Here is a 72,089-nt window from a genome sequence, read left to right as displayed (position 1 = left end):
GAGAACCCGTTCCGGTGGCATCAGATGGAAGGGGTTCTCACCAGAGGGTGCACTCGATGGGGTAGACCTCTCTTCCCCGTCGGAGGAACGCACCAGTGGTCCGCGGGCAGAGATCAACTACCCGGTGGCTCACTCGCTACACCGCCACTCCGAGAACTTGGTCAACGTGCTGGAGCGTGTCGCCTGCGCGTGATCCGTGAGATCATGAGCCACCAGTACTCGCCGTCAGGACCAGCTCTCGGGGCTCATCAAGGAGAGTTGCCTTTCCGGTCCCGGTCCACCGCTGCCATTTGCGTTGGCAGCACCTGCCGAAGTGCCGACTACACCGGCATTCCTCGTCTACGAATTGGTGGCGACCCCCGTGACTACCGGTTCTTAATGGAGGCGCCTAAGGAGATCCCTCATGGGTACGCGTGCATGTATGTGCCGGATTGTGGTGACTGGGCACTCACAAACCAGGCCACAACATCGGGGACTCCGGCGAAGACAGGGAGGGACGTCGGCGACGAGCGAGACGTGGCTAACTAAATACGCCACACCGACGAAACTCCCGAGCCCAGCCTCCTGCAGCTGGCTCGGAGCTGGAAAAGCAAACGTGGCAGGCCAAGTACGCCACCCCGGCGAACCTTCGAGTGCAACTCCTACGGCCAGCACGGCCGGATCGGATCGCACCATAGCGAGAGACCAGTTCGGCATGATGCCGAAAAGAAGGGCAGTCGGCTATTCCAAGCCGTACCCTGACGATTACGAGATGATCCCGCTGCCACCAAAATATCGGCTCCCTGACTTCTCCAAATTCAGTGGATCAGATGGCTCCAGCTCCATCGAGCACGTCGGCCGGTATTTGGCTCAACTAGGACCGGCTTCAGTGTCGGATCAGCTACGCGTGAGGCTCTTTTCACAGTCCCTCACGGGATCGGCTTTTGGATGGTACACCTCTCTACCAGCGAACTCCATCCAGGCTTGGAAGCAATTGGAAGAACAGTTCCATATGCAATACCATTCAGAAGCTTCCGAGTCTGGCATTGCCGATCTAGCACAACTACGTCAGAAGCGCGGGGAACGGTGACGAGAATACATCCAGCGCTTCAGGAATCTTAGGAACCGATGTTATTCGGTTCGTATAACCGAAAAGGAAGCGATCGAGTTGGCAGTAGCGGGCCTTGCAACACAGCTCAAGGACATGGCCTCCCAAGCGGATTATCCTCGCCGGCGCACATGGTTCGAAACTATCAGCATATGAACAGCGCCACCCCGACCTGTACCAAGACAAGTTCAAGCGTGCGATGAGTCATGGTCGATACGGAGGAGGATGAAGTGCTCGCGGGAGGCCAAGAGATAGCGAGTGGCTGAGTGGACTCGGGGAGGAACCCCCGTGGCCTGCAAATGGGTAAAGCCACCAGGGCCGCCCAGGGGATTTGATTTTGACGTGACCAAGACCGAACAAATCTTCGACCTCCTGCTCAAGGAGAAACAGTTGACGGTTCCTGAAGGTCTCAAGTTCCCCACGGCGAAAGAGCTAAACGGAAAGCCGTATCGCAAATTCCACAACTCGCTTTCCCATGCCACCAACGATCGCCGGGTGTGGCGTCGGCACATCCAAGCGGCGATAGAGAGGGGCGGCTAATTCTCAACCAGTACGCCATGAAGGTCGACACCCAACCCTTCCCCGCCGTTAACATGGTAGAAATCACCTACCCCGAAGGTTGCCAGCCAGGCCCCTCGTTCAGCATCAACATGGTAGGGCCTGGAAACCACTCTGGCAAAGATGGAGATGAGGGCAGCTGCTCTCACCAGCAAGGATACAGATGAGGCCGCTCCACGCGATCGGCTCCGTCATGATGGCAAGCGCTATGTCACAGAGGGAGAGGTGAAGAATATAAGATATCAGCGACCCCTCTCTGATCACCTCCTCAACAAATATGTTAGTCAGAATGGTCAACGCCGGCGACCCAATTACGGTGATAGAGAAGATCGTTTGGCTAGAGAAGCCAGAAGATATCGTCGGCAGGATCACGATGAGGAGGAGCACGAGCGCTGTGCCACGGAAGCATCCAGGGAGCAAGATGACAACGCCAGACACTGGGACTGCCCCTTCTTCAGACACTGCTGGGATTCAGGAATGAGCCGATTGCCCACAATTGGCAATTGCCCAGAATGCAATCAGAAAAGGAAGGAGGCAGCCAACGTGTCTGTGTTCGAGCGCTTAGGGCCTCTCCCACCACAAAGCAAACGCGCTGAGTCACCTCGTTGGGCAGATCTTGAAGATTCAGAAGACGAGGGAGAAGTGGAAGAAGACAGGTACCATCGGCCAAGGTGGTGCCCCGACGGACTCAGCCGTTCCCAGAAGCGCAGGGTTCAGCGATTGCGCGGCCTGGAGGAAGCCGAAAGGTTGTACCTACATACGCTAAGAAAGGCACGGCCTGATCTGGCTGCAAAGGTTCAGCGAACCCTGGATGAAGAGGGTCGTCCACGGAGAATGGAGTGGCGCCCTAAACAGAGGAAAGCCGATGATGAGACATCGGCTGGCACAAACATGGTACTCGTCTTGCCGACAGAGCGTAGCGCTCCACGACTCTACGGAGCACACAAGGTGGACGACAGCAGGCGCATCAAGTCAGAGGTTGGGTTGGTTTCATCCAGCCTGACCAAGTAGCAAGATCAAACCAATGGGCAAACCAGTGGAGGCTGATCCTGGTGATCGGCCCCAAAAATTTACGAAGGGAACTTACAAAACCTTCAACGAACAAGCAACGTGGAGGCCGATTCCAGCAATCGGCCAAAATTATCCTCACCTACCTTTCTGCCTGGGTTCAACATGTTGTCCAACAGAGCCGATACCATCAATTTTCTTGACAGAATCGGCTCGGGGGGGCACCCAGGTATATGGAAATACGAGGATATACAACAGAAAAATCTCATCTTTTGTTGATGGGTATTGAAATATGGGGGCCGATGCACAGGTCGGCCGTAAAAATAAAAAGTGAAAATCCGAAAATTTTCGAGCACAGCCGATGCAGCAGGCATCGACTTAAGGACATGAAAGCCGATGCAAGCAGGCATCGACTTCGAGAATCAAGAAACAACTGAAACGAAAAATTATCGGCCGACGGAGGAAGAAAAGAGGATCGGGCTGTGGCACATTCTCGCCTCGAGTAAGAGCTCGGGGGCAGCTCACTTTGAAGGCTTTCCGCTCGGAGAAGCCGGTTTGTGTTCAAATCGGCCGACGCCGCATAAGGAACTTCCCCACATACGATCGGGCCCGGGTCTACACGAGTTCATGCGCGTATTCCTCGTCTCTGTTTTGCATTGGCCGAGACTCGGGGGCAACAGGCCTCGGTAGATTGCTCGTTGGAGGACCGATGCGTTGTTATCGGCTTATTACACATTGGCGGAGAGGCGAATCGGCTCAATCGAACTCAGAAGAAATCGGCAAAATCAAAGTGGAGAACAGTGCTTCATTGATAGGCGGGATTTCTTACATAAAGAGCCGAATTGCTCTCAAAAGGAAATACGAGGGGATACATTGCCCCATCTACCACTACTGACCCTATGACAGAGGTCTTATCTACGGGCCGTCATTGTCTTCATCGTCATCATCCGAGCTCTCATCGGCACTGCTGCCGATGGGCTCCTCGTCGCTACTCCCGTAGCCCTCCACGGGGGCTTCATCCCCGTCTTCGTCGTCGCTGCTGTCATCATCCCACCACATGCGAAGGCGCTTCGCTGGTGGGTAGCCCTCGAGGGAGTCGTCGTCGTCGTCGTCCTCCTCCTCCTCTTCCTCCATCACCCCCTCGGAAGAGGTGAAGTCGTCCCAGGAGAAGCGATCGTCGTCGCTCTCCTCCTCCGATTCCCCACCGGCGAGGAAACGGAGGTCGCTCTCCCGTCCGTAGAGGACTGGTCGTCCTCGGACCAGATGGAGAAGTCATGGTCTGACTCCTCCCCGGCCTCAATGGCGCGGCGGATGTTGGCCGCATGAGCTTCTTGTGGGCTCGGTGCTGGCATCGGTTCGGGGGAAGAGGATTCAAAGGAAAGTCCCGACGAGGCAGAGGAGGAAGAAGACATGGGGCGCAGAAGGGTTTTTTGGGGTGCCGATGGTTGGAACAGAGGAAGGAGATGAAGGAAGCTAATCAATCGGCGCAGTTAAATAACGAGAAGCCTGGTGAGGATTTAATGTATAAGTTCCCGAGGAGATGACGCCGGGGTTATCGAATTTTGCAGAGAAGCTGAGAAGACAGGGCATAATGATGATGGATACTGCAACAGCTCTGCTCTGCCACGACATGACCCGACGAGAGCGTAATGATTTTGGAAATTCCATTTCCAAAACCAGGGGGGCATGTGTTATCACCAGGATTTAACCGCGATCAGGAGGTGGGCCGCGATCAAGGTGGGCTTGGAAGAGTATGTATGGAAAATCCTGGAGCGGCTTGACACGAAGGAATTGGGCTGAATTGCCCGTGTATCTTTATGGTAGATTGTATGTTAGATTAAAAAGTTAGAGTTTGTCTCGTGTACGGTTTAGTGCACGCCCGCATTAGAAAGTCCCCTGGACTATAAATATGTACCTAGGGTTTATGGAATAAACAACAACTCACGTTCAACCCCAAAAACAAACCAATCTCGGCGCATCGCCAACTCCTTCGTCTCGAGGGTTTCTATCGGGTAAGCGACATGCTGCCTAGATCGCATCTTGCGATCTAGGCAGCACAAGCCCCACGTTGTTCATGCGTTGCTCGTACTCGAAGCGCTTTTGATGGCGAGCAACGTAGTTATCATTAGATGTGTTAGGGTTAGCATTGTTCTTCGTTTAAGCATGCTTACGTAGTGCAACCCTTGCATATCTAGCCGTCCTCACGCCTATCTCAGGTGTGGGGGCGGCACCCCGCTTGATCATTATTTAGTAGATCTGATCCGTTACGATTGCTCCTTGTTCTACAAGGATTAGTTTAATATCCGCAATAGTTTGGCCTTACAAAGGGGGAGGATCCTGTGGCACGTAGGGTGGCGTTCGCAAGTCCTAAACGGGATGTTCCTAGGATCAACTTCATGTTGGTTTTTTGGCCTTGTTTAGGATCGGCTTACGAGCACCGTGCGTGGCCATCCGGCCCAACCTCGGAGTAGGATGATCCGATTATGTGGTGAAAACCCTAAATCGTCGTAGATCTCATTAGCTTCATCTTGATCAAGCAGGACCACCAAGTATTCGTACACCCCGTACGGATCATGGGTGGATCGGCTCTTTGAGCCGATTCACGGGATAACCCGAGAGCCGATCGAGGCTCGTATTTAACGTTTACATGTATGCCCTGCGGAGAAACTAAGCGAGGCAACCTCATCACCTTCCCGACCAGGTATAGGTCAGGTGGCACGCCCTTGCACTTCGCAACGCCGCGTGTGACCAGAAGAGCATTGCGGGCCGTCGCTCGGAGGGGTCTCAGCCAGCCGCAGCTCTAGGCTCCCCCCGGCTCTACAGTGTTGACAAGGCCGCTGCCCGCCGGTGGGTTTTGGCAGTCAACATAAACATAAAGATATATAATAACCACTTTTATTATTGCCTCTTGGGCATATCTCCAACAGTCTCCCACTTGCACTAGAGTCAATAATCTAGATTACATTGTAAGGAACCTAACACCCATGGCATTCTGGTGTCGGTCATGCTTTGCTACATTCAGATCAGTGTGTACTTTGCAAATCTTTACTTCTCCATCTTCGATGTACTCGCGAATCGAGTGGTAACGCAGCTTGATATGCTTCGACCTCTTGTGTGACCTTGGTTCTTGTGCATTGGCGATGGCACCCATGTTGTCACGAGTATATGACTAGTGGGTCCAATGCACTAGGAACCACACCGAGCTCTACAATGAACCTCTTCATCCATACCGCTTCGATGAAGCCTCCGAAGCCGCTATGTACTCTGATTCCGTTGAAGACTTCGCCACCGTGCACCGCTCGAGCTTGCCCAGCCTATCGCAGCACCATTCAATATAAACACGTACCCAGACTGTGACTTAGAGTCATCAGGATCAATGTTCCAACTTGCATCGGTGTAACTTGTTACAACAAGCTCTTGGTCACCTCCATAACAAAGAAACATATCCTTAGTTCTTTTCAAGTACTTCAGGATATTCTTGACCGCTGTCCAGTGTTCCATTCCTGGATCACTTTGATATCTGCTAGTCAAACTAACAAGCATGCGCTATATCCGGTCTTGTACATAGCATGGCATACATAATAGAGCCTACCGCCGAAGCATAGGGGATCTGACTCATCCTTTCTCTTTCTTCTGCCGTAGCCGGTCCTTGAGTCTTACTCAAGACCTTGCCTGGTAACATAGGTAAAAACCCTTTCTTACTTTCGTCCATTCTAAACTTCTTTAGAATCTTGTCCAAGTATGTACTCTGTGATAGCCCTATTAGGCGTCTTGATCTATCTCTATAAATCTTGATGCCAAATATATACGATGCTTCACCAAGGTCTTTCATTGAAAAACTGTTATTCAAATAACCTTTTACACTGCTTAATAGTTCTATATAATTCCCAATCAATAATATGTCATCTACATATAATATCAGGAATGCTACAGAGCTCCCACTCACTTTCTTGTAAATACAGGCCTCTACATGGCACTGTATAAACCCGAAGTCTTTGATCACCTTATCAAAGCGTCGGTTCCAACTTCTCGATGCTTGCTTCGAGTCCATAAATTGAACGCTGAAGTTTACATACTTTGTCAGCATTTTTAGGATCGACAAAACCTTTGGGTTGTACCATATACAACTCTTCCTCAATGTCTCCATTAAGGAACGCCGTTTTGACATCCATCTGCCAAATCTCATAATCGAAAAATGCAGCTATTGCTAACAAAATCCTCACAGATTTTAGCTTCGCTACGGGTGAGAAAGTCTCATCGTAGTCAACACCTTGAATTTGTCGGAAACCCTTTGCGACAAGTCGAGCTTTATAGACAGTAATATTACCATCAACATCTGTTTTTCTCTTGAAGATCCATTTATTCTCGACAGCCTTGCGGCTATCAGGTAAGTCTACCAAAGTCCACACTTTGTTATCATACATGGATCCCATTTCGGATTTCATGGCTTCTTGCCATTTGTTGGAACTCGGGCTCATCATCGCTTCTTCATACGTCGCAGGGTCCTCATCATTGTTGTCCACAATCATGACATTTAGACAAGGATCATACCAATCAGGAGTGGCACGTTCCCTTGTCGATCTGCGAGGTTCAGTAGTTTCCTCGTTCGAAGTTTTATGATCATTATCATTAGCTTCCTCTGTTGCCGGTGTAGGCGGTACAGGTACAACTTCCGGTACTGCGCTACTCTGATCAACGAGTATAGATTCATCAATCTCATCGAGTTCTACTTTTCTTCCAGTCACTTCTTTAGTGAGAAATTCTTTCTCAAGAAAGGTTCCGTTCTTAGCAACAAAGATTTTGCCTTCGGATCCGTGATAGAAAGTGTACCCTATAGTTTCCTTAGGGTATCCTATGAAGATGCATTTCTCCGCTTTGGGTTCTAGCTTGTCCGGTTGTAACTTCTTTACATAGGCTTCGCAACCCCAAACTTTAAGGAACGACGAGCTTAGGTTTCTTATTAAACCATAATTCATACGGTGTCGTTTCTACGGATTTTGATGGTGCTCTATTTAAAGTGAATGCGGCTGTCTCTAATGCATAACTCCAAAATGATAACGGTAAATCCGTAAGAGACATCATAGAACGAACCATATCTAAGAGAGTTCGATTACGACGTTCGGACACACCGTTTCGTTGTGGTGTTCCCGGCGGTGTCAATTGTGAAAGTATTCCGCATTTCTTTAAATGCATGCCAAAGATTTTAGCTTCGCTACAGGTGAGAAAGTCTCATCGTAGTCAACACCTTGAATTTGTCGGAAACCCTTTGCGACAAGTCGAGCTTTATAGACAGTAATATTACCATCAACATCTGTTTTTCTCTTGAAGATCCATTTATTCTCGACAGCCTTGCGGCTATCGGGTAAGTCTACCAAAGTCCACACTTTGTTATCATACATGGATCCCATTTCAGATTTCATGGCTTCTTGCCATTTGTTGGAATCTGGGCTCATCATCGCTTCTTCATACGTCGCAGGGTCCTCATCATTGTTGTCCACAATCATGACATTTAGACAAGGATCATACCAATCAGGAGTGGCACGTTCCCTTGTCGATCTGCGAGGTTCAGTAGTTTCCTCGTTCGAAGTTTCATGATCATTATCATTAGCTTCCTCTGTTGCCGGTGTAGGCGGTACAGGTACAACTTCCGATGCTTGCGCTACTCCGATCAACGAGTATAGATTCATCAATCTCATCGAGTTCTACTTTTCTTCCAGTCACTTCTTTAGTGAGAAATTCTTTCTCAAGAAAGGTTCCGTTCTTAGCAACAAAGATTTTGCCTTCGGATCTGTGATAGAAAGTGTACCCTATAGTTTCCTTAGGGTATCCTATGAAGACGCATTTCTCCGCTTTGGGTTCTAGCTTGTCCGGTTGTAACTTCTTTACATAGGCTTCGCAACCCCAAACTTTAAGGAACGACAACTTAGGTTTCTTATTAAACCATAATTCATACGGTGTCGTTTCTACGGATTTTGATGGTGCTCTATTTAAAGTGAATGCGGCTGTCTCTAATGCATAACTCCAAAATGATAACGGTAAATCCGTAAGAGACATCATAGAACGAACCATATCTAAGAGAGTTCGATTACGACGTTCGGACACACCGTTTCGTTGTGGTGTTCCCGGCGGTGTCAATTGTGAAAGTATTCCGCATTTCTTTAAATGCATGCCAAAGATTTTAGCTTCGCTACAGGTGAGAAAGTCTCATCGTAGTCAACACCTTGAATTTGTCGGAAACCCTTTGCGACAAGTCGAGCTTTATAGACAGTAATATTACCATCAACATCTGTTTTTCTCTTGAAGATCCATTTATTCTCGACAGCCTTGCGGCTATCAGGTAAGTCTACCAAAGTCCACACTTTGTTATCATACATGGATCCCATTTCAGATTTCATGGCTTCTTGCCATTTGTTGGAATCTGGGCTCATCATCGCTTCTTCATACGTCGCAGGGTCCTCATCATTGTTGTCCACAATCATGACATTTAGACAAGGATCATACCAATCAGGAGTGGCACGTTCCCTTGTCGATCTGCGAGGTTCGGTAGTTTCCTCGTTCGAAGTTTTATGATCATTATCATTAGCTTCCTCTGTTGCCGGTGTAGGCGGTACAGTACAACTTCCGATACTGCGCTACTCGATCAACGAGTATAGATTCATCAATCTCATCGAGTTCTACTTTTCTTCCGAGTCACTTCTTTAGTGAGAAATTCTTTCTCAAGAAAGGTTCCGTTCTTAGCAACAAAGATTTTGCCTTCGGATCTGTGATAGAAAGTGTACCCTATAGTTTCCTTAGGGTATCCTATGAAGACGCATTTCTCCGCTTTGGGTTCTAGCTTGTCCGGTTGTAACTTCTTTACATAGGCTTCGCAACCCCAAACTTTAAGGAACGACGACTTAGGTTTCTTATTAAACCATAATTCATACGGTGTCGTTTCTACGGATTTTGATGGTGCTCTATTTAAAGTGAATGCGGCTGTCTCTAATGCATAACTCCAAAATGATAACGGTAAATCCGTAAGAGACATCATAGAACGAACCATATCTAAGAGAGTTCGATTACGACGTTCGGACACACCGTTTCGTTGTGGTGTTCCCGCGGTGTCAATTGTGAAAGTATTCCGCATTTCTTTAAATGCATGCCAAACTCATAACTCAGATATTCACCTCCGCGATCAGATCGTAGAAATTTAATCTTCTTGTTACGTTGATTTTCTACTTCACTTTGGAATTCCTTAAACTTCTCAAAAGTTTCGGATTTATGTTTCATGAAATAGATATACCCATATCTACTCAGATCATCTGTGAAGGTTAGAACATAGCGATAACCACCGCGCGATGCTACGCTCATTGGTCCGCACACATCGGTATGTATAATTTCCAATAAGTCAGTAGCTCGCTCCATCATACCAGAAAATGGAGTCTTAGTCATTTTTCCTATTAGACATGCTTTGCATCTATCAAGTGACTCAAAGTCAAGTGATTCAAGTAATCCATCAGTATGGAGTTTCTTCATGCGTTTCACTCCAATATGACCAAGACAACAGTGCCACATATAAGTAGAATTATCATTCAATTTAATTCGCTTAGCATCAATGTTATGTATATGCGTATCACTACTATCGAGATCTAACGAAATAAGCCATTCTTTTCGGGTGCTCGACCATAAAAGATATTATTCATAAAAATAGAACAACCATTATTCTCAGACTTGAATGAATAACCGTCTTGCATTAAACAAGATCCAGATATAATGTTCATGCTCAATGCGGGTACAAAATAACAATTATTTAGGCTTAAAACTAATCCCGAAGGTAGATGTAGAGGACGTGTGCCGACAGCGATCACGCACATCGACTTTGGATCCATTTCCAACGCGCATCGTCACTTCATCTTTCAGTAGTCTTCGTTTATTCTTTAGTTCCTGTTTCGAGTTACAAATATGAGCAACCGAACCAGTATCAAATACCCAGGTACTAGAACGAGAACCGAGTGAGATAAACATCTATAACATGTATATCGGATATACCTTCTTTCTTCTTCTTGACAAGGCCGCTCTTCGGATCCGCCAAATACTTGGAGCAATTACGCTTCCAAGTGTCCCTTCTCCTTGCGAGTAATAGCATCGACAGATCGGGCTTAGGGCCGTTCTTAGGTTTCATAGGAGGCGTGGCAGCTTTCTTGCCACCCTTCTTGAATTTTCCCTTAGACTTGCCCTGTTTCTTGAAACCGGTGGTCTTGTTGACCATCAACACTCGGTGCTCTTTCTTGATCTCAATCTCAGCAGCTTTTAGCATGCCAAAGAGTTCGAGTAACTCCTTGTTCATGTTCTCGCATATTGTAGTTCATCACAAAGTTCTTGTAACTTGGTGGCGGTGATTGAAGGACACGATTAATCCCCGGTCTGTTAGGAATCACTATTCCCAAGTCACCGAGTTTCTTCGCATGCCCGGTCATGGCGAGCATGTGCTCACTAATGGAGCTGCCTTCTTCCATCATACAGTCGAAGAAATGTTTCGATGCTTCATAGCATTCCACGGCCGCATGAGTCTCAAAAATAGCTTTCAGCTCATTCATCAACTCATGAGGATCGTGGTGCTCAAAACGTTTTTGAAGATCGGATTCCAGATCGCACAGGATGGCACACCGAACTTGAGAGTACCGAGTTTTCCGAGTCTCGTAAACAGCTTTTACTTCATCGGTTTTAGTTTCTGCAGGAGGGTCACCTAGCGGTGCATCAAGCGCATATTGCAGATTTCCGCCAGAGAGGAAGATCCTCACATGACGGAACCAGTCGGTGAAGTTGCTACCGTTGCTCTTAAGCTTTTCTTTCTCTAGGAAGTGGTTAAAATTGATTGGGGACGCCATCTCCTTGAACATATATTTGCAATAGTTTAGACTAAGTTTATGACAAATTGAGTTCAAATTTTAATTCAACATAATTAAAAATCTAGGTGAACTCCCACTCAAAACAATATCCCTCGCATTGTCTTAGTGATCACACGAACCAAATCCACCACACCTAAGTCCGATCATCACGAGACAAGGTGTAATTTCAATGGCGAACACTCAAAGTGTTCATCATATCAATCATATGATTCATGCTCTACCTTTCGGTATCACGTGTTCCGAGACCATGTCTGTACATGCTAGGCTCGTCAAGGCCACCTTAGTATCCGCATGTGCAAAAACTGGCTTGCACCCGTTGTATGCACTTGTTGATTCTATCACACCCGATCATCACGAGATGCTTCGAAACGACAAGTCTTGGCAACGGTGCTACTAAGGATGAACACTTTATTATCTTGAGATTTTAGTGAGGGATCATCTTATAATGCTACCGTCACGATCTAAGCAAAATAAGATGCATAAAAGGATTAACATCACATGCAGTTCATATGTGATATGATATGGCCCTTTTGTCTTTGCGCCTTTGATCTTCATCTCCAAAGCACGGACATGATCTCCATCATCTTTGGGCATGATCTCCATCATCGTCGGCGTAGCGTCAAGGTCAATGGCGCCGTCTTCATGATTGTCCTCCATGTAGCAACTATTACAACTACTTTGAAATACTACTCAACATGAAATTTAAAGACAACCATAAGGCTCCCGCCGGTTGCCACAATACAATAATGATCATCTCATACATATTCATCATCACATTATGGCCATATCACATCACCAAACCCTGCAAAAACAAGTTAGACGTCTCTAATTTGGTTTGCATATTTTACGTGGTTTAGGGTTTTTGAGAGAGATCTAATCTACCTACGAACATGAACCACAACGTTGATACTAATGTTGTCAATAGAAGAGTAAATTGAATCTTTACTATAGTAGGAGAGACAGACACCCGCAAAGCCTCTTATGCAATACAAGTTGCATGTCGAACGAGGAACAAGTCTCATGAACGTGGTCATGTAAAGTTAGTCCGAGCCGCTTCATCCCACTATGCCATACAGATGCAAAGTACTCAACTAAAGATAACAAGAGCATCAACGCCCACAAAACCATTGTGTTCTACTCGTGCAACCATCTATGCATAGACACGGCTCTGATACCACTGTAGGGATTCGTTGCATAAAAAACAAAAAATTTCCTACCGTAAACACACAATCCAAGCCAAGATGCAATCTAGAAGACGGTAGCAACGAGGGAATTATCGAGTCTCACCCTTGAAGAGATTCCAAAACCTACAAGATGAGGCTCTTGTTGCTGCGGTAGACGTTCACTTGCCGCTTGCAAAAGCGCGTAGAAGATCTTGATCACGGCGCCACGAACGGGCAGCACCTCCGTACTCGGTCACACGTTCGGTTGTTGATGAAGACGACGTCCACCTCCCCGTTCCAGCGGGCAGCGGAAGTAGTAGCTCCTCTTGAATCCGACAGCACGACGGCGTGGTGTCGGTGGCGGTAAAGAATCCCGGCGGAGCTTCGCTAAGCGTGCGGGGAAGAAGGAGTAGTGGGGCGGCTAGGGTTTGGGGAGAGGAGGGCGCCGGCCATCTAGTGGTGCAGCCACCTTGTGGTTGTTGGGGTGGCCGGCCCCCTCCCCTTGGCCCTCATTATATAGGTGGAACACCCAAGAGTTGGTCTACAAGTCTTCGAATAAGACCCCAAACAAAAACCTTCCATAACACATGAAACCTACCCAAGCTAGGACTCCCACTAGAGGTGGGATTCCCACCCTTCCTTGGGAGGGGTGGCCGGCCCCCTTGGGGAGTCCACTTGGGACTCCTCCCCTTTAGGGTTGGCCGGCCATGGAGGTGGAGTCCCTCCGGGACTCCGCCTTCCTTAGTGGTTTCTTCCGGACTTTTCTAGAACCTTCTAGAACCTTCCATAGAACCTTCCGGATCATTTTAAATCTTATAAAATGACTTCCTATATATGAATCTTATTCTCCGGACCATTCCGGGACTCCTCGTGATGTCCGGGATCTCATCCGGGACTCCGAACAAATATTCGAACTCCATTCCATATTCAAGTTCTACCATTTCAACATCCAACTTTAAGTGTGTCACCCTACGGTTCGCGAACTATGCGGACATGGTTGAGTACTCACTCCGACCAATAACCAATAGCGGGATCCGGAGATCCATAATAGCTCCCACATATTCAACGATGACTTTAGTGATCGAATGAACCATTCACATACGATACCAATTCCCTTTGTCACGCGATATTTTACTTGTCCGAGGTTTGATCATCGATATCACTCTATACCTTGTTCAACCTCGTCTCCTGACAAGTACTCTTTACTCGTACCGTGGTATGTGGTCTCTTATGAACTTATTCATATGCTTGCAAGACATTAGACGACATTCCACCGAGAGGGCCCGTGAGTATATCTATCCGTCATCGGGATGGACAAATCCCACTGTTGATCCATATGCCTCAACTCATACTTTCCGGATACTTAATCCCACCTTTATAACCACCCATTTACGCAGTGGTGTTTGATGTAATCAAAGTACCTTTCCGGTATAAGTGATTTACATGATTTCATGGTCATAAGGACTAGGTAACTATGTATCGAAAGCTTATAGCAAATAACTTAATGACGTGATCTTATGCTACGCTTAATTGGGTGTGTCCATTACATCATTCATACAATGATATAACCTTGTTATTAATAACATCCAATGTTCATGATTATGAAACTAATCATCCATTAATCAACAAGCTAGATAAGAGGCATACTAGGGACTCTTTGTTGTTTACATATCACACATGTATCAATGTTTCGGTTAATACAATTATAGCATGGTATATAAACATTTATCATAAACATAAAGATATATAATAACCACTTTTATTATTGCCTCTTGGGCATATCTCCAACAGAAAGTGCACCCGACACTTCGACCTAGCTGCATCTACTACACGGATTTGGGTTATATCAGAAAGTACTTTGATGATATAAAGGTCTGGGATGATTGGCCACTAGCCTATGTGTGGATAGATTAGGAAACTACGGTCTGAGAAATCAACAAAGGTCATACGTTTGGAGGATGTATTGGCTGCACACTATAGACGGAAGGAGTTCAATGAATATTTCTTTCACATACAGGAATGGAGCGATGAAGATATATATGCTGAATGAAGAATAGATTCATTCATCCTGGGCCTAGTCTTCATTGCGACTTGTATTATTTTCAACTTAGTTTGTCATGAACATTAACATCGTTATTGGCTGCTTTTGGCTGCTGTATGCAGTTTATGTATTATACTTAGTTTTCGTGATTTATTATGCTGTTGTGAATTTATCATAGCTTCTAGATTTGCTACTAGATTTGTTACCACATTAGGGAAAAAAATGAGGGCCAAAAGGCAACAATCATTGAAGAAAAAGACAGAAATAGAAGCTTCTCTAGATTTGATACTAATTTGGTGAAAAGAGAGACAAATGTTACAGAGAGAGAAGGGGAAAAGGTGCTCTTAAAAAGGGTTGCCAATTTGGGCCGAGAGAGACAGAACCCAGCTCCTGCTCATGTACAACCAAACAAGGTCTCGTCCTGTCCTACGCGGTCCCTTTCTACCAGACCCACGCGACGTGGCCCCACACAACGTGGCCCCACACGTCAGCACGGAACGTTCAACTAAACGGGAATCCTACCGTCCGACCTCCTTCTGCGGGGTTCAGAGAAGGGCCTGGGGAAAACTGAGGAAAAACTAAGGAGCTGGGGAAAACTGAGTACAACTAACGAACCGAGGGCACGAAAATAGAAAGCCCTATATTTTTATGTTGTTTATTTATTTACTTATGAGTTTAAAAAATATTATTTTCAGAAATTTATTAGAAGGAATATATATATCCTAATGGCTAGATCAATTTTGTTAGGCTAGGCTGGCCCAACTATTTCAACCAAACCAAATCGGCTTGGCTCAAGTGTCCCATGCGGTTGGTCTGGCTCGGGTCAAACCCGACCCGACACTCTCACTCTCTCCTCTCGTCCGAGCACGAACACGCACGGACGCGCTCGCGTCCCCTAGCTTTTCCGCTCCCTGGACGCTCTCGGCCCTCTCTGGTGGGGAGTTGGGGTTCTTATTACCCTCGACATGCTCTACCACCTCCCCCTGTCGATTTGATCTTTGTGGTCCCTCGCGGTTGCCCCGGACTCCGAAACCCTAGCTCCGCCTCCTGTATGTCCGGCCATCGTCGGCCGCTCCTAGCTCCACCGTCTGCTAGCGTGGCTCCGTCGAAGTCTTCCTCGTCAGCCCCCACCTTCTGGATGCCCTCTGCTCCCTCACATGGGTCTGATAGTTGTCGTCCCTGGCGCTTGCGGGATGGTAGCAGTAGCTGCAACTCCGGAGTCGCCTACTACCACAACGGTCATTGTGAGCTAATCTCCTCTCTCTCTTCTCTATACTGTCCATGACTATGAAGTGGTAATTCTTGGCTGGTAAATCTGCTGCTTATTATACTGTATATGGCGCCTATCGGTACTGATTACTGCATATGAGGGGTGATTCATGTGCTTGTGAGTCCACTTCTACATAATCTAGTGCTCCTAGTGATTGGTATGGGTACTGTGCTTCCTAAAGTGCCTCATTTTGGATGGTTAAATATCCTGGTATGGGTGTGAACTAATGTTAGTTAATTCTGACGAACTGAACTTCTAATATCAGTTGAATTCAACTCTAAGCTTTGAAAGAAATGCTCTGATAAAGATTCTAGTGTTGTTGGCTTAAACTAATGTGTCTCCACTTGCTGCTATATATTTGTGATGCCCTTGATTTGGATGATTTACTCATCCAGGCATAAATGAATGACTCATGAAACTTTGACAGTTCAGTTAACTGACGAAATTTGTTAAACACTTGCTTACCCTTTTAGTGAGATATGCAAGATGCAAGTAATATTGCTTGTAGATTGGTGCTTTGCTTGATAGCTTTCTTGTGAGCTTGTATGTATGCTTCTAATGCTTTTGATGTCGTTGATGTTCACTGGATCATGTGCTTATATGATCTGATCATTCGATTCTATTTGTGGCGGTAGGATGGTTATTACAGTTCTTATAGACATATCTGGTACTAGATACTTAAACTAACAAGATCATATGATTTACTTGTTGGCTGGCTTATGAGCTTGTGTGCAAAGATTTACCTAAAACTGATAAGAACGGATATGTGCTTGATACTTGGTTTGGCCTGTGATACATAGGCTGAGGCATGATTGATGATATGAAGAGATACTAATATGTGGATTTCTAAATCTCTACGATGATTCAACATATCACTTATCTGTTATTCTGACAGAAATCCATCGCTCCATCCTTCTAGGCAAGTTCTAGTTGAAGGGTAGATGGATTTGCTTGCTTTGCATATTACCCTTCTACTTTCCCAGGATAGTTATGCAAATGAAGAACATATTCTTTTGATATTTAATTGATGTATACCTGCTGCACTTCTGTAGCTTGATCTTCTGACTGATGATCTAACCTGCTTCTAGTGGCATGCTTGATCCTTCTAGCTTCTCCATCTGCTGCCTCATGTATGTTCTGGTTCCTAAGATCTAACTATTGTTCTTGTTTGAGGTGGTGGATAAGAAAAGTGTCCATGTTGTTCTAGCTACTGTAATATAGTTGTTGATTCTATTCTTGATACCCTAGTTCGACTGAGGTGTGTGTGATCAAAAGTTGTTGCTACTACCTTTTTCAATGCAAAGAACAAAGGGTGTGGCTGGAGAGATTGTGTGTGTGCTAGGAGAACTGCTGGTACTAATGTATTATTTATACTACTGATGTAGCTGAGACAGCACATTGGTTGCATGTGATGACTAATGTACTTGTAGTGCCATCATGTGATAGTACAATTACCAATGCCGGTTTGTATTTCCCCTAGTGCAAGCTTCGGCTATGATCTCCCTTATCCATATAAACATCTATTATGGCTGCCAACTTGCGTTTCCTTTGCCTCAGGTGGAAGGCACAGCTGAGTTATATTTATCCCTTGCTAGACCATTCTTTTATGTACTGTCAGGTGGTTAATCCTTATTTGCTGCTATCATGTGAGCTTTATTCATATGGCTTAATTATGTGTGGCGCCTACTTAGAGATCTCGGAGCATCTAAGCTTTGCTTAATTAGCAAATGACTTTAAAGTAATTGATTAGAATTATTATTACTTTTGTATATCACGCATGATCTATTTAGATAAATTTGTGGGCTTTAAGGAAACTAAGCTAGATTAGAGGGACCTTACTTGTTGCATTGCTGCCTTTCTAAGAAATGGACCATGCCATGTTGCCTTAGTCCCTTGTTTCCTTCATGATCAGTGTTGCTTCTTCTGATCCAAGTGTCATCCAATTGTCCCTTATATGATCCATTTGACCTTAATGTTGCCTAAGAGAAAGTGTTTCTCCCTCTAATCATTATTTGGGTATTAAGATAAGTTCCTAATTCCCTGTAGTTGATTTCCAATATTGAGAATGTCTCCCAAAATGGGGAGATGCCATTTTAACATAACCACCATCTCTCTGTTTTTGTTGTTTCTCGTGTAGGAAAAGAAATATAAGAAGAATTGGGAAGATTAGTTTATATTTAGAAATTATTTATATTTATATTTTGTATTCTTTGTAATTTGATTTGTTTTATGGGACTTGTAAAGAATTGAATAATGTTATTTATAATAAAGTTTATATTATTCATTCATTTGGAATTATCAAATGGGTTCACTTTTACATATTATATTCATATACGTGTTTAAATTTCAAATTCCAATTCAAATTCTTATTGGAATTTCTGTCTTTCATATTTGAATTTGAATTTAAATTATCCCCCCCCCAAAACACAATAAATCAACAAAGGTCATGTCGAACTTTATCGCACTTGTGTCGATGACCTACATCAATTCCATCGACATGATAGAAACCTCTCTTTGGGTTTTAGATGAACGCGTGAAAATTCCCCATATTACAACTGTTTTCATCTCTATTTCAAACCTCTAAACCTGGGATGTTACAACATGCCACAACAACATGTGCCTCACTGCTTGCAGCAGGCATGTTCATCGAGTCATAAAGCATCGTTGACGATGATGCTTCTTTGAAACTGACAATGCATGGTGGAGACTCGGCGTCTCTTCCAATATGCATCTAGACGGCATTAGAGTTTGGCGGGGGTCGTTAGCTTCAGTGAGTGTAGGTGTAAGATAGGTGCGTATGTACCTCTAGTCTATTACTTTTTTTGTGAAACACAGTACACACGGGCACTCACAAACACGTATGTACATTCACCCCCTATGAACCCGCACGCATACCCCACCTTATGAGCATCTTCAAGAGACCGAGTCCAAGAAACTGATCCAGCGGGTCTTGAGATTAATGAAGTCACCATAGACGCCTCTCTATCACCTCCCACAAAAAGAACATTCCGCATTAGACACCAAAGTTTCAAATCTAGGGTTTAAACTCTAGTGGACTGGGGTGCTACTACCCTCCTAACAGCCCAACCATAGGTTGGTTCTCAGCTCTAGTCCATTACTAACTGCTCGTATATACTTTGTATTTGTATAAGTACTAAATATTATGGATTTGCTTCGTCAAGTTTTACACCATTTGATTTGCTTTGTGATTCGTGCTAGTCATGAGTTACAACTGATATTTGATGACATCATCTAAGTGAGAATGAAGTTAGTTTTAAGTCGACTGAGAATAGTCATCCCCTGTAAATATAGTTCGGAGGCGACACTAAGCCGTTCCCCCAAATCTCCCTGTTTTTTCTCTTTTTTTTCCTTCAGGATTTCTAGTATTTGAGTTATTTGACTAGTTTAGTCTCTAACTATATTTAATCTCAGATCAAATTGCTCACTCGTGTTCAAACTTCCCACTCGGTCACCCATCCTCGGACTGCTCCAGCACTAGCACGCTTAACATCTCGGTTCCTTCCATCACACTTCAAAGTGCTCTACGCTCACGTTATTGATACTAGTATCATATCAATCCTATTAACATCTCGGCTCCAGCACTAGCACGCTTAACATCTCGGTTCCTTCCATCACACTTCAAAGTGCTCTACGCTCAGGTTATTGATACTAGTATCATATCAATCCTATTAACATGCTGGTCACGATGTAATAATAATCTTGAATAATTTTTTTAACTTTTTTTGCAAAACCTAAAACCTGAAAATTTTCATATTTTCCTTTGGCAGTTTGAGAATCTAAAAATTGGCTAAACGAAACCCTTGTGAATTCGGATGTAGATACATTTTGAAAAACTTTACTATCGCGAGAAGAGTTTACACAATGTTGGAGATTTCACAAATTTAACTTATCTCATACGGGGCTTACATAGAGGTGTATATATATATATATATATATATATATCGGTAGTAACCTAGATCCATGATGATTCATAGAACGGGGGGCTCCATCATGCACGGTAGTGGCATGACCATTCTGGGCCTAACTTCAAACTCCGTTCGTCAAAATTTAGGGTTTATATGAATTTGGATCCCGATATAAGAGCACATCATGTCATCGTCACCCTTTATTTCTCGCTTACACAGCTTAAGACGTGTACGTTATGCGCACGCCGAACATTTTATTCTCCAGACACAAGCCATATGCTTGAAGCATGGCACATGTCCGACCCAGCACCTAGCAAGTGAGGCTATTCCCGGGGTCGACGCCAAACTTCTTGCAGTAGTCCCTGTAGTAGCCCGCCCGCGCGTTCACCGCGGCCGAGTTCCCGCCGCCACACTCCCCGCCATTGATGGCCCTGGTCGTCGCGCCGAACCCCCGCGGCATGACCTGGTGCACGTTGTTCATCCAGAACCATAGCGCCGCCTTGAACGCCACGACCGGGTCCTGCGCCACCTTCTCCGGGTTCCTCAGCCCGTCGAAGCCGAGGCTCTTCCCCGCCGGCCCGTAGTTGTAGTTCCACGACAGCTGCAGCGGCCCGCGCCCGTAGTACCCCTTCCCCGCGGAGCACGGCCACTGCGTGTTCTTCTCGTCGCAGTAGTCCTTGCTCGCCCCGCTGATCTCCTCGATGTAGCAAAAATCTGTATACAGAATTATATATAGATTTAGATATAGGCTTAGTAATGCAGCTGCTGCATCCATTCTTCCATGGGTGAACTTACGTCCGGTCTCGTGCGTGACGTGGGCGAAGAAGGTGGCTATCTCCCTCTTGGAGTCGTCGTTGGAGCGGCCTTTCCCGAAGTTGGGGTTCGCGCGGGCGCCGTCCAGGAACGACTGGCGCGTGTAGAAGCTCTTGCCGGCGCATCCGTTGCCGGCCTGGGACTTGATCCCGTTGAAGAACGCCGCGGTGACGAGGCTCTCCACGGGAACGCCGGTCGTCCCGCCGCCGCTCCCAGAACACGGGCCCGACTGACACCCTTTGCCACAGTAGGCTTTAGTGGTGCCACAGTAACCGTACTGGCTGCAGCACTCGTTCGACCGGCAGCCAAAGTTCTGCGCCGCCGCCGGGCCAGCGGCGGAGAGGAGTAATGCCGCTAGGCCGAGAGCCAAGAACGTGATCATGGGCGAGTTCGCCATATCGAATTAGCAAGGTTTATCTGTTGCGGCGCTGCGTGCTTGTTGCTAGGTGGTGGCAAGCGGTTTATATAGTCAGTGGACGTTGATCTCGACGACGACTTTCGGCGTCAACGTTCGACCAAATCAGAACCCCGACCATTTAAGTGGTCAAAAAAATCACGCGCGGCTCATCTATGAGGACTTTTCGTGTACTTGCTGTCCTTGCACCTGGCCACAGAAGTCTCCTTTCTACGCTCTCGCACGACGTACCCTGGACGTCCTTGCACTTGCTCTGGGGACTGGGGTGTGGGCTTGTGGCAGTATACCAGAGTTTGGAAAATTGAGACCGAATTGCTCGTCGGCGTGCTGCTCGCTTCCAGTCTTCCAGTGGCCCACGTCGATCGCACTGCCATTAATGGCACCATTGCGCGGCAGGTACGTGCATTGCGCTCATTTGGTCCCGTTTAGTCAATTCCATCCATCCAGATTCTACAAAGGAATTCCATCCGTTTAGTCAGTAAACAATACCATGACTCCATGATTAGTCTACAAAGGAAGACTTGCGTGGCCACTGGAATGTGTAAATTGGGGTCCTCCACTCTATCTACAGTGGTTCCCTCCATCTCCGCCGGCCTTTGAGCTGCTGAGAGGTGGGAAACTCCACACTTTGCATGACATATAATTTAATCGTCTTGGAGACTATATCTTGTACTACCACTGTCCATAAAAAAATATCGTAAATTTGTTTAAATTTAGATGTATGTAAACATCCTTTAATTTATAAATACATCTAATTAAGACGAATCTTCGATATTATTTTATGAACGGAGGGAGTAGAATAATGGTCTCTGGACTCCATTACCAGTTTACCACCCTAACGTGGACTTGGGAACGTCTCACCGCGACGTTCGATGCTCTAAGATTCCGACCCCTTAGAGTGGGTGGCTCGTGCTGACATTCGAACTTTCGAGATTAATCAAACTTGTGTTGGTATAGGCTTCTACAAAAAAAAGTTGCTAGAAGCATGAAAGAACTTTGAGATCTGATCGGTGGAGCTAGAGAAGGAGACTTATGAGTTCTCTTATGAAATTAGAGTTTCTAAAAGTTATCCATTGTTGGTCATCTTTCTTTTGTTTGTTCGGTTTAATATAACGTATTCGCTCATTTAATATAGCTAGACCATTGGTCTTTAAGACTAATACCAAATGCTAACCTCGAATTAGCAATTGGGGCAAATACAATAGTCTAACAAAAGGATGTCGGAGACGAAACGAACCACCATTTTTTATTAGCAGCTCCGAACAATGTATTTTTGGTGATCTGATATAAAAAGGAGTGGTTCAGTAAAAAAACTCCATTTTTTGTAATTAAGATGTTAACGAAGGTGTAGCTTTTATGATATATACTCTTGTATTTCAGGAAAAACACCCAATACAATGAGTCACACACCCATGTACACTAACACACGCATGCAACCACATAGTGTCTATTGGACCTGATTCCCTGGGAATCGAGACTGATCAATTCAACATTAGCATCTCGTTATCGACTGCAAATACGTCGGTTGCTGCTACAAAGGATAATCCACTTTGGTGACTTGTGACTTGTGAGACATATATTGCGCCAAACATAGAATTTGATAATCTGTAAGGGTATATTGCCCATATGTGTGGTTTTGGTAATTAATGACAACCCCTATGGACTAATGTTTTCATTAAGTTTATATGAAGGAATATTCCATAGGTACTTCTTGTATTCCATGTGTTGGATTCAAGTATGGATGCCATGAAGATAAAGATACACCTTGTATATTGGCATCAAGATCATCGATTTGAAGATATATATATATATATATATATGGAAAATACTGGGCTACCATGGTATGTAGCTATGCACGTCCATCCAACCATTAAATCTTTCTATAGAGCATTTTTAACCCTACATCTAAACTAACGGCGTTATCGTCCATCCCCGCACACCACTGCCTGCCGAGAGCCCTCCACCTTGTCCCTATCCTTTCTCTCTCTCCTTATCTCGTCTCCCCCGCTCTCTCATTTTCAACTCATTCCCAGACCACGCGCCGCCCATCCCAGCTCCATCCACGGCACAGCCCCCGCGTCCCTCCCTCCACGGCTCGGCGGCCCAACGGCCCTGCCCCGCTCCCTCCATGGCGCTCCCTCCATGAAGGTTGCACGTGCGGGAACCAGGAGGCCAAGGAGCTACCGGCCGGCCGTGACCGTGGGTGATGGTCGCGTGGGCCATAGGCTGAGGCGAAAGGGAGAAGAGGATGCGGCCGTCTCGGGCGTAAAGGGGCGCCAGCAGGCGGTTGCCTGCAAGGACCAGGCCGCACCCATCATTTTTACTAATTTTTTCCGTGATCTCTCTCCGTGTCTTTTTCTTGCCCAGAACAAGTGTTGTTTTAAGTCCCCTGTCCCTTTTGCTTTTGTTTCGGTTGTAGTACCTTGATTTGGTTATTCCATGATTAGCATCTGGTTTTTTCCGATCAATTTTGTAGGTTGATTTTTGATTTGCTATGCGTCTCGGTCAGATCTAGGCCCGAACCTCAACTATTTCGCAGGATTTGATTAGCCTGAGGCATTCTCGAAGGAGGTGGATTCGGAATGAGCTTCTTCATGGACGTCCGCATCGAGCACACCCCGGAGATCCCGACGGGACAGTATCACCATGCCTTTTCTGTGGAGGACGCCATAGACGGACCGTGGCTTGGCTGCTCGAGATCTCGATCTGGATCCATTTGCGCTTTTTCTGGCCTTTTCGAATTGATTTTTGCAGTGATATAGATCCACACGTTTTCTTTTGTCCGCGGGCCGGTTCTCTCCAATGTTCTTATGTTTCTTCTCTCTAGCGCATATATATCAGTAGTGCTGGATCCAGTATTTTTGCATGATTATTCTTGCGATTTGTGCTGATACTGAACCAGATCCAGATCCGGCTTGTTGATATTTTTGTACATATGTCTGCCCCGATACATATCCCATATTCATTCAAATACAGAGTATAAAATATGAAGAAAAAGTTTCTGTTAATTATCTCGTGACTTTCTTGAGCTAGGTAATCCAATGTTCATACATATTTACTTTACAGAAAACAAGGGGAGTTGGTTCTAATTTTTCGGGTTGTTAATATAGCACCAAAATTACGAGGGACACTAATTAGTGATGTGTAAAATTGGTTCAGATCAAGGTGACACTAGTAAATTTCACCGGCCAATTAGTCCCAGGGACCTTTTTTTTTTGTGCGAGGTTCATTTTGCTGGACAATGGCACTTACGGCTCGGACCATGTATTTTTGTGTTTTTTTTTATGTAAAAAACATTCACGGTAGAAGATACGAACAGGCCTGGCTCCTGGCTGCCGCCGACTCAAAAAAAGCTTTCAAAGAAAGAAATGTCTTTTCACTTTTTTTTCTGGTTCAAATGAACGGGCACGGCTCCTTCCGACACCGACTGAAGTTTCTTTTCACTCTTATTTAGTAAAAACGAACAGGCTCATGACTCCACCGACTAAAGTTATTTTTAACATTTTTTGGTTAAAGCGAACGGACAGCGCTCCTCACTCCTGATTTCCGCCGGTGAAAAGTTTCTCTTTCACTTTTTGCTGTTTGAAAGAATGGGCACGGTTGATATTTCTTTTGGAGCAACGCCTACTTTTCTGCCAACACAAGTCTAACGACGTTAACGGCAACACAAATCGTGGAACCAAATCTAAGGGCTCTTAGTAGGTGCGTAGCTATCCCCCTAGGTAGAAAATCCGCGTCGATATATATATATATATATATATATATATATATATATATATATATATATATATATATATATATATATATATATGACATATTCATACTACACCCGGGTGTAGTTACACCCACGTGTGTTTCTCATAATTTAGTAAGTATCTATCATACTGAAGAGTATGTACATGTAGTATGAAGTATATAAGACTATTTTGGTAGTATATATACTACTTTGTAGGAAGTATGCAGATTTTTTTACGTAGACTCATTTTTTACGTATACATATGCATGTATTTTGGATATATAGTGCAAACTATAGGTTCACTTGTATTTTTTTCACCAAACTTGGTTTGGAGTATCGTAGATATAGTATACGAATATACTCAAACCGATAAATTATCGTATATATATTTCCGTATGGTAGTATATTAGATATGGGTGTAACTACACCCAGAGGTAGGAAGTATTTATCCTATATATTTATCATATATATGTATATATATATATATATATATATATATATATATATATATATATATATACACGATGCGGATTTTCTACCTAGGGTGATAGCTGTGCATAGCCTACCAACCGTTGGATAGTGTGGCTCCAATTCTTCCCAGGTTCACATCAAACTGATCCGGTAGACTTGCAGTTTAACGACCGTTTGCAGTTCCCCATGCGTGGTTGAATTATTTTTCCCAGCGTAGCAACAATGTCGTCCCAACTAGGTGGTGTAGAGACAGTTTAGTTGTCATTTTGGAAATGAAACATCGTTTTTTTGATTGACGGTAGAGACGGTTTAGTTGTCATTTTGGTAATGAAACAACGTTTTTTTGCTTGACGGTGCAGATGGGTGCATGATCCATTATTAAATTTAGTTTTCGTTTATTCTTTTCCAAATCTTTAACCTATATTCGTTGTGGCTGCACCAAGCAATCCCAAAAACTTCCAATTTAATCTTTTTTGCATGCGATATAGAATTTATCGCATAATGTTCATTGCTAGCCTAGACTAACATGTATAAATTAAAATCTTTCACGGTGAACCATTATTTAAACCACAAAATCGAATGGTCGACGGGTTAGATTTTTTCTACGAGCTATCGACCGTGACACATCATGCTTGTCGTTTTGTAAAAAAATAAACAAGCAATTTGCTACACGGTCATCCGTGGAGATATTTGGTTGTTGTTTACGTTTTTTTTGGCAAGTTAGCATGGTGACGGTTAACCAAAAAAAAGTCGACGCCATGGTGCCGTACCGATGATGGTTTGTTGTTTTGGGATTGTAATGACAATTTTTTGTCCGACGGCGCATATCTTTGCTTGTCGTTTTTCTTCCAAAATGACAAAATGCCACGGTACATATCTTTGCTTGTCGTTTTTCTTCCAAAATGACAAAATACCATGGTATGGTTTGGTACCTGTTCGCATGTAGCTGTCAGGAAGAGACTCAACATGATATCCGGCCAACGTTAACTTGAAGTTTTGTATTTTTTTCGACACTTTAAGTCTTTGATGGTCGTGTGGAGGCTGCCTCAGTTTCAGCCAAGATTTTTTTTCCACTTCAATGCTGTTTTGACAATCAAAGTCCGGTTCAGAGTGACAACCTTGGTTCGGAGTGGCAGCCATGCATGCCGTAGAGTTTTGTCATTTTGAAAAACAAATGACAGAACTAAAATCTGCACTACACTTGAATTCTTCCCAGTATAAATCCCAGTGCGCCATTGAATTCTTCCCAGTATGTTACTTTGAAATATCATTTTTTAGAATTTTTCAAAATAGGATGCACATGCACGGTGCAAATCGTCCGCGTCTGTATAGTGATAGATTGATTGGCAACACCTAGCATGATGGACAAAATCAAAGGATAGCCAAAATAGAATAGATACTCCGTACTACTCCTTCATCCGTGGCAGTTGTACTCACTAAACGGCTGTCCATGTTTAATATGGTGACTAACCTAATCTGTGCTAACAAGGACGGGAGCTCGGACTTGTAATCAGCTGCAGATGAGCACGCGCTTAGTATGGTTACTAAACTTATCAGCTGCTAGAAGAACAGGAGCTCGGACTTCTAGCTTGTCGATGCGCACGAGCAGGACGATCCCTTCAGCGGCCGGTGGCGTGTCGGACGGCACATGCAAGCACCAGCCACCGACCTCCATGACCGCCTCCTCGGAGGGCTTAGCACAGCTCCTCACCTTGGCCTCCAGCATGAGGACATCCTTGCATCGCGTCTCCGCGTCCACGGGCGCGTGCGTCCAGACCTTGCACGTACCTGTACGACGTCGGTCCTTCCTCCGCGCAGGCCCGGACGCGCACCACCATGACGTGGAGCTCTGCGACGCCACGGCGCTCGCTCGCGACGACGACAAAGACGTTGTCCCATTCCTCGGCGGCCAGCAGGCGCCGCCGCTCCGCGAGCTGCATCTCGACCACGATGCACTTGCCGCAGGTGATGGGTGTGACGACCCAGTTGTGGTGTGTGGCGTGGTCTCGGAGCGTCGGTGGCGAGCCGAGGAAGATGCAGCCGGGCTTCGGGCAGCAGCAAGGCGCGTGCGCGCACACCAGCTGGTGGTCGCTGGCCAAGCAGTAGGGGACCGAGCGCCGGCAGCTGTAGGCCTCGTTGTTGGGGCACCTGACCATAGCCGCCAGGACATAGGTGTCCAGCCAGTGGATGTGCTCGTACACGCCGACAACGCAGGACGCACACTTGGTCGAGCGGCTCGCACCGCAGTCGGTGCATGCCGCGTGCTTTGCCAGGCACTGCATCGATCCACACAAGTCAAATGTACCACAGATCGATGATGGATTGAAAACAACAAGAATATGTGAAAGCCAGTGGTGATGGATCAAACAAGATGAACCGATACATTCGTACATGGCACATGGGAGGCTTCAATGGCAAGCAGCAGAGCGGATAGAATTGTGGACTGGCCGTGAGGAGATGAATAAAGCACCGATGACTTACACCATGGTAGCGGATAGAAAATCTGATGGGAACCTAGCGAAGCCGCTACGGCCCCAAGAACGACGTAAACGATGTCATCCGGCATGTTGTCGAAGCTAGCGTCTGAATCTGCCGCACATGTGCTTAGGCTGCTCATTGCTATTGGATGAAAACGAGAGAAAATGGGTAAATGGCTATTGAATTGCATAAATCATGTGTGTGTTTTGGGGGGCGACTCCTTTTTTCTTCTTACCATTCAAAACCTTGGCCTAATGGGCAACCATGGATTTTCTCACTTTGCTAGCTGGACGCTGAATAATAAAAACCGACCATACCATGGCAAATTGTTGTTTTGTAATGGACCGTACCGTTCCTCCGTTGTCAAATTGGTTCGGAATGTGTGTCTCATTTTGGTTGTCATTTTGGTACAAAATGTGGTAGAAACATTCCATGGTCAGGTGCGTACGTGTTTTCCTTCCAGCACATATGCCTTGTTGTTTTGGTATCAAAATGTGGTAGAAACGTTCCATGGTCAGGTGCCTACGTGTTTTCCTTCCAGCGCATATGCCTTGTTGTTTTGGTATCAAAATGTGGTAGAAACGTTCCATGGATGTACTTATTTTATTAGGTTTCTTTACAAATGGCTTGTTGTTTTGGTATCAAAAGGGAAGTGAAATTATCGTCGGCAGCCTATGCCAGCTATGGGATGGTCTCAATAAAAAATAATATTGCAATCATGAATCAAATGGATGGAAGTGATTTGAATATAACGGAGGATCATGCCATGCATGTGTAATGGACTAACACCGTGTGCTCTCTTTGTGCTCCCTATAGATGATCTAATGGTTGGATTGGTGTGCATAGCTATGCACCATGGTAGCCCACTATTTCCCATATATATATATATATATATATATATATATATATATATCCAAAATAGTGGGCTACCATGGTGGCTAGCTGTGCACACCCCACCAGCCGTTGGATATACAGCATACTTTACCACATGTACACTTGAGATCACAATTTCTAAAGGGCAGCACACTAACGGCGTCTCCCACAAAGCTGTCCATGAGCACAGTTTTCAAATTTTGAAACCACACCATTACTTGCAATACACTTTGCAATACACATGATGCTCAGCTACCAAAGTAGAAACTACCGCTATGCAAAGTGTACAGCATTATGAAATACAAATCGACATGTATCACACCTTTTGCATGTCAGTCCCAACTCCCAACCCCGGTGCTTCATTTGAAGTGTAAATCAAAGTGTATATTAGATGTCTTCCACTCCATTTAGCGTCCCTAGTGGATTAGCAAGCAGCTGGCTCATAGTTATACCACCTTTTTGTCTTCAAGATCATTGTCTAGGCTAGCCAAGCTCAACCATCGTGAGAAAGTGAGATGGTTTAATCCTCAAATGTAGTTGCTTGTCCGCCATAGCCATTCTTCACCGTGTACCCAACTCCACCTTCCCCATCCATCCACTTTTCCCTCCCCACCGCTGGTCCATAGTCATGCGTGCCGCCGGACGGTCTGTGGCCCTCAGCGCAGCCACGCATGGTGGAGGAGTATGGCCTGCCGGCAGGCAACGCTGCAGTTCCCGTCGGTGGAGGTCAGGCGAGCCCGGTAGTCCAGTGCAGCGGTGGACCCGAGGTGCCGTGGTGGAGTCTGGTATCTTGCTGCTCGGTACGGTGGTTTTTCGAGGATGTGATTGTGATGGGGAGCTCCATTTTCTGGCTTCACATCGATGTCTGTGATGATCTCGTCCACGGCAAGTTCATACGAGCTGAACATACGGAGAAAACCTTGGCTCTCTGGTAGACTCGAGGTGCTGTACGATGGTATCCCAGGTCGCCGGCGAAACGCAAGAGTCGGAGAAGAAGACCAGAACGGCGTCGGCGCAGTGCAGTAGCAGATCGGGTGGAGCTAGTGCTGGTGCCGTTTTTCCGTAGCTGTTCTTCCCGATCGAACACCGACCACTTGCCGCAAGGGCTAAGCGTTGGGCTCCTCTTCACTGCCAGTACATCCATCAGCCCGATGGTGCAGAGGAGCCACCAAACACCGAGCAGCAATTTTTTGGTAAGTTCGTTCAAATCTGCCAAGTTATTATGCTCCTAGACCGGAAAAATATTCTGCCATGGATGAAAGAAACAAAGAAATACGGCAAGTGCCACTAGGCTGCATGACTGGGCAGTAAGTTTCGTCACTGGATTTTATCCATCCATCAGTTTGCTATGATGAAAGTGTTTTTCTTTTCCCTGATGCTCTTGCCTTGGTGATACTGATATACTTCCTGTCCTTTTTTTCTGATTTGCAGTTTGCATTTTCTTTCTAACCTTTCTCTGTTAAGTTGTGGGGTTAATTTGATGTATACATGGATTTGATGTTTCAGGTTGATCAAACCGAAACCAAAATAACTATGTTTTTAACCTCTTATGCTATGCAGGGAAAACACATGACCAAGCATCAATCAGAATCAACATTTTGTCCATCCCAACTACTGAACCACTAAAAAAAGCAGATGAACCACTTTCCAGTGAAACGACGAGTTAAATCGAGTTGCAGTTTTCATGGTCCAAACGCATGATCATCATGCTTTCTGTTATGGTGGTCAACCAGCAAGGGAAATACTCACAAACAACGGAACCACAACCACCGTGAAAAAGCATGCAAAGGACGCCTCTGTTGCTGCTGATGCCAGCATGGAGCTGATCATGATCAGGAACCTGCTTATGCTAGAGAAGATCGTGACTTGTGAGCCTTCTCCTGGTAGACAAGGATCCATCGTAGTTTCAAACGTATTTTCGATTGTAATACAATACTCAACAGGACCGTGTCACCAGCATGGTAGTTTCAAACGTATTTTCGACTGTAATACAACACTCAGAGTGTAAAAACCAACGCAAGCATCATGTGTATTCTCAAACGTATTCTCAAACGTAGATTGTCATGCATGGGATTCACAGATTGTAGCATACAATATGACAATACACACTAATTTAAGATTAACAATCACCAGATTTAGACAAGTAAGATACAAACCTTTTAGACTGATCGCCCACATCCATCGACACAGAGGTTCGGTTAACAATTGAATTTACACTGTATATACCTTTTTTTCTTCTTCTGAGTTCTTTTGCAATAGTCTCTTGAGTTATTGTCTTGAACAAAGCAGTGGGTGCCGAATGTAAGATTAGCTATGTAAACTAAAGATTAGCTATGCAAACAAAGTTGGTGCTGAGTTATTGTCTTGAACAAAGCAGTTGCTGCTGACTGTATATGAAAGTGTAGAAACAAACGTACAACTCATGTGTATTTTGAAATGTATTTATTTTTGTATTACAGTCGGAGTTGCACTTCAACCGTTGCTCATATTCTACATTGTAGAATACAAAATTCCACATCGGCCAGCAAGCTAACGGCTGTAACAGCCAAAATATTAACGTTAGCTCACTCCACTTCTAGACATAGGAATCTTGATCCATTGATTTGCTTGCACACTATATCCAATGGCTAATGGTGGGTGCATAGCTAGCCACCATGGTAGCAAATCCGCGTCGATATATATATATATATATATATATATATATATATATATATGTATATATGTATACCAGCACTATTCTGCAACCGGTTGCAGAATAATATTCTGAGCACCGACTTGAACTTCTCTGGACACAAGGTTGAACTTCCTGGATAAGAGGGTTGACCTTTCTGTCGGCACTTACCTGAACTTCCCATTTTCTTGAAAGCAACTGTTTATACTACGATTTTCTCAACCATTTGGCGGAAATGTGCAAATGATATACCGTTGGATAGATAATGAAAAACCGCAACTTTTTCATGTTCATAACTTTCGCAGATTATACATGGTTTTAATTTAATTTTAAAAATACGAAAACGCTTCTATATGGCCAGAAAACGAACTTTTAGTTTGATTTTCGAATCGCTTATCGAAAATGTCCAAATGATATACCGTTGGATAGATAATGAAATTGCGCAACTTTTTCATGTTTTACGTTTTTTAAAAATCCTCACAGTTTTTGAACAATTTTGAAAATACCGAAATTCGGACGTACTTAAAAACGAGCGGAAGGTAATTTGGATGATTTGTTTCAACCGTTTGTCGGAATGATGCAAATGATATGGCGTTGGAAAGCTATGGACTAGGCGCAACTTTCTTATTCTAATTATTTTCTCTAACTCCTTACAGTTTAAGAGCAAAACTCGAATTACGCTCCGCCCGTTTTATGTGACGGGCACCGAATGATTTTCCCCACGATTTCCATGCGGTATACTTAAACAATGCAAATGATATACGGTTGGAAAGGGGTCAAAATGGCGCATCTTTTTCATATGTACCATTTTTGCCAAATTCGAACGATTTAAAAGTAATGTTTTGAAATCATGTTTCCGGTATATTTTGTTGGATAACGATTTGAATTTGGTGGATTAGATCCATTTATTTGTTGTAAAATGTTGTAGGTAATGAAATTAGACATATACTCTATCATATAAAGCTTTTGGTGACAATGATTGAAGTGTTTGGTGATCAAATCAATGAGATTTGCACAATAGATTTCCGCCCCGTAAAAACAGAGCATTGAACTTCCCTCGACACGAACTTGCACTTCTAGGGAAATGTGGTTGTACTTCTCGGCGCTGTTTCACGAAAGTGTTCATTCAAATGACTATAAGTTTCTCATACGGTGTCCGTTTGAGGTCCACAACCACACAAAATGCTCAGCACACGCACGCGAATCTGAACTTCCCGCGACATGTCCTTGTACTTCTTAGCCTTCGTGGTTGTACTTCCTGGAAATGTTTTGATACTAGTGTGTTTTACAAAAACTATCATGTGTGTTTTGAAATGATAATTTTAGATTGTCCCCATATTCTATTTAAGAGATTATGCACTTCCCGTATCTTAATATTTGAACTTCACAATGTTGCTATGTGAACCTATGTGGGGGTATTTTTATGTAATTACCGCTTGTACTTCCTGTTGTCTCCGCATGTACTTCTCGGAATCACTGCTCGCACTTCCTCGCAGATGACAGGATTATTTTGTTTTTTTACATTTGGACTTTGTCGGGTTTCTTGTACTTCCTATATTAAGTGGGTGTATTACTTTGTGTCGAATGGTTGTACTTCTCATTGTCAAGTATATGAACTTCTTTTAAGGGTGATGGGATTATTATTGTTTTTTGCTATGTGGACTTATGTGGGAGTATTTTTTTTGAACACTTTTAATTCATGTAATTACCGCTTGTACTTCCTGTCGTCTCCGCATGTACTTCTCGTAATCACCGCTCGTACTTCCTCGCAGATGACAGGATTATTTTGTTTTTCTACATTTAGATTTCGCGGGGTTTCTTGTACTTCCTATATTAAGTGGGTGTATTGCTCGTGTCAAATGGTTGTACTTCTCATTGTCAAGTATATGAAATTCTTTAAGGGTGATGGGATTATTATTGTTTTTTGCTATGTGGACTTATGTGGGAGTATTTTCTTTGAACACTTTTAATTCATGTAATTACCGCTTGTACTTCCTGTCGTCTCCGCATGTACTTCTCGTAATCACTTCTCGTACTTCCTCACAGATGACGGGATTATTTTGTTTTTCTACATTTAGATTTCGCCGGGTTTCTTGTACTTCCTATATTAAGTGGTTGTATTGCTCGTGTAAATGGTTGTACTTCTCATTGTCAAGTATTTGAACTTCTTTAAGGGTGATGGGATTATTATTGTTTTTTGTTATGTGGACTTATGTGGGAGTATTTTCTTTGAACACTTTTAATTCATGTAATTACCGCTTGTACTTCCTGTTGTCTCCGCTTTGTACTTCTCGGAATCACTGCTCGTACTTCCTCGCAGATGACGGGATTATTTTGTTTTCTACATTTGGACTTTGTCGGGTTTCTTGTACTTTCTATATTAAGTGGATGTATTGCTCGTGTCGAACGGTTGTACTTCTCATTGTCAAGGATTTGAACTTCCTCGCGGATGAAGGATTTTTTTTTTGTTTGTTACACATGTACTCGCATCTTGTACTTATTGTGGTCACTACTTGTACTTCCAGTGATCAGCGGTTGTACTTTCCGCGGGATAAAAAATTCTAATAAATTATAATAGCTCAAAACAAACTTATGCACTGACCCGTCTTGACCGTGTACTTCCGAAGACCGATCTATTGTACTTACCAATGTTACTACATATACTTCCTAAGCCTGATCTCTTGTACTTCCTGATGTTGAAACTTTGCACTTCTCAACGACATTATTTGTACGAATTGGTTGTTCTTTTTAGTAATATTTTCTGAACTTTTTGAACCAAAAATGTGTACTTTCGGGCATTTTAAGAAGGGATTTCTATTTTCGTGCCCTCCGGTCCTTAGTTGTACTCAGTTTTCCCCAGCTCCTTAGTTTTTCCTCAGTTTTCCCCAAGCCCTTGTTTGAAACCCGCAGAAGCAGCTCAGACGGCAGGATTCCCGTTTAGTTGACCGTTCGTCACGTGTGGGGCCGCGTCTTGTGGGGCCGAGTCGTGTGGGCCCGCGTCGCGTGGGGCTGGTAGAAAGAGCCCGCGTGGGACAGGACGAGAAGCGTTTGGTTGCACGTGAGCAGGAGCTGGGTTCTGTCTCTCTCGGCCCCAAATTGGCATCCCTATTAAGTGCACCTTTTTCCCCTCTTTCTCTCTCGTCCTTTTCACCAAATTAGTATAAAATCTAGAGAAGCTTGCATTTCGACTTTCTTCAATTATTTGTGCCTTTTGGCCCTCGTTGTTTGCCCAATATGGCAGCAAATCTAGTACTCCCTCCGGTTCATATGTATGTAGTTAAATCTAGAAGCAAATCTCCAGGATAATGTACGATAAATTCACGATCATAGTAAATCAAGAAAACTAAGTACGGCCAACAAAATATAGTAGACTAGGGATAGATAATCCCTAGATAATATGGATAGATAATAGGCTGCATACACGGCAGCCAACATAGTAACGAGGTTCTTCACAGCACCATCATACTAACATAACAACAAGGGATCCCTAGCTAACAACAAAGGGATCCCAACAACAAACTAGGAGGCAGCAGCGGCAAGCACACGTCCAGGACTCCGCCTACCCCATCCGGCTCTCCCTCCACTTGTTGCTCTTGCTCCCCTTGGGAGCCTTGGGCTTGAGCGGAGGCATGCGCCCGGCGGAGATCTCCACCCGCCGCAAGCTGCGGAGGTGCATGCCGAGCGCCCCGTGCTTGGCGCGGAAGGAGTGGACGTTCACCGTCGTGCCGACCTTGGGGAAGGTGTTGCTGATGTTCTCAGCATGCGTGACGAGGCAGTTGAAGTCCGTGGCGCCGAGTCTCCCGGTGCGAAGGGGCACCTGTACACCTCCTTGGCGAAGTAGGAGATGTATCGGCCGACCTGCAGCCTCCGCAGGCACTGGCGAGTCTTGACGTCCTCCTCGCTCTTCGTCGGCTGCCGACGTCGCTGCCGGACATCCGATCCATATCAAACAGAAACTAGTGAATGAGTTGCAACGATGACTAACGTACATGATAACAAAGTTAAGAAAAACGAGTCAGCCTCGGTTAGAGTGGACATGATTATATATCTACGGGGAAGGGGTAAGCGAACTAAAGCTCATGCACAACAGATTTGTACACAGCAATGGTTCGCTGAACCCTCCCCGTAAAAATTTGTGCCCAACCATTCATCATAGGCAAAGAAACAGATTCTAGATCTGAACTAGATCTGAACTTGAACACATTCGAGATTATTTGCAAAATTAAACGGTTGATATCTTTTGATTAGTGCATAAAATAACCGATTGAGATCCCATGATTACTTGCATAAATTAACTGATTGAGATCCAATATTACTTGCATAAATTAACCGAACAGCCGAACCCCAAATCAAGAAGTGATCAAAACAAAATGGAATAAAATCGGCGCGAGATATTAGCCCAATACTCATCCATCTACAGATCCATCTACACCAGCAAAAATAGGGTTCAAAAAGGAATGGGGAACAAAAAGGAAGCAAACCGTAGTTACCTCGTTCCATGGGTCCTCCGAGGGAGGTGTCGTAGGGGTTCGGGGGCGGGACGTACGGCACGGGGTCGTAGGGGTCCCATCCCGCCGGGATCCGGCCGCCACCGGCGGCGGCAGCCTCCGATGCACCGGCGGCGGCGGCGGCGGCGTCGTCCGTCGAGGGGACGGGGCCGAAGATGGAGGCGTCGCGCTTCGAGCCAACCTCGACGATGGGATTGGCATTCTCCTTGTCCATCTCTCCGGCGGAGGAAGAGGAAGAGGAAGAGGGAGAGGGAGAGGGTTTTTGCTTTGGAGAAGATGATGGGACGTGGGAGAGAGTTGGCGATGCGTGAGCGAGTGAGAGTGACGAGAGACGAGTGGGAGGAGGCGTCTATAAAGGCGAGGGGTGGTTAATGCGACCCGCGTCCTACGCGTGCACGGTGCACGTCCGCACGTCTTGGACTTCCGCAACGCGACACGCGTCCACGATTGCACGTCTCGACTTCTCCACCGCGACCCGCGTCTACGCGTCAACAATTGCACGTGTCCTCGAGTCTAACCCCGGAAATTTAGATATACTCAGGTATACCCTCGAGTCTTATACTAGCATTTTTTGTGTGCTCAATTTTCCCCTCGAGTGCTAATACCGGCTAGTGCAATATACTCAGTTTTACCCTCAAGTGGCTGGTCAACGAGAGAGTCAACAAATGGGATTAACTAGTTAAATGAGTCATTTAATGTGCAAAAAAATCCTAAAAAGAGTGGCACTTACTCATGGAGTCTTTACCACAAATTGACACTTCTCAAATCATAGATAAATCATAGATAAATCAAGTTTTACCACAAATTGCCACTTCTCAAATCACCTAGTAGCTATGAAGGTGCATGGTTTTCCACAATAAGCCCTTCCCAAAACAGCTTCCCCCAAATCATACTTTGTCTAAATGAGGCCACAATTCTCACACTCGATGTATATTGGTATTGCAAATAGTTTGAGGTAGGCCAAGATGGGTTTCATTGTACAAAACAAGCATTTTCCATTTTTTAAATCTCATATTTGAATCCCTTAGTCTATTTACTACTCAGGTGCCCTTGGTTTCTTGATAGTACTCAGTTTTGCCTCTCTCTTCACAAATTCTCGCAGACGTGCATCATCGCTCCGATTGGTCTAGCCCATGTCACGCGGATCGTGCCCACCGACCGTTGATCGTATGATATAGGGAACGGGCAGGATAACCCCTCTCTCTCTCGTTGGCGGTTAATTAGCTTGCTGAAGGGCGGTTTTCCGTATTATTTTTCACGCGCTAAAAATTATAAACTGTTTTAGGCGTTATTTTTCACGCAAAAAATGATAAACCATCACCGATTTGTTGTTACCATTACTTTTCACGCAAAAAAAATGATAAACCATCACCGATTTGTTGTTGCCATTACTTTTCACGCAAAAAATGATAAACCATCAACAATTTGTTGTAGCCATTACTTTTCACGCAAAAAAATGATAAACCATCACCGATTTGTTGTTGCCATTACTTTTCACGCAAAAAATGATAAACCATCAACAATTTGTTGTAGCCATTACTTTTACGCAAAAAATGATAAACCATCAACAATTTGTTGTTGCCATTACTTTTCACGCAAAAAATATGATAAACCATCACCGATTTGTTGTTGCCATTACTTTTCACGCAAAAAATGATAAACCATCAACAATTTGTTGTAGCCATTACTTTTCACGCAAAAAATGATAAACCATCAACAATTTGTTGTAGCCATTACTTTTCACGCAAAAAAATGATAAACCATCAACAATTTGTTGTAGCCATTACTTTTCACGCGAAAAAACCTAATTTGTTACAAAAGCTGGTTTCGAGTGAGACCTAACCAAGTTTGGCATACATGATGGCATACCTATAACAACAAGGAATATCTAAAAGGGAAAGTTTCAGAAAATTTAGGGTGAAAATGATGCCATACATGATGCTCGTTTTTCGAGGTTTTGACCCGAAAATCAATTGGGTATTGTAAAGGGAAATAAAAAGTTCGAAAAATGTAAAAATGAAACAATCTATCTATCTATGTATAGAAGATCAGCTGTATGAAATTTGAGGTTATTTAGAGAAGGTAGAAAAAATCACCTTGTTAGAAAAGCTGGTTTCAGCGAGACGAAACGGCATGCGCTTAAGCAAAGTGATTTTTTCGAACATCTCCAAATGACCCCAAATTTTCCATACATTATGCCATACGTGTAACAACAAGGAACCCTATCTAAAAAGTGTCAAAAAGTTTGCCCAACCGTATAGCTCTATCAAAAAGAACCTCACCATGGCGCTAGTATAATTTTGGGATAGTTACAAACTTTCGTTACCTAACCTTCAACATGAAACTTGTTTCAAATTCATTTTGGCCTACAAGAAACAAATCCCAACTTGATTCGAGCACCACAGCCTCCAAACGATGCCGATGCCGATATCGGCATGGTCGAACGGCTATGCTCGCCGCCACCGCTAGGTCAACGTCGGGATGCACCCTCAATCCCGTCCCCTCATTCGATCACCGACACACCGGAGATACCGCCGAGGCCAATGCCGAACGTACATGCCGATGCCAATGCCGATCATGCATGCACGCCGCCGTGGGCACGGCCACGCCGACCCGCTATGCTGGACGCCACGGACCGCCGCGAGGTCTTTCCCTTCGCCACCACACTCTCCTAGCACCCACCTATACACGCCGAAAGGAGAGACACTAGTTTTCTCTACATTGCTCGCGTTCGTGTCCGACACGGTCAGTCAAAGTTTTGAGGTGGTCGTCGATGTCGTCGACCATTTCTTCTCTTCTTTGCATGGTTAAACGCGTCTAGTTCATATCTATCTAATGCGTCCGGTCTCGCCTCATGCGGTTCTTTGTGGACGTCGATCTCATCTCGGCACCCCGCATGCCACCTCCTCCGTGCCATCGCTGTAGAGCTCCGTTTAAAAATCTAATCCTACCCGTGTATTGCCCCTTGTATCGGCGTCATGGCCGTACTTGTCATTTGATATACCGAAGCCCCACTCGTTCGCGTTTTGGTCGGGGATACGGCGATGCTTACGGTCAAACAAAGATGGATGGTCCGACGTGTCTTTGCGGGCTCTACGTGGCCCCACTAGTCGGAAGATAACGGTCAACCGTCGGGCAACCGGCCGTTACATCACGTGTGATGGTTTCAGACAAACGCTTGGGTAAAACTGAGGAAAAACTAAGGAGCTGGGGAAAACTGAGCACAACTAAGGACCCGAGGGCACGAAAATAGAAATCCCTTTTAAGAATGATAAAGTTACATGATATTTTGTAACATAATGTTTTAAAAACAGAGTACTCGAACTTCTTGGCCTTTGTCGTGTACTTACCGACAATGTTTTTAAACTTGTGTGCTTTATGGTAACAATATCCTGCACTTCTCCATACCAAATTTGTGTACTTCCCTATAGCAATTGCTTGCACTTCTTCATGTGAATCTTCTTATACCAAGCACTACACTACATGCATGGTAGTTCAAGGACAAGCAATAAATGCAGATTTTTTTAAGGGTTTAATTACAAAACGGAACTGCACTAGGAGTCCGACATTTTTTCCGGATCGGAGGGAGTAATTTAAAACTGGAGAACATGAACTTCCAGCGACATGTTCTTGTACTACTCGAACTTAGTGGTTGTACTGCCTGGCAATATTTTTGAAACTAGTGTGGTATCCAAATAATAAACGTGTATGTTTTCGGAATGATGATTTTAAATTATCGCAACAATAATATTTAGAGAATATGCAATTCACAGCTTGCACGTACTTATTTTATCTATTTTTAGGGTCACTTTTACAAAGTGATCAGGGGGGTGGGGGGAGGAAGAGACGAAGGGGTGGCGGCAGCCCGGCGAGGCGCATGTCCGCGGCGGCCTGACAGGGCGCGTGGTCGGTGGTGATTAGGAGGGACGCTTGGCTGACAACGGTTAGGTGGGAGACGGAGATGGGATGCAACGGTGAACATCGGCCCATGGCAGCGCCCGAGCTGCAGACCAACGACACAATGATGGTTTTTAATTTTCCCTAAACTCAACTTTAGAGAATCTGCACTTCGCGGATCTTAATATTTGAACTTTCCAACATCGCTATGTGAATTTATTCGGGAGGATTGTCTTGAAAACTTTGTACTTCCCATACTCACCTCTAGTAGTTCTGGTAGTCACCGCTTCTACTTCCCGGAATCATTTTTTGTACTTCCTGAGAGATAATAAAAATTGTACGATTTTTATTCTTTTTTGCGCTACAAGGCCATCAGTCTATTTCACAAAACTAATCTAGTGTTCTCCCCGATTTTACTACCAATCGCGCATGGTATTTTTTACAACTTTTGACAAGATAGAGCAAAGCTAGAATATTTTTTCCAATTACTTCCAACAGGGTACTTCACTCAACTTTTTTGTGAAAAATTGAGATCTGAATATCTCATGTGCAAAGATTATTTGGAATCATGAACTGCAACCGAGAACCATCTATCTCTTCGCATATGAATGAGCCTGTGATTACTGAGTCCCTATTGCTACGGTTGTGCATAACCGAACCGAAAAAACCTAACCGTAACCAAATTGTGATTTCTTTTCAGTTTTAAGTTAGGTTACAGTTAGCAAAATATCTAACCATACGTATAACAGTTAATTTGGTTAAAAACCGTAATAATTGGTTAAACCAAATGAAACCGACTAGACCAGCTAGCAGACAAATTATATCTCCTAGAGCCGAACTTCCTAGTATACGTTTATATAAGCTTTGAATTTCAGTTTCTACACAGAAGACATCTTAGCGTCTTTGTTAAGGCATAGATGCTTGTGTTACTTGAGCACCTTGACTCCATTTTTATTTTTGCCGCACTTTGTTTGTAATTTTGTGTCTATCTTTTGCAAAACATTCCATTTAATCATAAACATTAAAAAATATGAAATATATGTCCATAAACCTTATGTGTTACCCAATAATTCGCGTCAACTTCGGTTAGTTTGGTTTATTAACCATACCGAACCGATATTTTGTGGTTATTACCAAAACTTTATCGTATTTTTATACAAAACCGTATTTATCGAATTATTCAAACCATATTTACTAAGAAACCTTATTAACCAAATCGAATTAACTAAATTAACCGAACACGCAGTCAGACCTATGGCTACACTAATCAATACGTTTTTCTCTCACGTGTAGAGAACAACAAGATATCTAATTCAGCACAAGTGGAGCCAGGAAATACACCAAGAGCTACACGCGTCGCCAATATGCACCCGGTGCTCGCAGCTCAGATCGCGACACTGGCTCTGTCACCAGAGCACTTCACATGCGCGGAAGTAACGGGTGCAGTTGGCCAAGCCCAGGGAACATCAGGCAGCGGGGCGGTGGCCGCGTAGAGGAAGCATCAGGCATGCATCCGATAGAGCATGCAGGGTACAGTGCAGAGTCAGTGGAAGGAACCCATGGACTCCCGCAGCTGCAACTAGTTGTACTGCTACTTTTTGCGACCTGCACTTGCCATCAAAATCAGCTTGTACTGCCCAATTGTGAAACCTGAGCGCATGAACCAGCGTGGCCATTTTCAAAAGAAACAGGGAAAATTCCCCAGCTATAACATTGCTGTCTACGCACGGAAGCCAGTCGATGGGAAAAAGGAAAACAACGATGCACATGTGGCGCCACATCGCAGTAGACAGAGAAACGGAAGGTAGGCCTTATGCTTATCGAAAGCACGACAGTACAGTGCATTCTCCCAGAAAAAAACATCATTAGAGAGAGTAGAGTAGGAAGCACTGGCAAAAGATGTGGTGAATCGCACTCCAAGTCTCAGACCAGCAAAGAAAATCAGCTGTAGCTCTTTCGGGTCCTCCAAACAAGACACAACATCACATTGTTGAGCAATGCGTATCACAGGAAGTACAAGCTGATGCTTATCAAAAGTGCTGGTTGATACCAAACATAAGTTCAGGTAAAAGACGAACACTACAAAATGAAAGAAACCAGCATCGCTAAACAGAGGAAGTGCGGCCGCGTGATGGCGAACTGAACACCAATTCCTTTTCCCTCCAGCTGGCCGGACATCCATCCCCGCGAGCAACGCAGCCCTCCTGTGCAAGCAAATGGAGAATTTCCTCCACTATTAAATCTTCTGAACTTATTGGATGAACAACTAAGCTGCCTTAAAGAAAACAGCTGCACTTGTGTACATAGTATCGTCGTATACACCTGTAGCTCTGCAGTTTGGACGCGAACAGCTTGCCGAGGAGAACTGGTGAAGGGGTCGGGACTCGGGAGCCCGAAATCATCAAGGCGGGAATCGTGGGGTTGGCGGGGCTGTGGCGACGCGCCACAACAGCGGTTGTTTCCAGGGAAACGCGACATCGAAAATGGAGGGAGGGAGCAGCCGGTGGAGAACGGAACCAGCGAGCAGGCAGCGGCAATGGAGAGCAGAGGCTAGCGGCAGTGCAGGCACCAGCGGCCTTGGGTCTGCCTGCAACGGAGGAGCGATCTGGTCGGCAGTGGGGGAAGTGGTCGCTGGCGGCGCGCGCGGGAGTTGGTCGCCGGCGGCGCGCGCAGGAGTTGGTCGCCGGCGGCGCGCGCAGGAGTTGGTCGCCGACGGCGCACTCGGGAGTTGGTTGCCGGCGGCGCGCGCGGGAAGTGGTCGCCGGCGGCGCGGGGGCGGCGGGAGCCTGGCCGCCGGTGGGGAGCGGGTGAGGCCGGCGGTGGATTCCATCGGGAAGAGGCAGAGTATGGAGGTTGTTGATTGGGGACACGCGTGTGGGGCAGGCGATCCGGTTCTATCTTTCCAGTCGAATCGCGTCCTATAGGGACAGTGGTGCTCAGAATAATATTCTGAGCACTGGTTGCAAAATAGTTTAACCCTATATATATATATATATATATATGTGATATGATCAAGAAGAAGAAATGAAGATGGAGTTCTTATGTGGAATTCAATATTAGCCATACTCTATCTTATGTGATAAGCAATGGATGATCAAGATCTTGAGAGCTTGATTCCAAGTGAAGAATTCTTTATACACCTCAAGATAGTATGATAGAGTATGAAAAGATACAAGGTTGAGTCGGGCAAGTTCAAGATGAGAATCTCAAGTGGATCACATGCTTGAAGCTTGCCGTCCATTTGGTGATATTGGACTTGTGAAGATGTGCACCAACGGAGCTTTCCCATCATGGTGTATGGGGGAGCATTTGTGAGTCTTCACGAAGCAACGGTGATCAAGTTGAGGCATTCCGGCTTGTGTGGAGCTTGAAGAGCTATCAGCAACATCAAGCGGGATGCGCAAGGCAAAGGTATGGCCTTGCTAGGTTTTCCTTTTACCGGTCTCAAGGTGGTTGATGGGAGACCGGATTATAGGATAGATAGCCGCACTATCAAGAGGGGCTTTCGGTTGGGTAACTTGATCACATCGTCTTAGGGAGCTCAATCCTTTCCATACTTTGCATATCCCTATTGCTTCTTGGTGTTTCTATGTGACAGGTTCTTGAGCTTGTTGCTAGCTTTACAACAAGCCCAAGTTCATCGAAAACGGAATCCGCATGCATCTTATATTGCGTTTTTCGAGTTTGGATGTCTTCACCGTTTCTTGACGGTGGGAGACTCCCTCTCTAAAATCATATAAAATGTTCTGTGAGGAGTCTCCACATTTCCAACAAAATTGGTTTCATTCGAATCGGAGTTCGGGAGTATTCGTTATTAAAGAAAAAGGAAAAAGGAGAAAAGAATAAAAAGAAAAAGAAAAAAAGGGGAGGGGCGGCCGGCCGACCGACTGGCCTGCCGGCCCACACGCCGGCCCACCCGGCCGAAACCGGCCCGGGCGCTCGTGCCGACCGGGCGGCATACTGAGGCGCCCCGACCTGGTCCGGCCCAGGAGCCGGCCGCCGACCGGCCCACCCGGCGTCACCCCCGGCCCAGCCGGACGCACCGCCGGCCCGGCATCTCCTCTCCCTGGCGCGTGGCCCACTCGCCGGCTCGCCTCCGCGCGGCCGTTTTCCTCTCTCCGCGTGCCTGCTGCCCCGCCCGGTTGGTGGGCCGGCCCGACCGGACGCCCGGCCGGCCTCCTCAGCCCAGCATCCGGTCAGCCGGCTGGGCCGCCGGCCTGGGGCGTTTTTCCGCCCGTTTTTACTGCGCGTTTTTCTGTCTTTGTCCCCCAACGGTTTTATTTGCTCCCTAGCTATAAAAATAGCCCTTCTTCCACCTTGAGCAAGTTAGTTCTTCTATTCTCTCACCTCCATTGTTGCATTTGAAGAACTTGCTTTCTCTCTTGTCTCCCCACATGATTCTTGCTCATTCTTGAGGGATCTAAGAGAGGAGATCTAGATCTACACTTCCACCAATCCATTTCTCCTCTAAGTGAGGGTAACTCTTGGGATCTAGATCTTGGAGTCTTTTGTTGACTTTCCCCACTGTTCTTCCTACCTAATCTCATCTTAGCATTTGTTGCTTGGGTGGGATTTGAGAGTGAAGGATTTGAACACCTCTAGTGTTCTTGCTTTGCATCATTGCATAGTGTTGAGCTCTCCACCACGATTAGTTCGAGTGAGAGACCGTGAGCTTGTTACTCTTGGAGGGAGACCTCCTAGTTGGCTTGGCGGTTGGTGCTCCGGTGATCTTTTCAAGAAGATTGTGAAGAGGCCCGGGCTTCTCCTTCGTGGATCTTGTGAAGTGGTTGTGGAGCTTGCCATCTCCGGAGCGGAGGAAAAGCTAACCATAAGGAAAGGGCCATTATCCTTCGTGGGTGTGGTTCGTAGAATAGGGTGAGCCTTCGTGGCGCGGGGAATCCTTCGTGGGACCTCCACTCCTCCAAACGTGACGTACCTTCTTGCAAAGGAAGGGAACACGGGAATACATCCTCCTCTCCGCGTGCCTCGGTTATTTCAATACCCGAGCTCTCTTTCCTTGTGATAGTCATCGTGCTTGAAGTACATATATCTTGCTATCACTTGTGCTACATATATCTTGTGCCTATCTTGCTTAGCTCTAGCTGCTATTGTTACACTTAGTTGAGCTTAGCATATTCAGGGTTTGTGCTTGTAAACTAAACGATAGTTTAATTCCGCATTCTTACAAGACAAATTCGCAAGAGTTTTTAATTGCCTATTCACCCCCCCCCCTCTAGGCGACATCTCGATCTTTCAATATCTGATGTGACTGAGTGAGGGATAAAACCACATTGTATGTGATGCTTGGTTCTCTGAGGTCTGAGCTATGACAAAGTTGAATCTGTTTGGATTGGCCCTACTTAAAGCATCTTCAGCCGCGTCCCTAAAACCAGCCCCGTCGATAAGCAAGATCGAAGTGATCGACCGAACCAGGCCCCCGATTTCCAGGGGGCCCCAAATTCCTGCAGCCCAGTAGTATGTTGGGTATGTTTGGCAAAAAAAAATTCTGTTTGGTTGTGCGGCCCAAGCCCAGTAGGCCAGGCAGCCATGATCAGCTCCCATAGAAGAAGAAAAAACGGAAACAATCGATCAGTTTTCAATCGTGTTCCGTCTCTCGAGATCGATTGGTTTTGCTGGAATCGATCGTATTCTGTTTTCGCCCAGACTTGTTTGTGCGCCGACGTGCATACAACATACCCATCCTCATCTAGTTTGATCCCAGATCCTCCAACCTATATCCCGCACTTTGCCGTTCGTCCGTCCGAGTCTGGGTCTGGCGGTCTGCTGTCTGCCGATCGGCGTTCCGCGATCAGTTTCATCAGGCCTTGAGGACTGATTGTTCACGGCTTCACGCACATCGCACAAGGTAAGTAAGATAGTAAGATCAGTGCAAGACTTGTAGCCTGCTACATGCAACTCCTCGTCCACTCGACCTACCTAGACGGCATGTTGAATTATATGTTAATTTGTGAAACGGGGCAAATCATGAGAATGACAAAGTGTCAATCGGGTGCTGAAAAGAAGAAGAAAATGAAGAGATTAGAAGCAGCAGCTCAGTCTCAAAAGGGTGCTCTAGATAAATTTTTCTTGAAAGAGTCTCAAATAAATTCCGAAAATCAAGCTCTTGATGCTAATATTGATGATGGTCATGGTGATAATGCGGCAGAGGTTGAGGATTATACTGCAGAATTTGATGAAGGCGATGATGGTAATAGTGGCGATGAACGAGATGTTGCTAATACTGATGGTGAAGATGCTAATACTCATGATGCTAATATTGGCGTTCAAGCCAATGATTCTAATACAAATGTTGAAGGTAATGATGGTATTGTTCGCGAGGACACCAATAGATCTTTTCATCCTAATATATTTGATCCAAGATGCTGGGATAGTCTTGATACTAAAATGATTAATATTTTGGTGCAAAAGGGTCCTAAAAGAGATAAGTCTATTAAGCATGGTCCTAGAGACAGAATATCTAGAAGTTTTTATGCATCTGCATATAGTAGAGTTCTCCCAAACGGAGAAACGTGTGATAGAGAATGGCTTGTATATAGCAAAGAGCTTGATAAAATATTTTGTTTTTGCTGCAAGTTATTGAGAAAAGGGCTTGTGAGAGGATTGCTGGAAAATGAGGGCTTCAATGACTGGATACATCTTAGCATTAGACTTCAACAACATGAAACTAGTAGAGAACATGTCACAAATATGAGTACATGGTATGACTTGCGTATGAGGTTGCAGAACAATCAAACAATTGATAATGTTGCTCAGCGCGAACTTGAAAAAGAAAGGGAGCATTGGAGAAAAGTTATGTACAGGATTCTTTTGATTGTACATTTTCTTAGAGAACACAACATAGCATTTCGTGGCAGTAATAGCAAGTGTACCAAGACAGTAATGGAAATTTCTTAGGACTGGTTCAAATGTTGGCTAAATTTGACCCTGTTATGAAATGTTGATCGAATTACCAATGACAAAACTCGTGATCATTATCTTGGTCCTTCCATTCAAAATGAGATGATAACTTTGCTAGCCACTGCAATCAGGTTTGAAATCATTGAAAATGTCAAAAAGGCGAAGTACTTCTCGGTTATACTTGATTGTACTCCTGATGTAAGCCACCAAGAACATATGTCTTTGATAATAAGGTATGTTGATGCATCTTCAGGTTCTGTTTGCATCGAAGAATCTTTCTTAGGTTTTTTGGATGTGTATGATACCACTGGCAAGGGATTGTTTGATGTTTTAGAAAAGGAATTGGAGAAGGTTGGACTTGATATAAACAATGTGAGAGAGGACAGGGATATGATAATAGAGCAAATATGAAAGGAACACATCAAGGGGTACAAAGGAGACTTTTGAATGTAAATCCGGGAGCTTCTTATTCAGCTTGTGGTTGTCATAGTTTGAATTTGACACTATGTGATATGGCAAATTCTTGCCGTAATGCAACTGATTTTTTAAATTATACAACGCATCTATACAACATTTGCTAATTCTACTAAGAGGTGGCAAATTCTTAAAGATAATATAACATGATTGACTCTCAAGTCACTGTCAGCTACTCGTTGGGAGAGTCGTGTTGAAAGTGTCAAGGCTATAAGGTTCCAAATGTCAGATATAAGGGAGGCTTTGTTGCAAGTGGCTGAAAGTGATAAGGATCCCATGTAAGTAGTGTAGCTAAATCCTTGACAGAAAATGAACTTGGTCACTTTGAGTTTTTAGTTTTTATAACCATCTGGTATGAAATATTATCTTATATTAATATTGTAAGCAAGCAACTACAGTCAAAGGATATGCTCATTGATATTGCAATTGAGTATGTACAGGGGCTGGTTTCCTTCTTCACTAAGTATATAGAAACTGGATTTTCAAAAGCATTGGAAGCTGCTAAAGGAATTGCAATGGAGATGGATATTAATCCAGGTTTTTGCACCAAGCGTAAAATTACAAGAAAAATACAGTTTGATGAGGGCCCAGCTGATGTACCTGCTGAATCACATAGTGCTGAATCACATTCTGCAGAGGAGTCATTTAGGATCAATTATTTGCTGCCTATTGTTGATCAAGCTCTTGCTTCACTTAACATCAGATTTTTACAATACAAGGAATATGAAAAAACTTTTGGTTTCTTCTTTACTTCAGATAAGATGCGATCCTTGGATGAAGAGATTTTGAAGGATGCTTGTGTCAAACTTGAGGCTGCACTTACGCATGAAAAACACATGGATATTGATGGAGAAGTATTGTGGAGGGAGTTGATTTTTATCAAGGATTTACTTGAGAAATCTATGGGTCCTCTTGATATTCGGAAATTTTTGGAGAAGCGCCCCTTTTATCCTTTTGCTAATATTGCATACAGAATTTTGTTAACCATTCGAGTTACTGTTGCATCTGTGGAAAGGAGCTTTTCTAAACTCAAGCTGCTGAAATCCTACATGCGTTCTACTATGACACAAGAAAGACTCAGCGGATTGGCGACAATAGCACTTGAGAATGATATCTTGGAGAAGATTAATTATAAAGATATGATTGAAGATTTTATTTCAAGAATTACCAGACGAATGATGCTTTTTGGTAGAGGATGAGGTTCGTTTATTACTTTTGTGCTATATTTACTCGTTCAGTCTCTTAAAATGAATACTTGATATACTTCTGAACATTGTATGAAATAGCACATTCTGATGTTATATCATAAGGTAAAGGTATAATATCATCTTACTAGTTATATATTGAGTTTGCAAAAAAAAAATTATAGCCCCATTTTGTAAGTCGAACCAGGGCCCCCAAATTCTGGAGATGGGGTTGCCCCAAACGGCGCCGGATCGAGCGTTTGGGGGACGTCCTTGTTTGTGTCGCGTTTGGCGGACGTCGCTCCTCAGCCGCACCCCCAAACGCCGCCCCAAACTTTTTAAAATATTAAAATACTCTCTTTTTTGTTTTGTTTTTGCATTTTTATTTTAATAGAGAGAAGAAACATTCCACAAACTAATACATAATTGGGAACATGGTTTACACAAACTAACACATAGTTAGGCACATGGTTTTAAACAAACTAATACATAGTTTGGAACATGGTTTACACAAACTAATACATGGTTTGAACCATGGTTAACACAAATGAAAACATTGCAAAATAACAAAACCTAACTAGTGTTGGCATCGCAGATTTGTGTTCGCTGCCAAGAAAGAACACTCCCAGGCACTCCCAGTCACCCAAACTGGAAAATCCAGCTGGTGATGATAGCCATGTTGGTCCTTTCGAGGAAGAACATCTAGAAACCTCCGTGCCTATTATCGCTACGAAAAAACAACACTCAGTCGTCGTTCTCCTTGGCGTTGTCGCCGTGGTAGTGCCGGCGGCAACGCGTCTAGTCGAACACCTTGACGCTCATGCTGCCCTCGCCAAGGTAGGAAAACATGAGCACGCGGTCGGCTTTGAGATCGTGGTAGCGCGCGAACTTCTCCCAGCCGGTCTACAGGTACATCTTGCCGTTCGCGTTGAAGAGCATGTCCACAATTCACCGGCAGCAGTCGCAGCCAGCCTCCCACAGATGCAGCAAGGCCGGCTCGTTACCAGCGACGAAGTCGACGAACTTGTCCGGCAGCCTCTGGATGCCGAGTGGGTCACTGATAACCCACAAGTATAGGGGATCGCAACAATATTCGAGGGAAGTAAAACCCAAATTTATTGATTGGTCACAAGGGGAGGTAAAGAATACTTATAACCCTTAACACCGGAGTTGTCAATTTAGCTACACCTGGAAAAGCACTAGCAACGGAGGTGATGTGAAAGCAATAGTAATATGAGAGCAATAAAAATAGTAACACAACAGCAGTAGCACAAAGGAGATGGCACCAGAAATTATCCTAGTGCGGAGTTAACTGTAGAGCGATGATGACGACAGAAGGACCGGGGTTCCCAGCTATCTACACTAGTGGTAACTCTCCAAATAACATGTGTTGGGTGAAAAAATTACGGTTGGGCAATTGATAATTGTGAGGGCATGACAATGCATGCTATGATAAGATAAAGGTTACTGTAGTATTTAATTGGGCATTACAACATAATGCATAGACCGTAATCCAATTACATCTATGACTAATAATTCACCTTCAGGTTATCATCCGAACTTCTTCCATTATTAAGTTGCAAGCAACAGATAATTGCATTAAGCATTGTGTGTAATGTAAACAAAAGAATTACCCTCGGATAAAATATTGTTGTTTTCTCCCTAGTAGCAACAAAACATCTGCAATCTTAGAAGTTATTGTCACTCTTCCAGAAAACTAGAGGCATGAACCCACTATCGAGCATAAATACTTCCTCTTGGAGCTACAAGCAACTACTTGATCAGGGTAACTACAAGTACCGGAGAGGATGCAAGATCTTAAATAACAGTAGTATGATAATATGAATAACAATTTGATCACAATTCCACAATTTATTGGATCCCAACAAACAAAACACTGATTACATCATATGGATCTCAATCATATGAGGCAGCTCATGAGATCATTGTATTGAAGTATATGGGAGAGAGAGTACCAACTAGCTACAGCCAAGAACCCGTAGTCCAGGGGGGAAACTAGTCACGAACCATCATGAGTCGAAGTGGAGGCGGTGGAGTCGATGGAGATGGCTCCGGGGGTCAATCCCCGTCCCGCCAGAGTGCCGGAACAGGAACTTTTGACCCCCGAAACTTGTCTGGACGATGGCGGCGGTGACGGAACTTTTCGTGGATGGAGGCTCTGGTATTCAGGGTTTTCAACTCGAAGGCTTTATATAGGCATAGGAGATAGATCGGTGGGGTGCCAGGTGGCCCCACACCACCCCTTGGCGCGGCCAGGGGGTGGGCTGCGCCAAGGCATGGCCTAGGCGGCTCCTAGCCCCCCTCCGTCTCTCCTATGGACTCCGTCTTCCTTTCGGTAAATAGACACTTCGGCTTTTGTTTCGTCCAATTTTGAGAATATTTCCTATACAACTTTTCTGAAATAAAAAAACAGCAGAAACAGGGAACTGACACTGTGGCATCTTGTCAATAGGTTAGTACCGTAAAATGTATAAAAGTGCCACGAAGTGTGGACGACACATATAGAAATTAGTATAAAACAAGCATGGAGCATAAAAAATTATAGATACGTTTGCAACATATCAGCATCCCCAAGCTTAACTCCTGCTTGTTCTCGAGTAGATAAGTGATAACGAAATAATTTTTAAGGTGACATGAAGCCAACACAATCTTGATCAAGTTAATGTAAAAGCATTGTGAGCTAGGATCAAAGTACTCTAAACATAGGCATGATAGATATAATTTGGTTATTGATGGTTTGATGCACGAGTAGAGCTCATACTTTGTACAGGCGAATGCTAGCAAAAGACTGGGAGCGACCAACTAAGAGAGCAATAATGGCCATAATCATGCATAGCGACAAAACATTATCAATCAAAGCATAAAGTGATATTACACGTCAAAAACTAAATGATCATAGAGGCTTTAGTTGACTGGTTCATAGTCATAACATGGTGTAAGCATGTGCCAAGTCGATCCAATAACAACATTAAAGGAGAATACCACAATATTATGCTTTTGTAAGATGGAAACAACACATGATTCTCTCAATGGCGCATTAAGAACTCTTAGATATTTGAGACAAGTCATGCTACAACAATAACTACTAAGCATATAATAAGAATAACAACCAACATGACATGCCAAAGTCTATGCCACAGTCTAAACAAGCTTCCTTTTGCATCACTATAAGCATGAACATTTTACTAGTCTCCAACACCAATCAACTTATTTGAATGTCACATCCCAAAATTTTGCAAAATTTTGGAATGTGAAATAAAAATAAAATTTAAGCTTGGTTGGTTGTCTTGATTTAAAATTTACAATGAAATAAAAAATTTGGTGTTACTTAAAACTATTTCCCAAAAATGGAGTTTTAAAAAAACATGCATTGCATTCATAAGCATCATGGTATCTTTGCATTCCTTAGGAAAAATTTGAGAGAAATTTTAAATTTTGTTAAAGAAACCTAAAACCAGAAGTAATGCAAATAAAGCCATATAGGCCTATGTGCCGAATTTATTTACTTTCAAAATGATTTAAAAGTGGTTCCAAAATATTCTTTATTGAATAAGGAATCCGCTGATATTTTATTTGTATTTTTTCTGACTTAGTTTGAGTAAATCAGAAAAAAAAAGTAAAAGAAAAAGAAAAAAGAAAAAAAACAAGAAAACGAGTGGAGCTTGGCCAAGCCAACTCTTTTGAGTCAGCCCACCATAAGACTGCTCATAGTGGGAGTAACATAGGTAGTAACATCACACATCTCAAGGCATTTTGGTGACATGGCATACTAATAAATAAAGAAAGAGAGTAAGGTGGTAACTAGCTATGTTACCATAACATCACACATCTCAAAACAATATGAGTCTACAATATAATTAATGACACATTGCATGACACCATATCTAAGTTACTACTCACTATTAAGATAGTAACTTAGACTAGTAACATGACATATGTTACTAGTCTAAGTTAATATCCACTATGAGCAGCCTAAGCCTCGCACGCGAGGACGTGCAGGACCAGGCAAGCATCATCCCAACGCTGCTCCTTTCCTCGATTTTTTTTCTGACAGGCCGGGCCCGCTGACACCTCATCGTCTTCAACAACGTTGAGGAGACACGCACGCACGGTTCAATATTCAGTTTCCATACGTTTCATCCCCAATTGATTTCGGTCGTTTTAAGCCACCATTTGATGCGCCGTTTATTCCTACTTAAGCTCCACACCCTCCTCTTCATTTCCCCTCAAACCACACAGACCGAGAGCCTTCAGGCTGCTCGAATTTGACCTCGCAACTCCGTGGTACTGCCGCAGTATATCGTCGAATTCGGTGAGCTCAGTCCACGGTTTGATCTCTAGTGTCTTCCAAACTTCCTATTTCTTCCTTGCGCACGTCTCAGACTTTGTTTCGTGATTTATGATGCACCACAGCGACGGCACCATCTTCGTTTGTGAGCACGTCCGCGGGACAATCTTTCGGCGAGCGACTGCGCACCAGTGAGAAAGTCCGAAGGTAGAACTCATCGTCGATTTCAGCTCGTACACACGGACGCCAAGGACCACGCAGAACTCGGCTCACGAACGAGCCCAGCGAGGCAGCGAAGTCATCTGTTCCCTGTCCCCGTACGTACGTGAGCTGCCCCCTTTTTTCTTTTCTTTTGTTGTTCTTATGTTCCTTTTCGTTAGAACCACAAGATCTAGATTCTAAGGCCAAAATCTGATCACATAAACGAAGGGAATTTCAAGACGAATAATTTGGACATCTTATTCGTTCAGAACGGACAACCGATGCATCCGGCAGAGCAGAATTACTGCGGAGGTTCGTGCAGTTTCGGGACTCCGAAAGTTGGTGACGTATTTGACACAAACTCTTTCCATACCTGGATATTTCGGCCCAGTCACGAGTTGTGAGGCTCATGAAGGACAGAGGGGAGTCCTAGGAAGGTTCTAGAGGTGCCCAAGAGCCCTGGATCAAAGGGGCATCCATCCCATGGCCTAGATTGCATCTCCAACACTATATATTGATGGAAAACCCTATTTTTAGAGGCCCCCCAAGCATTGTCACGAAAATCCTCCTCCTTGGCAGCAACCAAGGAGGGGGGGGGGGGCAGCAGCCAAGGAGGGGGAAACACTCATCTACACCAGCACCAACTCAAGGAAGAAGAAGGCTAAGGGGCGGCGCTCCCCCATGATGCCGACGGCGGGGAAGGAGTCCCCCGCGCTGCCGCTGGCGCCGCCCACGCCTCCGCCTCCCGGCGCTCCTCGTTGAGCCCTCCAACGTCTTCACCGCCATCTCCATCACCAACTCCTCACTGTATTCAGTGGTCCATCCTCTCACAAACCTCTGTACCACCCTATGTAAACATGGTGTTTGATGCTATAAGTTATAATCCTATGATCTATGTCATGTTGCCATAGTTTATTTGTTCTTTGATTGATTGGTTGTTTTCTCTTTGGTTCATTAGAGTTGTATGTTGATATGTTACCGTCCTTGGTGCCCATTATATTTGTGCGCGCATGGATCAAGCACCATAGGGTTGGTAGTACTTGTATACTAGAAGGGGGAAGTTCTGCCGGAGTGACGTAAACCTAAGGACGCGAACCGGATAGTTGCATGTATGGGAGTAAGAGGACCATTTACTTAAGGCTATGGTTGGGAAAACCTTAATGCTTGCTAGTATTTACGGATGTTTGCTAGCAAGCCAATCATATAGTACTTGTAATCCCGGAGGGAGAGCATGTATATTTAGCCTCTCCTACATAGAAAGCTGCATCGAAGACATTGAACCCAAGATCTTCACTAATTGATCTTGGACAAAGGCACCACTATTACCACCGCCTTTCCACACTCATGGTACTGTTAGTTTAGTTTTTTTTATTGCTGCAGCACTAACATTTATTCCGTGTATTTTATTGTTCTGCAAAGTCACCTCTCATACCCGTTATCGCTCTAGTTTTATTTCCTAGATATTGCAAACGCTTAGTGTGCGTAGAGTTGTATCAGTGGTTGATACGTCCCCGACGTATCCATAATTTCTGTCGTTCCATGCTTGTTTTATGACAATACTTACATGTTTTGCTTGCACTTTATGATGATTTCATGCATTTTCCGGAACTAACCTATTAACAAGATGCCACAGTGCCGGTTCTCGTTTTCTCGCTGTTTTTGGTTCCGTAAAGGCTGTTAGGGCAATATTCTCGAATTCGACGAAACGAAGACCAAACCTCCTATTTTTCCCGAAGCATCCAGAACACCGAAGAAGAGTCGGAGAGGGGCCAGAGGGCCACCACACCATAAGGCGGCGCGGCCTGGCCTGGGCCCGCGCCGGCCTATGGTGGGGAGCCCCCAGGTGCCCCCCTGTGCCGCCTCTTCGCCTATAAAATCCCTTTCGACCTAAAAACACCGTACCACTTGACGAAACTCCAGTAAGACTCCAGGGGCGCCGCCACCATCGCGAAACTCCAATTCGGGGGAAAGAAGTCTCTGTCCTGGAACCCTGCCGGGACGGGGAAGTGCCCCCGGAAGCCATCTCCATCAACGCCATCGCCTCCATCATGCTCCGTGAGTAGTTCCCCCATGGACTACGGGTTCTAGCTGTAGCTAGTTGGTATTCTCTCCCCCATGTACTTCAATACAATGATCTCATGATCTGCCTTACATGATTGAGATTCATCTGATGTAATTGGTGTTGTGTTTGTCGGGATCCGATGGATTGTTACATTATGATTGTCTATCTACAAAGTTTATGAAGTTATTGTTGCTGCAATCTTGTTATGCTTAATGCTTGTCACTAGGGCCCGAGTGGCATGATCTTAGATTTGAGCTCTATACTTATTGCTTAGATTGTATCTACAAGTTGTATGCACATGTCACTCGTCCGGAACCAAAGGCCCCGAAGTGACAGAAATCGGGACAACCGGAGGGGATGGCGGTGATGTGAGGGACACATGTTTTCACCAAGTGTTAATGCTTTGCTCTGGTGCTCTATTAAAAGGAGTACCTTAATATCCAGTAGTTTCCCTTGAGGCCCGGCTGCCACCGGCTGGTAGGACAAAAGATGTTGTGCAAGTTTCTCATTGCGAGCACGTACGACTATAATTGGAAAACATGCCTACATGATTAATGATCTTGATATTCTGTCTTAATGCTATTTCAATCCTATCAATTGCCCGACTGTAATTTGTTCACCCAACACTTGTTATTGGAGAGTTGCCACTAGTGTAGATAGCTGGGAACCCCGGTCCATCTTTCATCATCATATACTTGTTCTACATGTCAACTGTGCTACTGTTACTATTGCTCTCATACCACTGCTACTTTCACATCACCCCTGTTGCTAGTGCTTTTCCTGGTGCAGCTGAATTGACAACTCAGTTGTTAAGGCTTATAAGTATTCTTTACCTCCCCTTGTGTCGAATCAATAAATTTGGGTTTTATTCCCCTCGAAGACTGTTGCGATCCCCTATACTTGTGGGTCATCAAGACTATTTTCTGGCGCCGTTGCCGGGGAGGCATAGCTCTACTCATAAGTTCACCTGGGGAGTACACTCTACCTTTCTCTCTGTTTTTATTTTATTTTGTTTTGTTTTGTTTTGCTTAGTTTACTTTTTTCTAGTTTATTTGTGCTTAGTTTATTTCTGTCTAGTATTAGTTTGCTTAGTTTACTTTTGTCTAGTTTATTTCAGTTTTGTTTTACTTTCCTCATATACCCAAAAATCCATAAAAATTTGAAAACCCGAAAAATTAAAAACTGCTATTATGGGAGAACCTACAACCTACTTGGAGCTTATAGAATGTTATAATAATTATAGAGAATCAAGAACTGGTAAAGTGATGAGTGCTATGATAGAAAAACTGAATACAATTGCTAAAATCTTGCTTAAACGCCATGATATAAACTGTTGCTCTCAACAGGACACTAAACATCTTAAATTTCAATGTGGCTTTAGTGAGGAATTTTTAATTAAGAACTATAATCGGAATTGCTATATTCATTATGGGTTCGAAGAGGTAGAACAATTTGTCTTATTTATGGGAGCCTCCGAGATAGAATCCTTCATGGTTGAGAATTATGAAACTTGTGTTGTTTGTAAGGACCTTAAAGATTATGTCTCTACTATCCTTAATTCTTGCATAGAATGCTACAGTAGGAATCCTTATATCCTTGATTATAAAGAGAGACACATTAATACACAAGAATGCACTCACAATTTGCAGGAACCTGTAGAAGAAGAAATTGATGAACCTGAAAGCTCATTGGATGAAAAAGAAGAGGAGAGTGATGAACAAAAGGAGGAAGAATGGATTAGCTACCCATGCCAACCTTCTGATGAGAGTAACTCTTTATCTCTTACACTATTTGATTGTCCTCCATGCTTACCGGAAGAGGTTGAATGTTATGTTCCTGTGGATTCTCTTGAAATAGTACCTATGAGTAATACTTGTGAGAATAATTATGCTACTGATATTTATGATAATCCATGCTACTTTGATAAATCTTATGATAATGCTTTGTTTGTGCCTGATGTCGAAATGCATGGTACTAAAGAATTTTGCTTGGCAAATGTTTATGATAAAGCTCTAGATGATGGTCCTATGTTACTTGATAATATTAATTGTACTACTAATGAAAATGGGATTGGAGAGTTCTTGACTTATTCTATGAGTCCCATATCTATTGAGATTGATCAACTACCTTGTTATATTATTAATAAAAGTAAGTTTGAAAGTTTTAATTCCACTATTCTTGAACTTGATAAAAATTATGTGTTTGGAAATCATGAAAAGTATGCTGCATGTGATAGTTATATTGTTGAGTTTGTTCATGAAGCTACTGAAAATTATTATGAGAGAGGAAAATATGGTAGTAGAAATTTGCATGGTACTAAAACACCTCTCTATATGCTTAAAATTTTGAAGCTACACTTGTTTTATCTTCTTATGCTTGTCACTTTGTTCTTCATGAATTTATTTGTGTACAAGATTCCTTTGCATAGGAAGAATGTTAGACTTAAATTTGTTTTGAATTTGCCTCTTGATGCTCTCTTTTGCTTCAAATACTATTTCTTGCGAGTGCATCATCGAAACTGCTGAGCCCATCTTAATGGCTATAAAGAAAAGAACTTCTTGGGAGATAACCCATGTGTTATTTTGCTACAGTACTTTGTTTTATATTTGTGTCTTGGAAGTTGTTTACTACTGTAGCAACCTCTCCTTATCTTAGTTTTGTGTTTTGTTGTGCCAAGTGAAGCCTCTAATCGAAGGTTGATACTAGATTTGGATTTCTGCGCAGAAACAGATTTCTATCTGTCACGAATCTGGGCTGTTCTCTCTGTAGGTAACTCAGAAAAATATGCCAATTTACGTGCGTGTTCCTCAGATATGTACGCAACTTTCATTAGTTTTGAGTTTTCTGATTTGAGCAACGGAAGTATTTTATTAAAATTCGTCTTTACTGGCTGTTCTGTTTTGGCAGATTCTGTCTCTGTTTTTTTGCATTGTCTCTTGTGGACTTTAAGCGAGGTTTTCTAGACGTAGAGGGCTGTAGCTAATGTTTTATTGAGTTCTTGCAATGTGCCACTACAGGACCAAGGTGGATTCAAATTTTTTGAGTACTAACCCCTCTAATGAAGTTTGTGAGAAGTTTGGTGTGAAGGAAGTTTTCAAGGGTCAAGAGAGGAGGATGATATATGATCGAGAAGAGTGAAGAGTCTAAGCTTGGGGATGCCCCCGTGGTTCATCCCTGCATATTTCAAGAAGACTCAAGCGTCTAAGCTTGGGGATGCCCAAGGCATCCCCTTCTTCATCAACTTATCTGGTTCCTCCCCTGAAACTATATTTTTATTCGGTCACATCATACGTGCTTTACTTGGAGCGTCTGTGTGTTTATTTTCGTTTTGTTTATGATTGAATAAATTCGGATCCTAGCAATCCTTGTGTGGGAGAGATACACGCTCCGCTTTTTCATATGAACACTCGTGTTCTTCGTTTTACTTTTAATGTTCAATGATAAAAGTTGGAAGCTATTGCACTTATTTATATTTGGTTGAAAACAGAAAATGCCTCATCATGTCTTGGATAATTTGACACTTGGCAATTGTTTTGAGCTCTCAAGTAGATCATGATTAAGTTTTTTCATGTAGTCTAAGCCTATTAATGGAGAACTACCGTAGAGCTTGTTGAAATTGGTTTGCATGATTGGTCTCTCTTAAGGTCTAGATATTTTCTGGTAAAAGTGTTTGAGCAACAAGGAAGACAGTGTAGAGTATTATAATGCTTGCAATATGTTCTTATGTAAGTTTTGCTGTACCAGTTCATACTTGTGTTCGCTTCAAATAACCTTGCTAGCCCAAAGCCTTGTACTGAGAGGGAATGCTTCTCGTGCATCCAAAACCTTGAGCCAAAACCTACGCCATATGTGTCCACCATACCTACCTACTACATGGTATTTCTCCGCCATTCCAAAGTAAATTGCTTGAGTGCTACCTTTAAACAATTCAAAATTTATCACCTCTGATTTGTGTCAATGTTTTATAGCTCATGAGGAAGTATGTGGTGTTTATCTTTCAATCTTGTTGGGCAACTTTCACCAATGGACTAGTGGCTTCATCCGCTTATCCAATAATTTTGCAAAAAGAGCCGGCAATGGGATTCCCAGTCCCAAATTAATTAACAAAAATAGACACTCCTCCATGGTATGTGATTGTTGGACGGCACCCGAGGATTCGGTTAGCCATGGCTTGTGTAAGCAAAGGTTGGGAGGAGTGTCATCATAATGAAACTAAAATAAAAAGGCACTCCTTCATGGTATGAGATTGTTGGCAGTGCACCCGAGGATTCGGTTAGCCATGGTTTGTGAAAGAAAGGTTGGAAGGAGTGCCACCCAAAAATAAAAATAATTCATGGGAGCCGCTCTTGAAGGTTTGTCTGGCAAGGGGGTTAGAGTGCCCACTACCATTCGTTGACAACAACAAACACCTCTCAAAACTTTACTTTTATGCTCTCTTTATGTTTTCAAAACCAAAGCTCTAGCACAAATATAACAATCGATGCTTTCCTCTTTGAAGGGCCATTCTTTTACTTTATGTTGAGTCAGTTTACCTACTTCCTTCCATCTTAGAAGCAAACACTTGTGTCAACTGTACATTGATTCTTACATACTTGCATATTTGCATTCATCATATTACTTTGTGTTGACAATTACCCATGAGATATGCATGTTACAAGTTGAAAGCAACCGCTGAAACTTATATCTTCCTTTGTGTTATTTCGATGCCTTTACTTTGAACTTATTGCTTTATGAGTTAACTCTTGTGCAAGACTTTTGATACTTGTCTTGAAAGTACTCTTCATGAAAAGTTTTGCTATATGTTATCTACTTGTTAGCAACTATAGATCATTGCCTTGAGTCACTTCATTCATTTCATATGCTTTGTAATAGTATGATCAAGGTTATGTAAGTAGCATGTCACTACAGAAATTATTCTTTTTATCGTTTACCTGCTCGGGGCGAGCAGGAACTAAGCTTGGGGATGCTGATACGTCCCCGACGTATCCATAATTTATATCGTTCCATGCTTGTTTTATGACAATACTTACATGTTTTGCTTGCACTTTATGATGATTTCATGCATTTTCCGGAACTAACCTATTAACAAGATGCCACGAGTGCCGGTTCTCGTTTTCTCGTTGTTTTTGGTTCCGTAAAGGCTGTTCGGGCAATATTCTCGAATTCGACGAAACGAAGACCAAACCTCCTATTTTTCCCGGAAGCATCCAGAACACCGAAGAAGAGTCGGAGAGGGGCCGGAGGGCCACCACACCATAAGGCGGCGCGGCCTGGCTCGGGCCCGCGCCGGCCTATGGTGGGGAGCCCCAGTGTGCCCCCTGCGCCGCCTCTTCGCCTATAAAATCTCTTTCGACCTAAAAACACCGTACCACTTGACGAAACTCCGGAAAGACTCCGTGGGCGCCGCCACCATCGCGAAACTCCAATTCGGGGGACGAAGTCTCCGTCCCGGCACCTCGCCGGGACGGGGAAGTGCCCCGGAAGCCATCTCCATCAACGCCATCGCCTCCATCATGCTCCGTGAGTAGTTCCCCCATGGACTACGGGTTCTAGCTGTAGCTAGTTGGTATTCTCTCCCCATGTACTTCAATACAATGATCTCATGAGCTGCCTTACATGATTGAGATTCATCCGATGTAATTGGTGTTGTGTTTGTCGGGATCCGATGGATTGTTACATTATGATTGTCTATCTACAAAGTTTATGAAGTTATTGTTGCTGCAATCTTGTTATGCTTAATGCTTGTCACTAGGGCCCGAGTGGCATGATCTTAGATTTGAGCTCTATACTTATTGCTTAGATTGTATCTACAAGTTGTATGCACATGTCACCGTCCGGAACCAATGGCCCCGAAGTGACGAAATCGGGACAACCGGAGGGGATGGCGGTGATGTGAGGGACACATGTTTTCACCAAGTGTTAATGCTTTGCTCCGGTGCTCTATTAAAAGGAGTACCTTAATATCCAAGTAGTTTCCCTTGAGGCCCGGCTGCCACCGGCCGGTAGGACAAAAGATGTTGTGCAAGTTTCTCATTGCGAGCACGTACGACTATAATTGGAAAACATGCCTACATGATTAATGATCTTGATATTCTGTCTTAATGCTATTTCAATCCTATCAATTGCCCGACTGTAATTTGTTCACCCAACACTTGTTATTGGAGAGTTGCCACTAGTGTAGATAGCTGGGAACCCCGGTCCATCTTTCATCATCATATACTTGTTCTACATGTCAACTGTTTTACTGTTACTATTGCTCTCATACCACTGCTACTTTCACATCACCCCCGTTGCTAGTGGTTTTCCGAGTGCAGCTGAATTGACAACTCAGTTGTTAAGGCTTATAAGTATTCTTTACCTCCCCTTGTGTCGAATCAATAAATTTGGGTTTTATTTCCCTCGAAGACTGTTGCGATCCCCTATACTTGTGGGTCATCAGTGGTTGATAGAATTTGAGAGAATGTTTATCCTACCTTTAGCTCCTCGTTGGGTTCGACACTCTTACTTATCGAAAAGGCTACACGCGATCCTCTATACTTGTGGGTTATCAAGACCTTTTCTGGCGCCGTTGCCGGGGAGCCATAGCGTAGGTGAATATTTTCGTGTGGACTTGTTTGCTTTATCTCTAAGTAGTTTTACTTCCTGTACCTAGTTGTTCTCTATCTCTTGTATGGATAGGGAATGCGAATTACAAAAAAAATTAGTTGTACTTCTTATATAAAAAAATAAAAAATGTTTTCGGAAAAGAAAAGTGATTGGAAAGATGAGTAATGGTGAAGTGGGGGTCGACCTTGAACACTTGTGTTCATGCCTGCGAAACCAAAACAATTCTTTCCATGGAAGCTTTTCATTAAAAACTTGTAAATAGTGTATACAGTGTATATAGTGTACATATCCCGCTGTAAATAGAATGTATAGATAACCCCTAGTTTGTTATGCAAGTTTGTCACTATGCTGCCTAGAAAATAGATTTTCTGTGCTCCACCGTAGAAAATTTTAAAAATCACCAGAACGTGATCTTGATCTGATATTTCTTGAGTGCATAGTAGTGCTTGCTATCTAACTTTCGTTAGTTCTGACTTTTCTGATTTGAGGAGTAGACAGATCTAATAATTCAATCTTTACAGACTGATTCTGTTGAGACAGATTTCCTGTGCTGTGCTGCAAAAATTCGTGAAAAATCTCAGTATGGCATTTTGATCTGAAATTTTTTGTGCATAGACCTGAGGTTATTATTTGTCTTTCATTAATCATGAGTTTTTCGATTTGAGCTACGTAACTATCTCATTGAGTGACATCTTTACAGAGTGTTCAGTTTTGACAGATTTCTGTTCTCTTTGTTTAAATATTGTACTTAGGATTCAAAAGTTTTCTTTGTTTTCGACGTACGATTGAAATAATAAGAAACCTCAGTATTACAGTGGCTAAATATTTGATAGATTTTATAGAAATTAGGGATACTTGAACACTTATGGATTTTATTTAATGAGTACTAACCTACTAATGAGTTTTGTGAAGCTTTATGTGGATGCAGTTTTTAAGTTCCAATCAATATGGTGATATGAGATGAGCAAGAGGATGCAAGAGCTCAAGCTTTGGGATGTGTAGATGGATCCCAAGAGAATATTCAAGAAGATGCAAGTATCTAAGCTTGGCGATGCCCAAGGCGTGGGCATCCCCCTATTCATCAACCAACATGAGGTTGTCTCCTTCAAACTCAATATTACCCATCCACATGTAAGCATTGTATATAGTTGCTTTTATTATCTTTAGTTTTATCCTATTTAGTTTTATTAGGTTCTTTATTTGGTTCTTGTTTCTTTGTCAGTTTCACTTATAATTGGAAAACAACAACAACAAAAAAGGGGTTTGAGAGCTCCATCAAATAATCATGCCCATCTTAAATGGCTATAAAGAAAGAGCTTTATGGGAGACAACCCAATATGTTTATATTTCTGTTATTTACTGCTTTGTTGAGTCTTGGTAGTCATTACTACTGTAATGACCCCTCCTTATCATGTTTGTTTTGTTTTTGTGCCAAGAATTGCCTCTAATGGTAAGAAAGTGGTATTTGGGAGATTTGCAATCTTGTTTACTGTTTCTGGTTCGTCACGAGAAAAATCTCCAAAAATCACCAGAATGTAAGTTTGAGCTGCCAATTTACGAGCATCTTCCCCAGGTATTTATATAACTTTCATTAGTTCAGAGTTTTTCGAGTTACGCAGCGTAACTATTTTTCAAAAATCAATTTTTACGAACTGTTCTGTTTTGACAGATTCTTGCACTGTTTTGCATTTGCATCTTTTTGCCCACCTTTTTGAGTTCTCTTGATCAAACAACCTTATTGAAGTTGTGCTACAGTAGCTAATTCTTATTAAAATTCTTTTCATATGTCATACTGAACTTTGTAGATTTGATTAATATTATCATTGCACTAACGCTGCTAACGAGATTTGTGATGAGTTTTGTATGAAGGAAGTTTTCAAGTGTAGGAAAGAAGAATGATGAGATGAGATGAAGAATGGACAAAGCTCAAGCTTGGGGATGCCCATGTCACCCCAAGATATATTCAAGAAGTACAAGCGTCAAAGCTTGGGGATGCCCAAGGCATCCCCTTCTTCATCAATAAAAATATCAGGTCCTGTTTATGTTCACTATATTTTTAATGCTTCATATACTATGTGTTATTCTTGGATCGTCTTTATTTTCTGTTGTGTATTTTATTTTCAATAAAGTGGGCACCATCATACCATGTTTGTTTGGGAGAGAGACACGCTCCGTTTTAATTGTATGAACGCTCTAGTTTTCACTCTTATTGTTCAACGAGCGTTTTATTTTTGCTAGTACTTGCGTTTAGCTCGGTTTTTCACTCCTATTTTGTTCAGAGCTTGTTAGTATGCTTCAGTTATATATGATTATCTCTCTGATCTTTAATGAATATTATAAATGAGAGTTGTTTCAAATAAATTGATTGGTGTTGGATACGAGTAAAAAGGTTTCATATTAATAGTGATGCAAATGGAAGATCTCCTCTGATGTTTCAATTGGGTTGAATTGATCATTTAGTTTAGACTTTTAATATCACCATATGCTTTAATTAATAAGTTTTGTCTCTATGCATGATTATGACCATTATTGCTCTCTTAGTTGGTTGCTATCTTTCTTTTTGCTAGCCTTCATTCTGTACTGAGTATGATCTCTACTCGTGCATTCAACCACCAAAAACCAAAATATGCCAAAAGTGTCCACCATACGTACCTATATGTGGTATTTCACCGCCACTCCAAGTAAATTTACATGTGCTACCTTTAAAACCTTCAAAATAATTCCTTGTTTTTGCAATACATAGCTCATGGAAAAGTAGCCTAAAAAATATTGTGGTGAGGAATATGTCACATATGTATCTTAGTTCTTATAAGCTGGTTGTTGTGTGGCAACCATGCTGACATGGGGACACCATCATCATGTTTTTGATAAATATCATGTGAGTTACTATGTATGTCCATCTTGTCTGAAGTAAAGGAGATAATTATGAAGAAAAGGTTAGAGTATGCATATTGTTAGAGAAGAACATTGGGCCGCTAACCAAAGCCATGTTTACATGGTGGAAGTTTCAGCATGGACATTAAAACCTCAAAATTCTCTTATGAGAAATTTATGTTGCCAAAAGCTTTAAGCTTAAAGAGGAGTCCATTTGTTTGTTGTCCATGTTGTCCCGGTATGAATGTCTAAGTTGAGAATAATCAAAAGCGAGAAATCCAATGCGAACTTTCTCCTTAGACCTTTGTACAGGTGGCATGGAGGTACCCCTTTGTAAAACTTGGTTGAAACATATGTAATGCGATGATAATCTATGGAAATTCGAGTTAATTAGGACAAGGTGCGGACACTATTAGTATTCGATGCATGAGGCTTGCAACTTATAGGAAGTCTTATACATAACCTATATTACTTATTGCTACCGTTGACACAATTGCCTCTCTTAAAATTTTATATCTATATGTTTTCAAAATAAAAAGCTATAGCACATGTTTAATCTCTGCTTCCCTCTGCGAAGGGTCATTCTTTTACTTTTATGTTGAGTCTTCATCTTCTAAGTTATATGCACCGTCTTATGAGAGCATAGTTGTCATTCTTAGTTCTATGTGCATGGTCCCAAAATTATTATTGATTGAATCATGAATGTGTTATTAATTATTATTAAATTATTTGTATCTAGTCATCCTTTGAACTTTGAAGGTGCATGTCACCTTAAAAATTATTCTTTTTATCACTTACCTACTCGAGGACGAGCATGAGTTAAACTTCGGGATGTTGATACGTCGCAAACGTATCTATAATTTTTGATGTTCCATGCTTGTTTTACACCAATTACTATATGTTTTAAGGGACTAACCTATAAAGAGTTGCAAAAGTGCACAAGTTCTTGGTTTCAACTTTGTTGTGCAGGAAATAGGCAAATATGGAAGGAAATAGCTCATTATGGTAAAATCTGGAATTTCCCGGATCTGCCCTGCTGAACACTTTTCAAAGATCGCTTCGAAACTCCATCAAAACGATGTCCAATGGAAAAGTCGTAAACTACAAAGATGTAGAGAATTTCAAACCGAACAATTTGGACATCTTATTCATCTAGAACGGACAACGGATGCATCCGGCAGAGCAGAATTACTGCGGAGGTTCGTGCAGTTTCGGGACTCCGAAAGTTGGTGACGTATTTGACACAAACTCTTTTCATACCTGGATATTTCGGCCCAACCACGAGTTGTGAGGCTCATGAAGGACAGAGGGAAGTCTTAGGAAGGTTCTAGAGGTGCCCAAGAGCCCTTGGATCAAAGGGGCATCCATCTCATGGCATAGATTGCATCTCCAACACTATATATTGATGGGAAATCCTATTTTTGGAGGGCCCCAAGCATTGTCACGAAAATCCTCCTCATTGGCAGTAGCGAAGGAGGGGGAAACACTCATCTACACCAGAACCAACTCAAGTAAGAAGAAGGCTAACGGGCGGCTGATACGTCCAAAACGTATCTACTTTCCCGAACACTTTTGCTATTGTTTTGCCTCTAATTTGTGTATTTTGGATGCAACTAACACGGACTAACGCTGTTTTCAGCAGAACTGTTCGGTGTCTCGTTTTTGTGCAGAAATCCAACTTTCAGGAAAAACCTCGGGATTTTGACGAAAGGGCCTATTTTCCCAGAATAATGACGGAGCCAGAAGGGCAATTGAAGTGGAGGCCCGAGGGCCCCACACTACATGGCGGCGCGGCCTAGGGGGGCCCGCGCGGCCATGTAGTGTGGCCCCCTCGGTCGGCCTCCGACGCCCCCCTTCGGACTACTTATTCGCCTCGACCTAAAAACGCACGGAGAGAAGTCGAAGTCGCCATAAACCCTCCAGAACGCCGCCACATCGCGAAACTCCGTCTCAGGAGCCAGAAGTCTCCGTTCTGGCACTCCGCCGGGACGGGGAATTGGAGGAGATCATCACCGCCATCACCGCCAACGCCTCTCCATCAACCAGCAATGTTTCCCCCATCCATGTGTGAGTAATTCCCCCGCTGTAGGCCGAAGGGGATGGTAGGGATTGGATGAGATTGGTCATGTAATAGCATAAGATTGTTAGGGCATAGTGCCTAGTGTCCGTAGATTGTACTTTTATGATATTGTTGCAACTTGTTATGCTTAATGCTTGTCACTAGGGCCCGAGTGCCATGATCTCAGATCTGAACATGTTATTGATTCATGAAGATATTCGTTGTTTATGATCTTACCTGCAAGTTGTATACACATGTCGCTGTCCGGAACCAATGGCCCCGAAGTGACAGAAATTGGGACAACCGGAGGGGATGGTAGCGATGTGAGGATCACATGTGTTCACGGAGTGTTAATGCTTTGCTCCGGTACTCTATTAAAAGGAGTACCTTAATATCCAGTAGTTTCCCTTGAGGCCCGGCTGCCACCGGCTGGTAGGACAGAAGATGTTGTGCAAGTTTCTCATTGCGAGCACGTACGACTATAATTGGAACACATGCCTATTGATTGATTAGTACTTGGATACCGTTTTATTATTATCTGCAAATGCCCTGCTATGATTGTTACATGAGTTTATCTCATCCATGCAACGCCCGTCATCCGTCCCCGTGCCTACAGTATTTTAATCCTGCTTGTTTACTAAAATCACTACTCGCTGTCTTTGTTACTCTGCTGCTGTTATTTCACTACTGCTACTCGCTATAAAGCTGTTACTATCGATAAACTCTTGCGAGCAAGTCTGTTTCCAGTGCAGCTGAATTGACAACTCCGCTTGTTAAGGCTTTCAAGTATTCTTTGTCTCCCCTTGTGTCGAATCAATAAATTGGGTAATACTTCCCTCGAAGACTCGTTGCGATCCCCTATATTTGTGGGTCATCAAGACTATTTTCTCGGCGCCGTTGCCGGGGAGCATAGCTTTATTTGGAAGTTCACTTGGATTAATATTGTTCGCTGCAAATTCTCCATCATGGGTAAAACTCGCGATACTAAGGTCGCCATATTACCATCCACTACAAGAAAAGGTACAACTCTGAGTACCTCTGCTGCTCTTGATTCACCATCTGTGATTGATAAACTTGTTTCACCACCACATGCTTCAAATACTGGTACTTCTGCTGAATCTGAAAACTCTCATAATATTGATAATATTTCTGCTGTGCTTGATGATAGTGGTTCATTGGGAACTTTTCTAGATGCTAAAATTGCTAGGTCTAGACAAATAGAAAATACTGAAACTCCTGATGCTACTACATCTGTTAATTCACCTGAACTTGAATACTCTAGTGATGATCTTGATGAAGATTATGTGGAACTTGATGATGATTTTATTGAAAAATGCCATGCTACTACTGATGCAAGAAAAATTAAGAAGTTGCTTGCAGAACATACTGTTAGATATAAACTGTCTCCCGATCCTAAATTTGCCACATCTCCTATAAACATTAGGGATAAAGATTATGATTTTTCTCTTGACCTATCTCATATAGCTATTGTTGAGAAAACACCTTTTTGTGGTACTGAAAAAGAAAGCGTTGTTGAACACATGACTGAGTTATCTACTTTGAGTAGCTTGTTTTCTGATGATGTTAAGAAGCGTACTTACTTTGTTGCTAAAATCTTTCCATTCTCATTAAAGGATGACGCTAAAACTTGGTATAATAGTTTGCCACCTGGTTCTATTAAAAGTCCAAAAGAATTGCTTGCTGTTTTCTTCCGGAAATACTTTCCTGCTAGTGCTCAACATGCTGCTTTGCAGAGAGTTTATAATTTTGATCAGAAAGATGAAGAGAAACTGCCTGAGGCTTGGGCAAGATTTTGCTCTCTTATTAGAGCTTTGCCTGACCATGATCTAGAAAAGCATGATTTACTTGATATATTTTATAGTGGACTAACCATTGAGTCTAGGGCATACCTGGATAGTTGTGCTGGTTGTGTTTTCAGGAAAAGAACTCAGGACGACGTCGAAGAATTATTGGCTAAAATAGGCCGGAATTATGATGATTGGAATACGCCTGAACCAACTCCAACGCCAATAGTGAAGAAGAGGGGTTTAATTAAATTGAATGATGAAGATATGAGGGAAGCCAAGAAGTCTCTCAAGGAGAAAGGTATTAAATCTGAAGATGTGAAGAATCTACCTCCAATAGAAGATATATGTGAGATAATTCCCCCTTCATCCATGATTGAGGTAAATTCTCTTCAACGCTTTACTAGGGAAGATATTCCGTATTCAAAACCTCCTGCGCAATGCTTAGATGAGTTTGATAATTATATTGTTAAGCAAGAAAATTTTAATATGAGAGTAGAGAATCATCTAATGGAAAATTCTCAAGCTATTAGTCAATTGCATGATATTGTGGAGAGAACCTCCAATGATGTTAAGATGCTTGTTAAACATTTTCATATGATTCAAACTCAAATTGATCAACTCACTAAAGTGCAAAATGACTTGTTAGGAAATAATGCTAAAGAAAAACATGCTTATGAAGTAACAACTAGAGGTGGTGTCTCTACCCAGGATCCTCTATATCCCGAAGGGCATCCCAAAAGAATTGAACAAGATTCTCAACGCATTGAACCTAGAGCTCATTCTAAGAAAAAGAAAAAGAAACATAAGAATGTTGTAGAATCCTCTGAACCTGCTAATGATCCTAATAGTATTTCTATTTCTGATGCTGAAACTGAAAGTGGTAATGAACATGAGAAAGATAATGATAAGAATGATACTCCTGATAAAGAAGAGGTTGAAAAAGAACCTGAAAAGCATGCTAAAAATAAAAAGTATACTAAAGAAGATTTTATTACTGAGAAACATGGTAATGAAAGAGAACCTTGGGTGCAAAAGCCAATGCCTTTTCCTGCTAAGAAATTAAAATCAAAGGAAGAGGAACACTATAATAAATTCTGTGATTGGATGAAACCTTTATTCTTGCAAATCCCTTTGGTCGATGCTATTAAATTGCCTCCTTATTCAAAGTATATGAAAGATATTGTTACTAACAAAAGGAAAATCCCCAATGAGGAAATTTCCACTATGCTTGCTAATTACTCTTTCAATGGCAAAGTTCCAAAGAAGTTGGGCGACCCGGGTATACCTACTATTCCTTGTTCTATTAAGAATAATTATGTTAAAACTGCTCTATGTGACTTGGGCGCCGGTGTTAGTGTTATGCCTTTTTCTCTATACAAGAGACTTTACTTAGATAAGTTGATACCTACTGATATATCTTTGCAAATGGCTGATAAATCTACTTGCTATTCCTGTTGGTATATGTGAGGATGTTCCTGTTCAAGTTACTAATAATCGCTTGATATTAACTGATTTTGTTGTGTTGGAAATGCTCGAAGATGATAATATGTCTATTATTCTTGGGAGACCTTTTCTTAACACCGCAGGGGCTGTTATTGATTGCAATAAAGGAAAGGTTACTTTCAATGTGGATGATAAGGAACACACCGTCTATTTCCCCAAGAGGATTGAAAAAGCGTGCGGAGTTAATACTATTTCTCATATGAGAACTATCAAAGTTGGAACCATCGATTGTCCCATATATGAGCCTAAAGAAGAATATCAAACTCTTGTGATTGGATCCATATCAATACAATTCAAGGTAACATGATTGATTTGAGGTTTATTTCTTCATATGCTATGTAAAATTTATTTGGTGGCAAGACTTGATCAACCTTGTTAACAAATACCTTTTATATGCATAGAGGAGGTAAACAACATCTCTTTCTTCCTCCACTTGCTTTAGTTGCTGTAGCACTTTTAATTTGCAAGGTTTCTTAATTGATTTGATATTTCAAAAATTTTCCTAGCCAGTAATAATAAACTTAATACCCAGAAAATGTGCATTTTTCAAAGTTTTCAAAAATTCGAGAAAATTATACCGTTGGTCCTATTTTTCGACGAGGCACCTGGGAACACCAGAGGATGACCTGTGGGGCACCAGAGGGTGCCACACCACGGCCGGCGCGGCCGGCAAGGTGGGCGCGCCACCATGTGGTGTGGGCCCCTCCTTGCCCCACTTTGCCATCTCTTCCTCCCAGCACCTTCTCTCTCCCGAAAAAACTCGAACACATTTCCTCTCACTCGCGTTTCTGCTCGAGAACTCCAGATTTCTCGATCTCTTTGCTCAGGTCAGATTTCCTGCTGAAATTTGGCACATTTGCTCCTTGGTATGTGACTCCTCCACCCATCCAAGTAAAATTTTGTTTGGTTGAGTATATCTTGAATATTTTGCTGCTGTAGGTAACATGTTTAGTGAGCTTGCATGCTTGTTCTAATTGGTAGAAATTAGTTTTGATGCATGATTAGTACTCTAGCAAGTTCCTATGGTAGTTTCCCTCAATTATATGTCACCAAATCAAGTTTTATATTGTTTGTTAAAAATTTCAGAAAATGGAAGGAGGTAGGTACCAACTCAACCAACATGAGTTGGAGGTGCCACAGGTCATGAGAGTTCACCGGGAAGAAGGAGTATATCCCACTTATTATCCGTGTGTGGATTTCATGAGAAGTGCGGGGATTTTGCGGGACGTCCAAAATTTAATCTCTCGTGCGGGATTGGATGATTTTGTTGACGGGGAACCATGCCAATATGTGAAGCTGACTATGTCGGTAGTGCAAGATTTTAAATTCAATTGGTCACGGTCTAACCCCATGGTTCAATACAAAATTTATAATAAAGCTGTCAACTTGCCATTCAGTGATTTTTGTGCAGCAATCAGAGTGCCGCAATGGGGATCATGCGAGAAAATAAAGGGATCGCCGCAAGAGCTCTTGGACCTCTTCAAGATGATTTGTCATGGAAGAAGCTTCTCAGAGGATGATGGTAAAATCAGTAGTATTCATTTCCCAGCTATTCGTTATTTCGCCTATTTCATTACCAAGTGCGTTCTAGCGAGAAAGATTGGAGGTAAAATAACTATCCCGGATCTAGCCTTTCTAGCTGCTGCATTACAAGGTAATAGGACTTATAACTTGGGAGCTTTGATAGCCAACAGACTTGCCACTAATCGTGAGAAGGGAGGAATTTGTGGAGGTCTCATCGCCTCTCGTTTATTAGCTATGCATAATGTGAGACCTCACGAGTCTTGATATTCCGCTCCCTATGGAGAAACTTGACATAGCTTCCATGATTAAGCATGAATTTCTTTCTAATTCGTCTAATGTTGGGAACCTGTCTTATAGAATAACATTTTACAAGAAATCTTGGACAAAGACTAAGAAAGTTGAAAAATTAGTAGGATTGCCTGCACCTTCTCTGTTTAACCTTGATTTCAGGGGGGATTGGTCAGTCACGGAAAGTGCAGTTAATGCATACATCGAGGGAGGAAGCCATCGTGCACGAGACAACACGGATGAGGTCGAGGAACACCTCGACTCGTCATCCAATGCAGCAAGCTCTTCGCATCCACCAGCTGGGTATGAGGAACCCCCACGCTTTTCTTCTGCATCGGCACCTTATTATGACTATTCCACATATGATCCACCGGCGTGGAACCCAGGCCCTCGATGGGATTGAACTCCACTTAGGCCAAAAGCCTAAGCTTGGGGGGAGGTATACCGGCATCACTCATTCTTTGCATATTATGATT

At 43.3% G+C, this 72,089-nt stretch overlaps 1 protein-coding gene and 1 pseudogene across 1 annotated transcript; one reads left to right on the top strand and one right to left on the bottom strand.

The window, feature by feature from the left end:
• Positions 1-20,095: 20,095 nt before the first annotated feature.
• LOC124676258 (chitinase 5-like) lies at positions 20,096-21,151 on the bottom strand. Its single transcript, XM_047212337.1, has 2 exons — positions 20,737-21,151; positions 20,096-20,655 (listed from the first exon to the last, which is right to left on the bottom strand). Exons 1-2 carry the CDS (start codon positions 21,149-21,151, stop codon positions 20,252-20,254), a joined length of 819 nt encoding a protein of 272 aa, XP_047068293.1. The 3' UTR covers positions 20,096-20,251.
• A 24,643-nt stretch (positions 21,152-45,794) lies between these two features.
• Positions 45,795-48,394, top strand: LOC124671788 (annotated as a pseudogene).
• The last annotated feature ends 23,695 nt before the right edge of the window (positions 48,395-72,089 follow it).

Source organism: Lolium rigidum, chromosome 7 (assembly GCF_022539505.1).
Source record: "Lolium rigidum isolate FL_2022 chromosome 7, APGP_CSIRO_Lrig_0.1, whole genome shotgun sequence".
Lineage (NCBI taxonomy): Eukaryota > Viridiplantae > Streptophyta > Magnoliopsida > Poales > Poaceae > Lolium > Lolium rigidum.
Note: the sequence above shows the minus strand (reverse complement) of the source record. Positions and strands in the feature narration are given on the sequence as shown.

Excerpts from the sequence above, each read along its gene's own strand:
- LOC124676258 (XM_047212337.1), bottom strand. The coding sequence starts at position 21,151 with ATGGCGAACTCGCCCATGATCACGTTCTTGGCTCTCGGCCTAGCGGCA. Across the intron at positions 20,656-20,736 it reads CGTCACGCACGAGACCGGAC|ATTTTTGCTACATCGAGGAG; the intron begins GTAAGTTCACCC and ends TTCTGTATACAG.